The 69,162-nt window shown below is 41.7% G+C and overlaps 2 protein-coding genes and 4 long non-coding RNA genes across 9 annotated transcripts; 2 read left to right on the forward strand and 4 right to left on the reverse strand.

Moving 5' to 3' along the window:
• Positions 1-8,131: 8,131 nt before the first annotated feature.
• Positions 8,132-8,756, reverse strand: LOC120718830. Its single transcript, XR_005692568.1, has 2 exons — positions 8,376-8,756; positions 8,132-8,343 (listed from the first exon to the last, which is right to left on the reverse strand). It is a non-coding gene; the product is annotated as an uncharacterized LOC120718830 (long non-coding RNA).
• A 2,004-nt stretch (positions 8,757-10,760) lies between these two features.
• On the reverse strand, positions 10,761-24,581 carry LOC120718831. 3 transcript variants are annotated; one of them, XM_040007551.1, is made up of 4 exons: positions 23,925-24,581; positions 23,653-23,771; positions 16,437-16,484; positions 10,761-13,488 (listed from the first exon to the last, which is right to left on the reverse strand). In XM_040007551.1, exons 3-4 carry the CDS (start codon positions 16,442-16,444, stop codon positions 11,865-11,867), a joined length of 1,632 nt encoding a protein of 543 aa, XP_039863485.1. In that variant the 5' UTR covers positions 16,445-16,484; positions 23,653-23,771; positions 23,925-24,581; the 3' UTR covers positions 10,761-11,864. The 3 variants fall into 3 exon arrangements, with proteins under 3 accessions (XP_039863485.1, XP_039863486.1, XP_039863484.1); XM_040007552.1 differs by lacking the exon at positions 23,653-23,771; XM_040007550.1 differs by having other exon boundaries at positions 23,653-24,581.
• A 13,607-nt stretch (positions 24,582-38,188) lies between these two features.
• On the reverse strand, positions 38,189-41,489 carry LOC120718825. The gene is made up of 2 exons (XR_005692565.1): positions 41,301-41,489; positions 38,189-38,717 (listed from the first exon to the last, which is right to left on the reverse strand). It is a non-coding gene; the product is annotated as an uncharacterized LOC120718825 (long non-coding RNA).
• LOC120718826 lies at positions 40,215-43,431 on the forward strand. The gene is made up of 3 exons (XR_005692566.1): positions 40,215-40,480; positions 42,231-42,550; positions 42,791-43,431. It is a non-coding gene; the product is annotated as an uncharacterized LOC120718826 (long non-coding RNA).
• Positions 43,432-45,394: 1,963 nt separating this feature from the next.
• Positions 45,395-48,613, reverse strand: LOC120718823. The gene is made up of 2 exons (XR_005692564.1): positions 48,484-48,613; positions 45,395-45,923 (listed from the first exon to the last, which is right to left on the reverse strand). It is a non-coding gene; the product is annotated as an uncharacterized LOC120718823 (long non-coding RNA).
• A 44-nt stretch (positions 48,614-48,657) lies between these two features.
• Positions 48,658-55,019, forward strand: LOC120718822. Of its 2 annotated transcripts, none has more exons than XM_040007537.1 (9): positions 48,658-50,357; positions 50,657-50,803; positions 51,036-51,217; positions 51,461-51,597; positions 51,719-51,812; positions 52,077-52,409; positions 52,598-52,772; positions 52,862-52,986; positions 53,185-55,019. In XM_040007537.1, exons 1-9 carry the CDS (start codon positions 50,273-50,275, stop codon positions 53,509-53,511), a joined length of 1,605 nt encoding a protein of 534 aa, XP_039863471.1. In that variant the 5' UTR covers positions 48,658-50,272; the 3' UTR covers positions 53,512-55,019. The 2 variants fall into 2 exon arrangements, with proteins under 2 accessions (XP_039863471.1, XP_039863472.1); XM_040007538.1 differs by having other exon boundaries at positions 51,722-51,812.
• The last annotated feature ends 14,143 nt before the right edge of the window (positions 55,020-69,162 follow it).

The following is a 69,162-nucleotide window of genomic DNA, read 5'->3' on the forward strand; positions in this document are numbered from 1 at the left end:
ATTCTTATCTGGTGTGAGGTTAATACAGCCACGGAGTGATGTTGGGGTCGCGGTGGAGCTGTCCGTCCACGTACAGCCGGTCCACAGCGATGACAGCGCGGGAGCCCTTCTGGATGAAGCCGCGTCGGATTGGGAAGAGGACCCTGCGTCGTTCCAAGATCTCTTTGGGGAACTGGTCGTTCACGCTGAAGTCCGTTCCTTTTAATTCCCTGCCGCGGCTTTTCACATGTTGCTTTTGTTTGAAGTGGCCGAATTTGGCCACGATAGGACGTGGTCTCCCGGCTGTAGCCCGAATGGTGCCGAGGCGATGTACCCGATCGAAGACGATGTTCTTCACAGTGTCCTCCGGCAGCTTCAGGTGGGTTTTGATGAAGCTTTTTACCGTGGTCTCCGCGTCCTCTCCAGCGGCTTCTGGAATACCAGAAAATACCAGATTATCACGCATGCTACGAGCTTGTAGATCGATAACTGTTTCTTTTATTTTTTTATTTTCTCTATTGAGCTGGGTAACATTATCTGTGAGACATTTCACCGACTCCCTTAGCGTGGCATTTTCAGCAGCAAGCGTTTCCACCTGCTTCTGGCTGTACTCCAGGGATTCTCGCAAGCATTTAAATTCTCGGTGAAGAATCTCCACCAAGGACAGCCTTGCGTCGAAACTGGACAATCGCTTGTCGATTGACTCCAATATGTCGGCAATATCTTTGCCGGCTGGCGATGTTGAGCCGGGGGAATCTGCCGGGCGTTGTCTTTTCGACGACGGCGTCTCAGCTTTGGCCGGGGAAGCTGCACACGGGCCCTTCTTCATCACGAGATCCTGAAAGCACTGATCAATATAATCTTGGAGAGTCTCTAAACTCTCCTCGTTGTTCTCCAGGGTGTTGGAGATTATTTAGACAAATAGTGTTAGTTATAAGACAATTGATAAGTGTATTTGGTAATGCTGAAGCTTAAATGAATTTGTTCAAATCTAAACTACCATTTGCTTTAATTTTCCGCCAAAATCTCCGGCGTCTGACGTCAGTTACAACATGAGTCGCTTACCTTGTCCGTCACTTCCCAATAAAAGGTGAATCAAATGGACCATTACGGCAAGGCTGGGATGGTCAGTTTGGTAAAGTAAATCCGTTGGGCATCTTTCTTTGCCTTTAGACAACAATTCTGATGGCAAAAGAGCCAAACGGGACAGGCCAAAAAAGAAAAAAAAAAAAAGATAAATATGCTTAAAGAGCAGAATAAATGTTAGAAATCCATAAACAAATGTCTGTCCTGTTTATAGGTACAGCTCATAGTGTTTATTACTGACCTCCAGAGTCAACTTTATAACTTGTTCACTTTTTCTGTGTAGCTCAGTTGTTGCAACTGTCAAGATACCTGAGTCTGTTGACCCAGTGTTTTGAGTTTTAGATTATTTTAGTGTTTTTGGTTCATTTTTAAGTTTCCCTCACCCTTTAGGCATTTCATATTTGCGTGCCTTATGTTATCAAGTTCATGTTGTCATATCTGCAGCCAATCCTGTTTTATTGTCAAAGTCCCTGTCCTGTGTGCAGTGTGTCTAGTTTTGCTTCCCCTTGTCTCGCCAGGTCTGATTTGTGTTCCCACCTGTTCCCCATCCTCCCATTATCTTGCTGTGTACTTATGTCCTCTGTCTTTCTTTGTTCAGTGTCAGGTTGTCTGTTGTTCCTCGGCATGTTTCCGTGCCTATGTGTTGCCAGGATTTTCCATGTTCAGGTTTTTTATCACGTTCAGGGTTTTGTTCTTTCTGTTTTGGGTCTCCCAGTTTAGTTCTAGTTAGTTTCTTTCCATTCTGCATTTGCCTTTTGTTTTTGTACCTTTTTCATCAGCCTTATTAAACAGTTAACCTTTTGTTAATATCAAGTTTTGTTCCGAGTCCCTTTGTGTTCGCATTTTGGGTCCACTCTTCCCAAATTCATACAGTCTGCTTCAGCACACTGCAACGGCAACTTTATAACTTGTGCACTTTTTTCTGTGTATTTAACAGAGTAAAACCTGCAGCAAAGCTTAATCCATCTGAGTAATGAACAATGAGTTATATGTCATTAACATGTTTTTATGGATTAAAATAGAAGAATAAATGTTGGAAACTTTCCAATTGACCAACAGTTGCTGCAGGCTGTGGGTGGCATCGGTGAGCCACTGTCAATATGTGACATATTGAAATCGCGTTTGAATTTGCGCTTGTTTTTTTGCTTTCACTTTGCAATCGTGCGAACTGTGTATAGAGAGCGACAGCACTGATCTGTGAGTGATGATAATTTGTGCACCAATTCCTCTGACATCGTCTTATTAATCGTTAGCTTACTACGCAAACATGACAAGTAAAATCTCCCGCAGCAAGCTTAAACATGTGAGAGGTTGATCGCACAGAGAATCGCTGAGCTTATGTGAGTGCGTGTGTAAAAGCAGCAGGATATATATTTCAGTTCTGCTGAGCCAAATAAGACAGGTCAGGGTGAAGAAGTGACAGCCAAAGAAAAGCTTACCACAAAACGGAGAAGTTATGACAAATCAGACTATAAGGCAAAAAGAAAGTGCAGCTTTATGGTTTCATGGACAAAATAATTTCTGTGGCTGCCATATGATGAGCTATATAACCAGGGCTGCACATAAGTGGTCCGCAGGTGCGCATTCGCTGTCAAAATAAAAAACACGCACAAGGGTTAGGGTTAAATTTAAAAACTGTACTTTTGAGTTAAAATATATATTTATAATTTTAATAAATGACAAATTAAAAAGGCATGAACATTTTTTTTGTATCGAAAAAATATCGAACCGTGACACCAAAGTATCGAACCAAACCGAACCGTGAATTTTGTGTATCGTTGCACCCCTAGTATTTTCGTTGTTTTTTTTCCTATCAGCCTACCTTTCTGACATGTCTCCCCAATGTGATGTTTGTGTAAAGTTGGTCAGAAGGTTCCTTTGTAAGTGTGCATGCGCCATTAGCGTGCTGCCTGCTGTAACCCTAATTTCCTTCGGGATTAATAAAGTATTCTGATTCTGATCAAACAAAACTTTCAGTGCACTGTGAAAGTATCAAAATAAAAAGGCCTTGTTAAGTCATGACACAAGCTCCTCATCTCAGGAGGGTAAATCATACCAAACCTAATTGGTAGGCACAACTTTGCAACAAAAGAAAAAACATCAGCTAGATTAATTCGAAACCAACCATCAGCTGCACAACACACAACATAAGCCTAATGTCTTATTAGCTATGAGTTTAATCCCCAGGTCTGTGCTCTTCACTCATTTAGGCCACACACACCCATTTTATTCAGTTTTCCTTTTTCCCGTCATCATAAAACATGTGACATGTTGTCATGCACTTCACAAAAGAAGTTTGTTCTGATGTATTCAGAGTTGTGTATCTGGGTGCAGGATTCACTCGCACATCAGACCAAGAAACTCAGTGTTTTAGAGTCTCCACTCAACACACAACAAACTCTAACAAACTCCAACACATCCCATTCACTTGTGCTAAAATTCAGTCACCTTTCATTAATCTAAGAACGATCAACTAATTTGCATATCAGCTATTAACCCACCAAGTTGACAGGACAAAAAAAATGCATGTTCAAAATATTATCACAAATATAGAATTTCCCTCATACAGTAAATTACTTGTGCTGCATCAATGAAGCAGGAAGCATCTCCCAATTTACTATATCAACAACTAAATTTATTGTCCGATCACTGGTTGGTCAAACCAGAATCTTTTTTCCCACAAAAATTAAACTGTTGTCCTGCAACCTAGAGAGTCAATTGTCAGCATTGGATAAATTCAGTATTTGATAACAAGTATCTGCTAAACTTACACTATTTTAACACTGATGAGAGATAAAAAGCTGATCTTCATTGCATGTGTGTTTGTGTTTAATCAATGTCTGTGGAGCTGCATCTCCAGCAGAGCATGTTCTTAAAGCTGCCTTTCCTACACACTTCTCTGCTATTATTTGATCATTTCTTAAGTAATGTGCTATGAGTCCACTGGTCTTTGCATCACTTCTCATCACACTAAGTGACTTGGACAAGATGATAAAAAGACTCACATACTAAAGATGTTGTCTAATCTTCATGAGCTCTCTTGTGTTTGTGTTAGTAGGGTTTGTTGTGATATTTTGATACCATGGTAGCATTTGCTGAGTATTGTTTTTGATGATATTATACAAAGGAAACTGTTTCTGCAATGCCCTTTGTTTGAACCTCCTCTCCTCTTGCTGTGTCAACTGAAGATTTTATGGTGTGAAAGTAGATACTAAGTAGAGCTGGGCGATAGAACGATAACGATATGTATCGCGATATAACTTTTACTCGATAGAGAAATTAAACTATCGCGATAGACCTCGCCGCTCTTGTCCTCTTAAAAAAAAAAAAAAAAAAAAAAGGTCAGCTAATCCAAATTAAGTAGCGCAGAGCCGAACCAATCACAGCCGCAGCGTCACGTCGCGTGACTTGTTACGTACAGCACAAGTGCCAAGCCGCACATGTGTATTTGTTTGGGAAGCAGACAGCCACCGTACCGCCCGGGTAATGGAGGAAATGAGTGTGCCGACTAGAAAAATCAACCGAGCGTGACCGAAGGTTACCGAAGAGAAAACAGATGATGGTTCCAATGCCGGAGAGATTGTCGAACGGAAGAGCCATAGAAGTTCCGTAGTGTGAAGGTATTTCGGCTATTTCAAGTCTGACAAAAAACAGAGTAGCGTGCACTGTAAATTGTGCCGAAAGCAAGTCTGGAAATACAATAAACTGGTGCATGCGTCACACTGTGCGCCACGTTATTGTTTCGGTGAAATGAATTTCTACAATACTGTTACTGTTAATTCTACTCTCTGCAGTGTTTAAATGCTTACATATACACACAGTTACTGTCTGTCCACACATACGACTCGGTTCTGCTTCTATGCCCCAGCTTTGTTTACTTTTTCCCACCGAGGCTTCTAGACTTCTGATTAGCCAACATTTCTGCACGGTTAGGAATCTAGCGCCACCTGCTGCTTTGGCATGTTCATAGCAGCGTTTTCCTTCATTTCTGCCTTTATGTGTGGACGGGATTATTTTTTAAAACGAAAACGGAAAATCTCCGTTTTCAAAAATACCCGTGTACGTGTGGACGTAGCCTCAGTCTCTGACTGGAAGCGCTAATTCGTCATTCGGCTTTTGTCAGACTAAAGTAACTGTTAAAACTGTTTGAAAAGCTCAGCTATACAACAAGGAGAGATTGAGAATTTCCTTTTAGTTCTCAGTTTATTTGATATTGACAAAAGTTAGTCAATTTTGTCTGTTCTTCTGTAAAACAAACTAAGATTTATTTTTAGAATTAATATTTTGTTTCTAAGTGGAATTGACAGTTTAGTCTGTTTCGTTTGTTCTATTTTGAAACTTAAACGCTTTAGCGGCTGCCTTTTGTGTAGTTTGCAATATTTGCCTTTATTTATCTGAAAAAGTCTCATGTTCCTTAAGTACATCTACCCTGTTGAACTTCATCCATCCATTCACGTCCGCTTAATGGATGAACTTATTATGGGAAATAAATATTTAAATAAAAACAAGATGCTGATTATTTCACATTTTACTTGTGAGCAACGGCACATTTAAATCTTACAAATATAGTTATTTGGCTTATATCGTGATAGATATCGTTATCGCCTGAAATGAAAAAAAGATATCGTGATATGAAAAAATCTTATATCGCCCAGCTCTAATACTAAGGTTGGAGGGAAAACACCAACAAATCACTCTTTTACTTATCACTCCCTTGCAGAAGATGTTTATGTGAAGACCATCTGGGTGGTGTCAGAACTCACGGATGTAGGAGACTTCTGTATAAGATTTATAGGCCTTGTGAGTGCATCTTTATTGCCCTTGCTGAACAAAGGATTCCAACTGTCGAAGGACACAACCCCACCCAGTGGGCAGGGTCTGAACTGAAACTTGTTGTCTGCCTATAAAAACTGCTGCACAAAGAATAAACTTTGAGTTAGTTTGGGATGACAATCTAGAACAGTCTCCGCGTCTTTTTGTTCTTCCGAACTGCTCCCGGTACTCTGGCCGGTGCCGTAATTAACCGTTGATCATACTTGAGAATATTTTAATTGTTATAGGTTAAAGGATGAACTCTGATGATGAAAGCCCACGCCTCAGAGAAACCCGGAATGGAGTTTCTTACAATTTGGTGTCAGAAGTGGGATACGCTGACGAAAGTAAATACGTGTCTTTTTTATTTTATAAGACTGTATTATACCTTTCTCAGTGACCCACGTAGAAACGGGATATGCTGACAAAGCTTTCCTCAGTGGCCCAGATAAATGGGATACACTGACGAATCTTCCTTAGTCCCCAAATAAAGTAAATTAAAAGCAGAGAGAAACGGGATATGCTGACGAGCTTTCCTTAGTGGCCCAAATTATAAATGGGATACACTGACGAATCTTCCTTAGTCCCCGTATAAAGCCTGTTATTTTGTAAATTAAAATAAAAAGACACAGGAAGTTGCCTGTTGTTCTGAAAACGCATGCTAAGAAAGCGAGAAGTTGCTCGTTAAGTGAGAAGTTGCTCACCAAAAAGACACAGGAAGTTGCCTGTTGTTTTGAAACGCATGCTAAAAAAAGTGAGAAGTTGCTCACTCAGAGAGCTAGCAAATAATTAAATTAACCTCAGATGTGCCATCCTTCAAGTGTGTAAACTCTATGTAGATGAAAAAGTGAGTGTGAATGTGTCTGATGTGCGAGAGCGGTGATTCTGCAGGTCACCAGCTATTTAAAAACAAAACAAAAAAAAACAAAACAAAGGGTTGTGTGTTGGTTAAACAGTGATGATAATAATGAAAATGTCTTAGTTTGTCACTTTCAGGTGAAAAGCAGACCTGAATCAATTTTCCACATGCAGCGGTCGGACGGAAGAAATTTATAGTTAAACATCATTGGAAACGTTCAAGCCAAGTTTCTGGCTGACTTATTTACAGCACGATCTGTCTCAAAACTCTCACTCTTACCTGAAAAAAAAAAACCCCTTATCAGCAGCGGCAGTATCGAAGCAGAGGCTGCAGAAGCAATCTAACAAAGCACCAGAGAAGAAGAAAAGCAAACCCATCTTCCTATCTGATTGGATGAATTCCACGGAGGGACGAGCAAGATGGCGGCGTGAAGAGGAGTTTTTGTTCGAGCGCTTAGAACGAGACATTTATTTGATGTCTTTCTGGCTTTCGGGACTTTTTTTGGAGATCAGCGCGCTAAGCCTGCTGGATCTGAGGCCAGGTTCGGCGGCGGCAGCATGTCGAAATGCTCAGAAAGGACTGAGTGACTCGGGCAAGCCACATGCGGCTAGCATGCTGGCTAGCGACATGAAAGAAATGGACCCTTCATGATGCGCTCAACGTGCCGGTGTTCCAGATCTACTGGCGTTTAGATCAACTGACGTTGGTCGAACAGATGTGTGGCAGACTTGCGTTTCAGGAGCTGCTACCTTCAAACCAGCAAAAAAAAACGCCAAATGTGTCACCTGTGACACTTGTGAGGTTATCTCAAACACACTCTGTCAGTCTTGATGCTGTTGAACAACAAAATGTTTAAAAATGTGGCGAGTTTACCTGGTGATATCCTCATGCGCGACGCAACGCGATCGCGAAAACAGCAAACAATTAACACCACGCCGATGTTGTTCGCGGGACAGCAAGAGTAAACGGAAACGCTTGTCGTCGTTATCGTTCCCCTCGCACGTTTTATTTCTCCGGTTTCAGCGTTTTTGCTCCACAACTACAGCGAGCAGTTTACTTTGTGTGCACTAACATGGACTCGAGTCAACCAGCGCCACCTCTGGCCAAGTGCCCCAGCCTACAGCCAGATCAACTTGTGACACACATCTGCAGCACGTTTGAATTCGTGTCATGCACAACACATTTGTACCTTTATTGCCTGTTGTATGATACCATGTATACGCTCTCAGAATTTTTGATATTAAGCTTGCTTGGAGGACAAGTTACATTTTTGATTTTCCTTTAGATTATGTTATTACATTCTGTCTTTATACTATGTTATCATTTTATGATAAAAGGAGAGGACTGTTGTGATATTTTGATACCATGGTAGCATTTGCTGAGTATTGTTTTTGATGATATTATACAAAGGACCCTGTTTCTGCAATGCCCTTTGTTTGAACCTCATCTCCTCTTGCTGTGTCAACTGAAGATTTTATGGTGTGAAAGTAGATACTAAGGTTGGAGGGAAAACACCAACAAATCACTCTTTTACTTATCACTCCCTTGCAGAAGATGTTTATGTGAAGACCATCTGGGTGGTGTCAGAACTCACGGATGTAGGAGACCTCTTGTACTAAATACAATTTCCTCTTGACACCTCTGTATAAGATTTATAGGCCTTGTGAGTGCATCTTTATTGCCCTTGCTGAACAAAGGATTCCAACTGTCGAAGGACACCACCCCACCCAGTGGGCAGGGTCTGAACTGAAACTTGTTGTCTGCCTATAAAAACTGCTGCACAAAAGAATAAACTTTGAGTTAGTTTGGGATGACAATCTAGAACAGTCTCCGCGTCTTTTTGTTCTTCCAAACTGCTCCCGGTACTCCGGCCGGTGCCGTAATTAACCGTTGATCATACTTGAGAATATTTTAATTGTTATAGGTTAAAGGATGAACTCTGATGATGAAAGCCCACGCCTCAGAGAAGCCCGGAATGGAGTTTCTTACAGGGTTAATGCATGTTCTGCTTGTGTGTGTGATTTTGTATGTTTCTTTTTGCAGTGTGTCAGACTCCTTCACAATTTTCCCACTTAAGCAGTCAGTTTTCTTTTCCCCAAGTTTGCTAACTCAAATTTTGATTTCCCACATTAAACTACAGCATTCCTCTGTGTTCTCCTTACTCTCACTCTGTTGTCCTCTCCCACTTCAACAGTACAATAGCAGGCAGTTCTCTTTCAGCTTTGTCCTGTATTCTTCACAGTCTCTTTTTTGCCATTTTTCTCCAAAAGTGGCAAATGTCAAACTCCAACAGTCTCCTCAAAAGTCCTCTTCACAGGCACATTGAAGTTACAGCTTGTTGAAAGCGCAGTGCCATTCATCCAATCAGTCAGGTTGATCGGTTTTCTCTTCTTCTCTGATGCTGTTTGTCCACACTGCTGCTGCTTGCTGGGACTCTTTGCTTAGGATTTTGCTGCTGTCTCTTTATCTGCCATGTTATTGCTCTTTGGAGCTGCATTCCTTGTCTTCAGAGTGGAGTGAGAGTTCATTTGTGAGGTTGAGAGACACATGGCGCTGTAAACAATTCAGCCAGAAACTTGGCCTGAACGTTTCCAATGATGTTAACCTATAACTTTCTTCTGACTGCTGCATGTGGAAAATTGATTCAGGTCTGCTTTTCATCTGAAAGTGACAAAACTAAGACATTTTCATTATTATCATCACTGCTTAACCAACACATCTCTCTCTCTCTCTCTCTCTCTCTCTCTCTCTCTCTGTTTTTTGAACTCTCCTTTCTTAAGACATAAATCTATGTTTGGTGTGTTGACTCATGGGACTGTCCATGCGTCAAGAGGAGGGGTCCAGAATTAACATGAAACAATGTTTCCTATAACATGAAACAATGTTTTCATGTTGACATATGCTGAGTATAAAAATGTTTGCATTGACACTGTCAGACATGAGGTGATCATAACTGGGAACTTTTCTAGCATAAATATCAAAAGGGCATTGTTTTAGATGTTTTTACCTTACAAGTTTATAAGCATTCTCCCTTTCCAGTTCACAGTCAAGTCTACCCCAAGATCAAAAATATATATGAGAAATTTGACCTAATATATCTGTGAAGGTTCTGACCTAATATAATATTATTTATAAACATTCCTGTCCAGTGGTTGAAGTGGAGTCAGGAACTCACAACAGAAGCATACTCTATAGTGTGTCGTACATTCATTTATGTATATGATATGTGTTTTCTGTTTATTGTGTTTCCCAACACCAAGAAGTCCCAAGCAAAGAAAGAGATCACCATGGCACATGTTTAAAAAGGAAAGTTGATTGATCAAATGTATTTATTAAACAAAGAGACATAATGGTTTTACCCCCTAAAAAATACATGTTCAAATTGTGAACTCCACTCTGTAGAGTGGGCAGTCATAATGAAGCACTCATTTTTTTAGTCAAGCTGCTGTTCATATTTTTGGCCAGCAGATGTCACCAGAGAGGACTGTGTTGAAAAGCTTTGAGTGATTAACTGTTTTTTTTAAGACAAACTTCAATGTTTCAAAAAGCTTCGTTTGGCCGTCACTACTTTTGCGCAAGAAGTATTTTCATCTAGATGGATAAAGAAAGATTCACTCTTACCTTTCCAAGATGACTGTGAAGCAAACCACATGTGTGCTTTTCTGTGGTTTAAAAACTCATGTGATCTTGTGATATCGCAAGTCTTTAAGACAACTAACCACTCTTGTTAGAGTGCATCAAGTCATATCAACAAGAATAAATTTAAGAAGTGCTAAGCTGGTGAATTTCATGCAGATTGTGTATTTCATTACATTCACCTTAGAAACATAAATTTATTTTGGTTCAAATTACATGTTAGAGTCTTGCAAACACAGTAACCAACCAGTTTATCCTAAAAGTCCCATCACTAAACAGTTTTTATTAGACCATTTCTCTCTTTTCAAAGTTATTTTTGAATCCCAACAATGATTCTCATGCTTGTTGATGAAAATTTATGATGTGAGTCAGAAACCAGGAAACCAGATGAATGTGTATGTGGAATCTTTTTATTGATAAAACCACCACATGCTTTACAGTTCATCATATAGAAAGGTAGAAAACCATTAGACAAAAGGCTCCACTACCTGTGGTGCCAGGCTTGCTGTGTGAATGTCCCCATTTCCTTACCAGACCCCCACCATCTGTCTAACTGCTTAAATAGGGTATGAGGCAGACATGCTAAAACAATGACTTAAAATTACTAATATACAATGTGATCAACACATAGATGAAAGAAATTCTAAAACATGTTACATGCTAAAACAGAAATAGAGAAAAGAAAATAGAAGCCCCTTTAAAAACAAGCAAATATAGTTTACATAGATTTAGTTTTTTGTTTTGTTTTGTTTTGTTTATTTCTTTGATTTTGTAAATGCTAGACAGCTTCAGAAGATTACACAGGTTCTAATTTACAGAAATGTTGTTTAAAATAGTGATAAACTGTATCAGTCTGAGACTTGTATAAAAAACACTTGTTTGGTTTTCTATTCTAATTTCAGAGTCATTTTAAAGCTAAATCAAAAGTATTTCATTTTATTTTCTTGTTTATTATACAAGAAAAAAATATTTTAGCGATACCTAGTCTACATAATCCACTTTAAATGCTCTACTCTACAACCTTAACTTAACATTGAAACAAAAACCTAAGCCTGGCGTAACTCCCTTTCCAAACGTCAGTGCTACACATCGCCAACAGCTCCACGTTTTCTTCCTCTGTACCTGGACAGTGCAGCACCTAAGGACTGCACACTAGCATCACCTGTTGTATTGTTGATCCAAGTCTTTGGATAATGCTGATGTAAATACCTATCATTGATTTTAAATGAATAATATATGCATTTGAAGAAGCATGGAATTTGTGCTACCTAGATATTTGTTAGATAGATATATATTATTTGTTAGATATTTCTACCTAGATTTGATTTAGTACAGTAGATATCTCCAGATATAATTTTATTGCAGATTTAATGTTTTTTTTTTCATTTCTGATACAGTGTTAGTGTTATGTGCCCCATGTTAATTCAGACAGATATAACACAATACACATCTAAATTATATCTGTACATCACAAACATATTTATTTTAAAGCCTAGACATTAGTGTAAACTTTGTTGTCATTGTTTTTTGAGAAGATTTTACATAGACCTGCATAAGCATACTTTACTCCACTTCGAACTATTTCGTTGACCAGATTTGCCTGCCTCTTCAGCGTCCGCAACTTTTCTGTGTCGCCTTTCTCCTTCATCTTCTCAATCAGGAAGTCCAAGTGGACATAAGTGGACACTGAATCTACTTTCAAGGCAATTTCATTCAGTCTGTCAACATGCTGGCAGGCCATATCAATCCACTTTTCTTTATCTGCTTCAAGGTTTTCTATTTCTTTTTGGAGATCATCCAAAAGGCTTGATGCATCCACAGATGCTGCTTTGCTCTTTTCGTACTTTTCCTTCACATCTGTTAGAGTTTTCTGAACTTTCTTTGTCTTTGTAACATAGATGTATTTTTCTTTAATGTGAGCGGATGCAAGACACTTCCTGGTACAAGCAGTGCAGCGCCCATCTTTTATGACCTCACAGTGTTCAGGTTTCCAGGCCATTGTGCAGCCAGGGTAGTGACAGTTCTCCTCACAGAATGTGCAGCAGACGGCTCCTTCAAAAAAAAACAGCCCCCACATTCCACCATTAATACGCTCTTTGTCTTTGTATGGCTCATTGACTTCTACTTCAAACTCTTTATTCATCTTCATCTCTTGTTCATATTGCTTCAGAGCTTGCTGAGTCTGTTTGAGTTCTGCCTGTTTTAGTGCAATTAACATGAGGCGGTCTTGCAGATTTTGGATGCAGGCTGTTAGTCTGATGTGTTCCTTCATAACTTCCACAGTTGTCTCCAGTTTTTGAGGTGTGATATTTTCTAGAAAGTCTGTAAACTGTCTCATTTCTTGTGCTGAAATTTCATGAGCATGCTGCAAGTTCCCTCTTTGCTTAGTTCGATCTTGATGCTGGCAGTTATCAAACAGAAAGTGAAGAGGTACATTTTTTTCATTTCTGGCACATTTAATATTTGCAGCTTCAAGAGCTTGAAGGACATTCACAGGTGTGACTCCATTTGAATATGTAATGAGGGTAACAATGTTTTTCTCCAAGTCTTTTCCAAACAGAGACATCACTGAATTCAAGATGTACACAAAGCGGTCATTAAGTCTACATTCACTTGCCTTCACCACCAGACCCACCACATCAATTTCATGAAATCCTTCCTGAGAGCGAAATAAGTCAAACAATCGTTGAGTGACGATGACGTCATGTTCGATCCCTTGGGTGTTTCCATATCCAGGAGTATCAATAATGGTCAGAGAGTAAGGCAGAGTTTTATTTTCAAAATCAAAGACCTCATACAGAATCACATCTGATGTCTGACTCTGAAAAGTACTTTGATTCTTGTCAACTACGATCTGAAACCAGACTTCATCCTCCCACTTCACTCCCATGGTGTAGTTTACCAGAGCGTTGATCAGACTAGATTTTCCTGCTCCTGTTTCTCCCACAAGTAAGATGGTTTTATTTGGCTTGCTTGGATTTTTTTTGCCAAAGGTAACTCTTCTTAAAGTGCCAACTATGTCAGTCGTTGTTGTCAGCTTGTAACAACTAGGAGATCCTTTTTTGATCAAATCACATTTTGAGATGATGCTCTTTAGTTTTGATGACTGCATATCCCTGCCATAAAACAAATACAGTAGACTTTAAGAGTGATTACATTTAATGTGTATTTCTTATTAGCAAATTGCTAAACTTCATTTTAAAACAAATGTGTATTGAACAGAGCTTTTAATCCATCCATCCATTTTCTGGCACTTATCAAGGTTTGGGTCATAGGGACAGTAGTCTAAGTAGAGAGGCCAAAGTCAGCTAAAAGATATAATCTCTCAAGTTGGATTTGGCCTGGGGTGGGTCCTCTTAGAAGGACATTCCTGAAACACCTCAAAACACCAGGTACCTAAGACTCTAAAACCAGACTAACCAACCTGTGCACTGCCTGGATTGACTACAAGAAGGCCTATGACTCAATGCCCCACACATGGATCATGGAATGTCTACAGCTGTAGAAGATCAACATGATCTTAAAAGCCTTCATTAGTAACTCAGTGGATGTGGCAAACAACACTGGAAGCCAACTGCAAGTCAATAGCATAACTTACCATAAGTCACTACTAAGGATCTATCCCCACCACTATTCTGCATAGGCCTGAACCCCTTCAGTAAGACGATCATCTCTCTATTTTAGTAAGTCGTCAGAGCTGGTAGGATGCGCAGTGCACTACTGAGCTCTGAGTAGAAGATCCATAGAAGCTTGTGTCTAGCACACCAGGCAAGACCCAAGGTGCAGGCTGTGTAAAGGTGCCCCTGACTGAGATACTCCAGCACATAAAAGCAGGATGCAAGATGCTAGCAGGCAGGGCATACATGGAACACCATAATCAAGTGTCCAATATACAGGAACATCTGTGCCGAGTATGGCCTCAAAGTCCCAAGATCAAAAGTCTATTTTGATCCCAAAATCTTATTTTGACCTTGGGAAAACAAGATTAAACTTCCTTATTTGATAAATCATACAGTTAGGGCTGGATCCAGTGACAGTGAATCTTCACTTCATTATCCTGCAATAGGTCTAAGCTGCTGGGGAATCCCTACAATGCACCTTTTTTTCCCTCTCATAATGTTTTTATGCATGACTTTGTAATTAATAATTAGTTAATGATTCTTCCCCTCACCCCAAATGAATTGCGGAGGATAGTGTCCCTCCATGAGACTGGTTCTGCTGCAGTTTTGTTTGTGTTAAAAGGGGGTTTTTCCTTCCCACTGTTGTCAAAGAGCTTGCTCATAGTTCATTCATTCATACACATGCAGACTGGAGGAGCCAGGGCTCGATCTACCAACCTTCCAATCAGTAGGAGACCAGGGGCCTGTTCTTCGTACCGCGCTAAGTGAGTTAGCTGGATGAGATTGTTGACGATTTCGCGTGATCCTGGATCGTTCGGTTCCCCGAAGCTCATCCGGGACTTGCTGCCATAGCAACAGAGCCGTAAGCGTAAACCTGCTCGGGAGCAGGTTTACTTTATGTAAACAGGATTAGATCGCGACCACGCAGGTATGTCCGCTTCATGTATACGAAAGCAGCAGCGATATTTTACCACTGTTTTACCATAAATAAATAACATCAATGTAACTAAAGATAATGCAGCACTTGATCCTTTTATTGATGTCACACAGATACATACAGGTCATTTCCTAAAAAAGGGAAATGTACTGTTAATATTCTATTACATGTATGTGATTATTACAGATGTAATTCATATTTCAGAGTAGCAATTGCAAATTACTTTGTGTAATCAAGATGGGAGACCACGGCTATAAAAGCGAAGGTGGATTTGGGAAGCCTGTCGCAGCCATGTCCTGTCCGTATACGCGAGCCACCCATTGCGGAAGGTGCAAGATTGATAAGGAGAGTCCTCAGAATTCAGCGTATATTGCGGGATAGACAGGATCCTTTAGCTCAGCGCGACAGTGTGCTCATAGAGAGATATCAATTTTCCCGTGAGCGTATTATTTACTTAACCAACTTGTTGACGAGGGGGTGCAGGACCACCACCTGTCTTTTTTTTTGCTCTGCCCTTTTCTTGGTTGCTGTTATAAACAAACAGATTATTTCAGGGTCTCTTTCCAAGAGACGAAAAGCAATATAAGTGATAAATATTACCATTCTGTAGAATATTCTTATATTTCACTTTTACTTGTTCCCATGTTCTAGTGGGTCCTGTTGTGGCTCTGATGTGAAAGTGGATATAATATAATATAATATAATATAATATAATATAATATAATATAATATAATATAATAAATTTACCCTACCACCTTCTGGTGTTGGCCAGAGGGGCCGATGGCGCGATATGGCAGCCTGGCTTCTGTCAGTCTGCCCCAGGGCAGCTGTGGCTACAACCGTAGCTGCCTCCACCAGTGTGTGAATGTGAGAGTGACTGAATAGTGGCATTGTAAAGCGCTTTGGGTGCCTTGAAAGCGCTATATTAATCCACTCCATTATTATTATTATTATTAAATTACTTACGAGTTTAATTTGTCAGCAACTTTCTGCCAGCCCTCTCTCCTTGCTTTTGCAGCCTTTGCAGTGTTCCCTTGCGTTCTGAATAAACTCTGAAACTCCTGAAATCCTTCACTCAAGAGTTCTTGCTCTGCTGCCGAAAAATGCCGAGCGCGCTCCTTCGACATTTTCGCCGACCAATCAAAGGGTTGCCGATCAATGTTTCTACTATCGATGCGTAGCCCCTGTTAAGCCACCCAGTGATCTCACATTACTTCATCCAGCTGTACTAATCGTCAACAGCAGGTGTGTTCGGAGAACCGGATTAGCGAGCTAATTGGATGTGTCATTTGATCTTGGATGTAGTAAGCGAGGTACGAAGAACGGGCCCCAGCTCTACCTCCTGAGCTACAACCATCAACATGAGTGATAAACATGAGTAAACTCTCACCAGGTTTTGGATAAAGTGTACACTCACAGACAAGTGGTAGAAATTGAATAGATTGATGAACATATAACAATGAATTTTATTATGGATCAGTGGTTAATTATTCTAATATGACTTACTTTGCCATGATAAAAACTTGAGAGCAAGCTTTAAACTGTGACGAAGGCCTGTAGAGAAAAGAGAAAAAAGTTTAGTAAACTGGTGGTTTCCTTGACTGTAGCAAAGTCAGCCTATTAGTTTGTGTGATAGAGTATAATTTACAATATTGGAATATTATTCTTCATAACAGTTGGAATCATGGTATTTGATTAATCTGAATTTTACTGCAGTGCGACATCTATCAATATGTGTTGCAATGTCACACAGTGAAAAAAAGAAAACATGTTTGTTTTGCAGAAAAATTTAAGTGAGTAAAGTTTTGGTGCTGCCACAGTAATGTTTTATTTTAAAAATGAGCATCCACATAAAATGGAGACATTTACTAATGTAATGCAGTGGAACCCCGGCTTACAAATACCCGATTTTCTGTCTTCTGTCTTGATTTCTCAGAAATTGTAACTGATTTAGTTCTCAGCTCAGATAAAAGAATTATTGTGGGTGATTTTAACATCCATGTAGATGCTAAAAATGACAGCCTCAACATGGCATTTAATCTGTTATTAGACTCAATTGGCTTCTCTCAAAATGTAAAAGAACCCACCCACCACTTTAATCACACTCTAGATCTTGTTTTAACATATGGCATAGAAACTGAACATTTAACAGTGTTTCCTGAAAACCCTCTCCTGTCTGATCATTTCCTGATAACATTTACATTTACAATAATTTATTACACAGCAGTGGGAGCTAGACATCATTACAGTAGATGTGGTTCTGAAAGTGCTGTAACTATCACCCACCCACTTTTATCATCCTCAATGCCCAAATCAGAAGTACCTGACTCCGTGGTATAATTCTAAAACACGTACCCTAAAGCAGATGACTCGTAAGCTGGAGAGGAAATGGCGTGTCACAAATTTAGAGGATCATCATTTAGCCTGGAAAAATAGTTTGCTGCTTTGTAAGAAAGCCCTCTGTAAATCCAGAACATTTGTATTGTATTGTATCTACCCAGATTCTTACTCTGGATGGCATTACCTTGGCCTCCAGTAACGTGGTGAGGAACCTTGTAGTCATTTTTGACCAAGACATGTCCTTCAATACACGTATTAAACAAATATATAAGACTGCTTTCTTCCATTTGCTGAATAACTTTAAAATTAAAATATCTTGTCTCAGATTGACACTGAAAAACTAGTTCATGCATTTATTACTTCAACACAGGACCCCTGTAATTCATTATTATCAGGATGCCCTAAAAACATCCCAAAAGGCCTTCAGTTAATCCAAAATGCTGCAGCAAGAGTAACAACAGGGACTAGAAAGAAAGAACATATTTCTCTGGCTTCCCTTCACTGGCTTCCTGTTAAATCCAGAGCAGAATTCAAAATCCAGCTCCTCACATACAAGGTCTTAAATAATCATTCCCCATCTTATCTTAATGACATTATCTCACCATCTCACTCATTTAGGAGACACCAAATCCCTTGGCCCTGGCCTCTTCATTTTTTGTCCTTTGTCTTTGGCCAACAGTAGCACTGTTTCCTCTAGCACCCTGTTGGTCAACAGTGCTAGCAACAGTTGCAGTTAACTGATCTGATATAAAAGTCTAATTCTGATGATGATCCACATGTTTGATTTGTCAAAGATTTCACATCAAATATCCTTGACTCAACCCTCTCCATTTATCTGGGCATGGACCCATCGCTAGAAATACACTGGTTTGACTTCCACCATCGGTTTGTTCATAAAATTAATTAAAATTGCCTGATGAAAAAGTATGCATACCCCCTGCAAATAATTTTGATGCCAAGGGTTCCTTTGCGAGCTTTGATTTGTGATAACTTGGAAGCAACAGACTGTTTCTGTAACCCATTGTGTCATGTAGCAGAGAAAAAGACAACTTGATGTCTGAATAACAGTATTTTATGCTCCAGGAATGAAAACAGACAGGTGTGTTATAGAATGCAGGAAGCTAAAAGTCCAAAAGCTACATAGTACAAACCACAGCTTAACTTTAAACATCTCTTGATTTATAAAATTAATAAAATTTATTTTTGGGTACTACCAGCATCATTTAAATTTTTAAAGCAATAGACAGAAACTTAGAATTAACAGATGCAAAATTTGCTATCATGGAATTTTGTGTGTATGCAGTACAATATTACATGTTCTTTAAAACAGCAGTTATATGTATGCTATTAATGTGCAAATATAACTTTATATGTAACACAGGAAGACCTTCACTGGGCAAATATTTTATTATTCCATTATTATGTTTCAGAAACGTTAATGATGGAAATTGTTTCTTATCCAAAAACTTTTTTTTTCACCACAAGTGTCATGAACTACAGAATTACATTGTATCATTTTTGATAGCACATCACTAGTCACTTACACTGCCTTATCTGTTCATTTTGAATCTACTGATTACACTGCTTTTGGTAAATTGATAGTCAATGGAATTACCTGACAGTGCCCACATTTATAAAACAGAGTAGTTTTAGAACTTTCTACTCCCTGCAATTGTCTGATTGATTTCTTTAGGTAAACCTGTGAAGATACTGTCACAGTAATCAAGGCGCCTAGAGATAAATGCATAGATGAGTTTTTCTCAGTCTCCTTGTGTCATCAGTCCTTTAATCCTAGAAATGTTCCTCAGGTGTGCATCGTTCAACCGTTCGGCGCACTTTACACAAGGAGATGCTGTATGTGAGAGTGATGCAGAGTGAAGCCTTTTCTCCGCCCACAGCACAAACAGAGCCATTTGAGGTTTGCTAAAGCACATTTGGACAAGCCAGCTTCATTCTGGAATAAGGTGCTGTGGACTGATCAAACTAAAATTGAGTTATTTGGGCATAACAAGGGGCGTTATGCATGGAGGAAACAGAACACAGCATTCCAAGAAAAACACCTGCTACCTACAGTAAAATATGGTGGTGGATCCATCATACTGTGGGGCTGTGTGGCCAGTGCAGGGACTGAGAATCTTGTCAAAGTTCAGGGACACATGGCTTCCGAGCATGGACAGCTCTCTTTAACTCACACCACAGATTTTCAATAATATTCAGGTCTGGGGACTGAGATGGCCTTTCCACAACGTTTTACTTGTTCCTCTGCATGACTGCCTTAGTGGATTTTCAGCAGTGTTTTGGGTCGTTGTCTTGTTGAAAGATCCAGCCCTGGCGCAGCTTCAGCTTTGTCACTGATTCCTGGACATTGGTCTCCAGAATCTGATGATACTGAGTGGAATCCATCAAATCTGAATGAACTAGAGACGTTTTGTAAAGAGGAATTGTCCAAAATACCTTCAACCACAATCCAGACTCTGATTGGAACCTACAGGAAGCATTTAGAGGCTGTAATTTCTGCAAAAGGCGGATCTACTAAATATTGATTTCATTTTTTTTTTGTGAAGCCCAAATTTATGCACCTGTCTGATTTTGTTTAAACAATTATTGACTATTAACATGACTATTAACAAGGTTGCCCAAACTTTTGCATCCCACTGTATATCATGTGTAATGATGTAATCATTGATGAGACTTTCCTGATAGAGATCTAATATTTAGTGCAGCTGCTTTAATATTTCTTTCAGTGATTGAGAAATTCTTTTTGCACAGTATTATATTCAGATTCTGTACTGTTTGATAATAAGTACTTTTAGTGTGTAAGGATCTATTGCTTATAATAACTGGTATTTTACTTCGTTGGTTTCATAATACAACCATAATATTAACCTGTCATACACCGATCACAAGAAACCAGCTGAACTGTAAGTCGGGTTTTATAAACACACTCGATGTTTTGTTTTTTTTTAATCGATGTAATGCATTATTAACATAGGACGATGATGATCAGCAGTGAATTGGATCCTGGTTTGTATTATGTCTCATGACAATGACGTACGAGCGTGCGACGTAGATAAACAATTGATAATGTAGTATGACCATGCAGCGGTTAAAGCTTGGAAGTAAACTTTGAAGTTTGATTCCGTAAAAAGTGACAAAAACGTTGGCGCATAAAGTGATGACACTCTGCGTGAGAAGAAAACTTCTCTTTATGGTAAAAAAACCCAAAAAACTTCAAATTGGAGCAAGCCTCTATAGCACGCTGCCACGGGAATATGAAATTCACAGAGAAACACCCAGATCCACCCATTGACATGAGCACTGTGGCACACCTGCACCAGGGCAAACCTCCCCTCCCCGCCCAACTCCTACTAAACTACTCCTGCTAAACATTTGGAAATAGATTTAAGAGCGTCAGGACTCCGTGCTGCTGATTGCATTCATTTTATGCTGTGTTTTAATTGAATTATTTGAAAGAGTTAGTGTAAACACACACACGTTTATTTTAGATGCTGGAATATGCAGACAATAGGTTTAAATGTTAAACTTGACGCAGTGTGCATAATGTTAAGAGGCTAAAACTAATAAAACAAGTTTTAAAAAGAGACTTTTTCATTTGATAATATTTTATATGATGGATTATGTAGACAACGTAGGATTGGGCTGAAAGGTCTACAACTGCTTTATTACCTATTCAGGTTGTGTATCATGTTTTAAAAAGTAACTAATTCCATTTAAAATAACTAGGTAAAGTAAAATGATTGACATTTTTGGAGAAGTAATCAGTAATTAGTAATTAATTAGTATTTTCAAGTAACTTGACCAACACTGCTAATAACACAGCACAATACTTGTTTTAAAACACATCCATGGATCAAGCCTGGTGGACCACATTCACTGCCTCCCTCTTAAGTCGGGAAAAGTGTGGCTGTTCTCATTCTTTAACTTGGGAATCTGATTTGAGAAGGGAACATTCCAGATTCAAATTCCATCTGGGAACTTGGAAATATAGATTTAATCTCAAACACAGTGAGCACATAAAGCAAGAGCTGAGATAGGATCATTGGTGAATTTTATTTCTTTTTCATAGCTTTCAGATTATGCTTATTTTACGTTGCTGCTGTCCAGCCTACTCTATGTTTTTTTATAACACTCTGCACACCACCAGGTTTTCCACTGATTAAGTGAATCAGCTTGTTGGTGCAAAAATGTTATGTGTCAAACTGAGTTATCTTTGGTAGTTTGGATTGGGCTGCTTCTCCTGATTCATCCCAGGCAAATATTGAAATACAGTAAATACATGATTAGCCCTTTACTGTATCTCCCTAGAAACTCTTGTGTGTTGTTTCATGATTTAAAAATAGTTTGTTTTTTTGTTTAGTTTGTTTGGGGTTTCTTATGTTTCTGTTGTGTTTTGTGTGGTTTTTCAGCATCTCTTATATTTGTTGGTGTTTTCCTTAGTTGCAGTGGCCTCTCAGGGCCACAGTACAAATATTCCAGTGCATTGTAGTTTATTCACATGTTGTTAGATTTTTATCATTTATATGTCAGTTGTATCACGTGATTTTAAGCTATATGTCAGCACATGTTGTTTTCCTTCGATGTGCTCAAAACGTTGTCTCTTTGCTTTTGCAGCTGTCTGTTCGAGTCTTTTATGGAAAGAGAGAGACTGTTGCTCTGCCAGCCCATCATGACCCTCAACATCATCATGGTATTGGAGCTTAGATCAATGTTTCTTCGTTGACTTACAGTTTTTTTTTTTTTTTTTTTAAATTTTAAACATTTTCCTTTTCATTCTTCACTTGCTTAGTGTTTATATTTGCTTCTCCTTGTATTTCCTTATTGCTTCATTCCCAAAGTGTGGGCCAACGACACCTGGTGGACTGTGAAGCTACTGCAGGTGAGCCACAGTAGTAACAAAATTCAGTTTTACTCACCTGTATAAATGGATTTATTGAATTATAATTGGTAATAGGAGGTGGTTAGTGTGTAATATTACTCATTACCCTGAACCAGATTTACTGCCCTTATATTGAAATTTGTGTCCCAGCAGCAGGTTGGTCACACATCAGCATTAACACTTTGCATATGACTGGGCAGCAGTTTAGAGCCAGCAGCCTGTGTTGTTGATGATTTTTTTTTTAAATACAGTTTTAATTTCAATGTCATTTTCTTTTGTATTTTGATTGAAGTGAGGAATACAATCATTTTCTTTATGTGGGCCGCAGCACTCTTGACTTTATGAATGGCTGCCTTACTGTATTTAGCCTCGAGTTGTTAGTTCCTGGTTGCATTAGTTGTTGCCTGTGTTTGTTTCTCTTGTTATTTGTTGACATTTAAGTTCATTCCTGTTTCTATGTTTCCCCGTTCAGTTATTGTTTCTCACTTTCTGTATATTTATTTTGATGTCTTCTTATCTCCTTTACATTGATTTTATCTGGTTTGTGTTTAGTCTCACATTCCCTCCTGTCACGCAGTCTTTGTTTGCTTCATTTTCCACAGCCAAATAAATTACCTATTTTTAAACTACTGCCTGTATTTCTTGTCTGCATTTTGGTTCCTCAAAATCACCCCACCCAGGCTGCATGTATCTGGGTATACAAACAGTACAGTGTGTATGAATGATCTGAAACCTTGGCCCATTGTCCCAGTGGAGATTTATAACTTGATTTCTACAGAACCTTCATTACTGCAGCTTTATTAGGAAGTTAGTGTATAGGACTGGACTTTAATATGTGTTTTTAGAAAAATAATTCTCGTTCCAAGCCTATATGTGTTTTTTCCCCCTGTTTTTGTATATGTGTACAAGTGGAATGAGTTTCATTGAACACAGTTAAGAATACGTGTGTAAATGAGATGGAGGCAGGTTAACAGTGAGGGTTGTTTTCCTCTTCTACAGTTTAGTTATTAAATCTGGTTCCTACAGCTTCCACAGAGCAACAACACGTGCTGATAATAAGTGAACATAATGTGTGAGAGAAAGCAGCCTCTCATTATAAGACACTGTGAGTTTCTGCATGCTGCCTTTATGGAGCTACAGCTGTTTGTATACACTGAACAAAAAGCTTTGTAGCTGTATACTGACTCCTGAAACTACAACACATCACACCGACACACACATTACACTTCTTTGTTTGGATTACTCTGAAATGTTAGATCCTTGTGTGGCCGTCACAGACAGAACTACTGACTCAATATGAAAATGATTCTCAGGGAGATCACATTGTTATGTGTAAACCAGCCTGGAACTCCTCAGCTCTGACCATGATTTTTTCTCATAAGGAAGTGATGTCAAAATAAATGTTGACTCTACTAAAAAGTAGTAGAGGCAGCATTTAGCTGTAGCCTTCATAAAACCACAGCTGTTCTGGAGAACTTTGTCCACCTTTATTGTCTTTAAGTTGTGTTGGAGCCACAGAGAGCAAATCTTTGTTCTTCATGGAGAACCAGTGAGGCTGTTTGGACTTTCCTATGAAACATCAGTGCAGGAGTCTCTCAGTACATCTGTTTACAAAGAAGCAGCAGAAACACACACAGAGAAAACATGGAAAAGATGAGCAGCAGCAAATAGTCTGCAGGAAGTTTGTGTGTGTGCCGTAACACTTCCTGTACAGTGATAGTTTGTTGAGCTAAAAACTGAAAGGTGTCAACGCTTACTGTTACTGTTGTTCTGAAGAGATTGCCAAAATCCTCAAAGAGTCGTCCGACCATCATGACAAAAAATCAAAAACAAAAACAAAAAATCCACTAAAATCTGGAAAGTGTAGCTTTGGTATACCCGATTGCTTTCCTGTAAATCAAAGGTTACTGGAGGAGGTTCGATGAAAAACAAGTAAAAAGTTTCAAAAATAAGGAGAAAAATAAAAAGTAAAATCTGTGTGTAAAGTGACGTCTGTACCGCACAGCCACAAACCAAACTAACCTGTATTTCCGTGTCATCCTGTTTTCTACAGCTCACACCCTGCACCTGTGTGACAGCAGTGTCCATAGCAACACCTCCTTAGCAACCACATTCCTTTCTTATCTGCTCATTCCGTAGGTGGGATTATGAGACATAAAACAAAGTGACAAAAGTGTGACAGTTTCTGTATGACATGTCTGTCCATAAATGAAGATAAAGTCTGTGAAATAAATAAATGTACAAGGTCACAATTCCAGAGTACAGTGAACACATTTAATAAACACGGTCAGCAGTTAAAAGTACTTTCTGTTTCAGTCTTGACTCTGATCAACACAACACCGACAAAGTTCAAGTTTCAGGTTTATCTAATCATTCACAATGTCAACTCATGCACTGAACAACATGCCAGAACATTTTCAAATCTACTGCTTTTCTTCCTTATTATTTAACAGGAGAATAGAATTGTATTTATTCATTTTGAAGAGATTAAAATATCAAAGTCAACAATAAAACGCTGACACATACAAACACTTGAATAGTGATGTGGCGTTCCTTACAGCTGGGTGTGTATTAGATTAAACATTGATAAATCCTCTTATCATGACGTGGTTGTTTTTAGTCTAAGCAGTGCTGGATTACAGCAGCTTCTTAATATCTGTACTGAATATGGTGTGCAATATGATATAAAGTAAAATGCTGTTGAAAGTTCTGTGGGCAAGAGACGAAAACAGGGCGTTGTTGGAATGCTACTACGCAAGTAACCCCGGTGGAAGGGGCTACATGAATAGGATGAGGGACCTATGAATTCTTCGATACCCAACATCCACAATGACGGCGAAACAACTAGTAGCTCAGTGTTCCAACATTCGAAAGAAGGGACTGCTCTCACAGCTAGAGATTGACGAGGTACAACACAAATGCTACGGCAAGGAGGAGTCAGGACGCCAGGTCAGGGGGGAGATATCATCACCCCCACCCGAGATTGGGTACACAGCCCCAAGTGCGATAGGAGAAGGATCGTTGAGTGCGAAAGGAACTGACCTGAAAAATAGGATCATGGCCAAGCTTGAAACCTGCATCCCCCGTAGCCGGTTACCAAGATTACGTGAAGTACCCTCAGAAGGTCTGCTAGATGATGTTAATGCAGCACTACGGGCAATACCTACAACCACGATTACCGACACTAACAAGCTACAATACTGATCTACAATACGGCAGCAGTGATCAGTGAGATGCTTGGCTACAAGCAGTACCCCCCATGGAGAAGGAGGCTAGAGGGCAAGATCAAAGTAGCACGGAGGGAGGTTAGCCAACTAACGGAGTTGCAGAAAGGTGCAACAAATAAGGTGCCTAAGAAATACAGCAAGCTGTCCATACCTGAGGCCTTGGAAACTGCCAAGCAAAGACTCACAGCCTTGGCCAGCCGCTTGAGGAGGTACACCAGAGAGATAGAAGGCAGGAGAATAAACCAGCTGTTCTCCACAGAACCAGCAAAGGTGTACTCTCAGTGGCAAGGGAACAATAAGAGAACAGCACCACCAAGGCTGGAGACGGAGCAATACTGGAAGAGCATATGGGAGAAGGACGCAACCCATAACGGCAATGCTCAGTGGCTAGTGGATCCGAGGGCAGACCACAGCGACCTCCCTGAACAGGGTCCAGTAACCATCACAGTGGCAGATATCCAAGAAAGGGTCTCCAGTATGAAGAGTTGGACAGCACCAGGGCCCGACATGGTTCACGCCTACTGGCTGAAGAAGCTGACTGCACTCCACGAGCGTCTGGCAGCACAAATGAACCAGCTGCTAGTTAACGAGAGACACCCGGAATGGCTAACCGAAGGCCGGACGGTCCTGATCCCCAAGGACCCCAAGAAGGGACCGGTCCCCTCCAACTACCGACCAATAACCTGCCTCAGTACTACATGGAAGCTCCTGTCAGGCATCATATCGGCTAAGATGAACAGGCACATGGGTCAATACATGAGCGGGACACAGAAAGGAATTGGCAAGAATACCAGAGGCGCAAAACACCAGCTACTGGTAGACAGAACAATCAGCCGAGACTGCAAGACCAGACTGACCAACCTGTGCACTGCCTGGATTGATTACAAGAAGGCCTATGACTCAATGCCCCACAGCTGGATACTGGAATGCCTAGAATTGTACAAGATCAATGGGACCCTAAGAGCCTTCATCAGGAACTCAATGGGGATGTGGCATACAACACTAGAGGCCAACTCCAAGCCCATAGCACAAGTCACCATCAAGTGTGGGATCTACCAAGGAGATGCTCTGTCCCCACTGCTGTTCTGCATAGGCCTGAACCCCGTCAGTGAGATCATTAACAAGACTGGCTACGGATACCGACTACGGAACGGAGCAGTTGTCAGCCACCTCCTGTACATGGATGACATCAAGCTGTATGCCAAGAGTGAACGAGACATCGATTCACTGATCCACACTACCAGGCTATACAGCAATGACATTGGAATGTCGTTCGGACTGGAGAAGTGTAGTCGGATGGTAACAAAGAGAGGGAAGGTAGTCAGAACTGAGGGGATTGAACTACCAGAAGGCAACATTGCAGACATAGAGGACAGTTACAAGTACCTGGGGATCCCGCAGGCAAATGGGAACCATGAAGAGGCCGCTAGAAAAGCTGCAACCACCAAGTACCTGCAGAGGGTCAGGCAAGTCCTGAGGAGTCAGCTGAATGGTAAGAACAAGATCCGGGCCATCAACACGTACGCCCTGCCCGTGATCAGGCACCCTGCTGGGGTAATAGGCTGGCCAAACGAGGAGATAGAAGCCACTGACATAAAGACAAGAAAGCTCCTTACCATGCATGGAGGGTTTCACCCCAAGTCCAGCACCCTGAGGCTGTACGCTAAGCGGAAGGAAGGGGGCCGGGGACTGGTGAGTGTCAGCACCACAGTCCAGGATGAGACAACGAACATCCAAGAATACATTGGGAAGATGGCCCCAACTGACCGAGTGCTCAGTGAATACCTCAGGCAGCAGAAACCCAAGAAAGAGGAGGGAGACGAGGAACCATCATGGAAGGACAGGCCCCTGCACGGTATGTACCACCGGCAGATAGAGGAGGTGGCTGATATCCAGAAATCCTACCAGTGGCTGGACAAAGCTGGACTGAAAGACAGCACAGAGGCACTAATCATGGCAGCACAAGAACAAGCTCTGAGCACAAGATCCATAGAAGCTGGGGTCTATCACACCAGGCAAGACCCCAGGTGCAGGCTGTGTAAAGATGCCCCAGAGACAATCCAGCACATAACAGCAGGGTGCAAGATGCTAGCAGGCAAGGCATACATGGAACGCCATAACCAAGTTGCCGGCATAGTGTACAGGAACATCTGTGCCGAGTATAACCTGGAAGTCCCGAGGTCAAAATGGGAGATGCCCCCAAGGGTGGTGGAGAATGACCGAGCTAAGATCCTGTGGGACTTCCAGATACAGACAGACAAAATGGTGGTGGCTAACCAACCGGACATAGTGGTGGTAGACAAACAGAAGAAGACGGCCGTAGTGATTGATGTAGCGGTTCCGAATGACAGCAATATCAGGAAGAAGGAACACAAGAAGCTGGAGAAATACCAAGGGATCAGAGAAGAGCTCGAGAGGATGTGGAGGGTGAAGGTAACGGTGGTCCCCGTGGTAAACGGAGCACTAGGTGCGGTGACTCCCAAGCTAGGCGAGTGGCTCCAGCAGATCCCGGGAACAACATCGGAGATCTCTGTCCAGAAGAGCGCAGTCCTGGGAACAGCTAAGATACTGCGCAGGACCCTCAAGCTCCCAGGCCTCTGGTAGAGGACCCGAGCTTGAAGGATAAACCGCCCGCAGAGGCGTGCTGGGTGTTTTATATATATATATATATATATATATATATATATATATATATATATATATATATATATATATATCCTTCAAGCTCTCTCTCCCCAGGACACAGCTGCTGCTCATTGGACTCACTTACCACCTGGGCCCAGTCAGCAATCACCTCTCTGAGGTCATATAAGCTGGGGATGAGCTGTGAGCAGTGTGGGGTGTCTCTGCGTTGTGTGTGGTTAGCCTGCTCGAAGTGTGGAGTTGTGCAAACAGCATAGCTGCTTTACGTGAGTAGTGTGGGCTTGTGGGCCTTGGCAGCAGTAAAGCCAGCTGCTGTTAGTGATAGGGTGAGCTTGTGGGCCCCTGGAAGTCCCTCCTCGTGGTGTGGAGTTTTTGTTTGGTTGTTGTGTTCTTTGTTGTTGCAACCTTTTTTCTCTTTTTCCGAGTGTTATTGGTAAAACGGTGTTGTCGGCTCTTTAGAGCACACAAAGTTGTTATGAAGTCTGTCACATTCCCCCTTTTTTTTCTTTTTTTCTCCTTTATTTATTTATCCTTCTTATTTCATTGTACTGTATATTGTTACTCTTATTTGCCTTGTATGTCTACTGTACAAACTGAACTGGAATGACTGACTGTTCGCTTTATCCGGTTGTTCAGTGATGACGCGACGAATCCTACTTCCGGGTCTAAAGTAGTCTGCGTTTAATATGGCTTTTGTGTTGTTAACATGTTTAATGTTATGTATTTTCTTCTATTTGATCTCAAAAAGCTCCTAAAACAGTCAGTGATCCCTGTTGACCTCCCTCGGCTTTTATTACCACTAATCACTAATCATTTATTTAAGCTCAGTTTTTAAAACCTTAGGATGTAACTACAGCCCAGCCCATGCAGCAGTATATGAATGACTAACCTCGCATTGTGGATGGATTATCTCAGTTGTTCTCCTGGCTGAAGTTTGGTCCTTTTACAGCATCCTGCCATGCGATTACATTTGTTTCTGACCACCGAGAACACTCACGTTAACTTTTATCGAGTGGAAAAAAAGTTAGCTTGTTTATATTATGCTAACATAGCTGTGTCGCTAGCGGTCACGTAGCACATCATTATATACCAGCTAGCCAAACTTCAGTTACCCTACAAACGTCACTGCTGTTTAGTTTTCTGTCTTCATTTATGCTGGAAGTGATAGCACAGCTGTACGTTTTAATTTGTTTCCAAAACCCCGCAGTCAGGACATGCTATATTGTATTTAGATAGAAGCTAGCGAGCTAACTCCCTGCTAACTTCTAACTCCGTTAAATGTCATAAATTCCGTTTTCATGGATGCCTGGATGTTAAACTCAATTGTTACACCTGGTAGAGCAGAACGCTGATCATTTTATTAAAGATGAAAGACTTTAGACAGTTTTTCAACTCTCAGTAATGCCACAGTGATCGTTTGATATATGGACCTGCAGCAGAGTTTAGACCCAGACACGGCTAGTGACGTCAGACTGAACAACCGGATAAGTTCAATAAAGTTTGGAAAAAAAAAACTCTTCAGCCACTCCCTTCTGCCGTATTTTGCAGCAAAATTATCCACACCCACCGCCGCGCTATGAATTGTGGGATATATGGGACCACGAAGCGTGCACCGGACCACGCTTGATATTTGGGGAAATCGACGGCGCATTTGGAGTATGCATTTGAAGCACACTTCGAATTGGGACAGCCGTCGTCGCGTGGCTGTGACGTAACCGCACTTAAAATGCGTACTTCAAGCGTGCAGACCCTGAATTGGGACACAGCCAATGAGAATCCTTCATAGAAAACTTAGAGGAGGTAGTGCCAGTCAGATGTTTGTAGCTGTGGGTGTTTGGACTTTTAAAGTACTTTTAAGAAATTTAATATTCACATTTATGGCTCTAACAGTATAATTTTAGCACCTACAGAGACAGTGAGTGGTTCCTGTTACTTATCCAATCTGAGGAAGCACTGGTTGAGGTGTTTGTGTATTTATTGTTTTCTTTTAAGTAATTGTGTATTTTATGTATATAATGGTTTTATATCATTACAAATATTTTATGTTTTCTTGTTGTTGTTTTTAGACTGTGGACATAAAGTCTGCTAATAAAGATTGATTGATTCATTGATTGAATGACTGAGTAATGTAGGCTAAAACATAATTGCAGGTCACTGTGTTCATTCTGTTCATATGAACAAAATAATTCACTGCATCTACATCGTAATCTGCAGATAATTGGAAAGAAAAATACATTTCTTTCAAATTGACCGCTTACTGTAAGCAGATTTCAGTCCTGTAAACATAACTATACAAAAGCTAAGAAAAAAAGTGACATCAAATTATTATTTTTGATCTGTTATGAATTCTGAGTTTTCGTGTCTCCTGGATTTGGGTGTAGAAGTATACCACAACAAAAACAAGTGTTATTATGAATATCTTCCGCTGGGAAACAACGTGGTTCATCTGTCCCTGACCGGATCTTCTCCAGCACTTCATCCACGTCTGACCTTGTCTTGCATCTGCTCCTTTTCCTGGAAAAAGACAGAAAAGAAAAGCACCTCGCTCCCTAACCTTTCTGCATTTATATTAGCTAGCAATTCTCAGCCTGCTTTTTTATTATCTAAGTCTGGGACACACTGCTCAGACCCCCCTGGCCCAGAGAAATATCACCCTGACTTTAGGTAGTTATGATGTGTAAGCAGGTTTGTAAATTAGTGATGGTAAATTTAATTCTTTTTACTGAATTGAGTTTTAATGAGTCACTCACCAAAGTGAATTGGGTTTTTTGTGTCATTTGATTCACTGAGTGTGCATAATTATTAGGCAACATCCTTTCCTTTGGCAAAAAGGGTCAAAAGAAGGACTTGACAGGCTAAGAAAAGTCAAAAATAGTGAGATATCTTGCAGAGGGATGCAGCAGTCTCAAAATTGCAAAGCTTCTGAAGCGTGATCATCGAACAATCGAGCATTTCATTCAAAATAGTCAACAGGGTCGCAAGAAGCGTGTGGAAAAACCAAGGCGCAAAATAACTGCCCATGAACTGAGGAAAGTCAAGCGTGCAGCTGCCAAGATGCCACTTGCCACCAGTTTGGCCATATTTCAGAGCTGCAACATCACTGGAGTGCCCAAAAGCACAAGGTGTGCAATACTCAGAGACATGGCCAAGGTAAGAAAGGCTGAAAGACGACCACCACTGAACAAGACACACAAGCTGAAACGTCAAGACTGGGCGAATAAATATCTCAAGACTGGTTTTTCTAAGGTTTTATGGACTGATGAAATGAGAGTGAGTCTTGATGGGCCAGATGGATGGGCCCGTGGCTGGATTGGTAAAGGGCAGAGAGCTCCAGTCCGACTCAGACGCCAGCAAGGTGGAGGTGGAGTACTGGTTTGGGCTGGTATCATCAAAGATGAGCTTGTGGGGCCTTTTCGGGTTGAGGATGGAGTCAAGCTCAACTCCCAGTCCTACTGCCAGTTTCTGGAAGACACCTTCTTCAAGTGGTGGTACAGGAAGAAGTCTGCATCCTTCAAGAAAAACATGATTTTCATGCAGGACAATGCTCCATCACACGCGTCCAAGTACTCCACAGCGTGGCTGGCAAGAAAGGGTATAAAAGAAGAAAAACTAATGACATGGCCTCCTTGTTCACCTGATCTGAACCCCATTGAGAACCTGTGGTCCATCATCAAATGTGAGATTTACAAGGAGGGAAAACAGTACACCTCTCTGAACAGTGTCTGGGAGGCTGTGGTTGCTGCTGCACGCAATGTTGATGGTGAACAGATCAAAACACTGACAGAATCCATGGATGACAGGCTTTTGAGTGTCCTTGCAAAGAAAGGTGGCTATATTGGTCGCTGATTAGTTTTTGTTTTGTTTTTGAATGTCAGAAATGTATATTTGTGAATGTGGAGATGTTATATTGGTTTCACTGGTAAAAATAAATAATTGGAATGGGTATATATTTGTTTTTTGTTGAGTTGCCTAATAATTATGCACAGTAATAGTCACCTGCACCCACAGATATCCCCCTAAAATAGCTAAAAGTAAAAACAAACTAAAAACTACTTCCAAAAACATTCAGCTTTGATATTAATGAGTTTTTTGGGTTCATTGAGAACATGGTTGTTGTTCAATAATAAAATTATTCTTCAAAAATACAACTTGCCTAATAATTCTGCACTCCCTGGATGTTGTGGCATTGTGTGTCCGTTTACCTTTGTGGTGTGGGAGTCTGTCTTGGCAGCCTGATGAAACCTGATGAAGGCCACAAGCCAAAACACGTTGGTCAATTATCAAAGTTGTTCATCTTCCCTTAAGTCTTGCATGAGCTCCTGCATTGTGTGTCCCTTTGGCTAGAAAGTGTCTAAAGTACACCCCCCCCCCCCCAAAAAAAAAAAAAAGTGACAGTAAAGATAGTCTCAGTCTGGAGAACTGGACAGGTCTTTCAGGAACTGTACTAAACTGGTTCAAAACATACTTAGAAAACAGGAAATACTTTGTATCAATAGGTAACTTCACATCTGAGCAGACAAGTATCACATGTGGAGTTCCCCAAGGTTCCATCTTGGGACCCCTTCTGTTTAATATTTACATGCTCCCACTGGCACAGATTATAAAGAACAACAAAATAAACTATCATAGCTATGCAGATGACACACAAATATATATCACAATGTCACCAGGAGACCGAGGCCCTGTACAGGCTCTTGGTAAATGCATTGAGGAAATTAATGACTGGTTGTGCCACAATTTTCTCCAGCTAAACAAAAACAAAACTGAAATAATAGTCTTTGGCGCCAAAGAAAAACGATTACAGGTCACCAGAGAACTTCAATCTATACACCTAAAAACCACAAACCAGGCGAGAAATTTGGGTGTAGTGATGGATGCAGACCTAAACTTAGAAAAACACATTAAGACAATAACAAAGTCAGCTTACTATCACCTCAAGAATATTTCAAGGATAAAAGATCTGATGTCTCAACAGGACCTGGAAAAACTAGTCCATGCATTCATCTTTAGTAGGCTTGATTACTGTAACAGCATCTTTACAGGTCTACCTAAAAAATCAGTCAGACAACTACAGCTCATTCAGAACTCTGCTGCTCGAGTCCTCACTAAGACCAAAAAAGTGGACCACATCAGTCCAGCTCTGAGGTCCTTACACTGGCTGCCTGTCCGTCAGAGGATAGACTTTAAAGTTCTGATGCTGGCCTATAAAGCTCTGAATGGTTTAGGACCAAAATACATCAGTGACCTGCATTCAGCTTTTATGCTCCTTATATCTGGAACAAACTCCCAGAAAGCCTCAGATCAGCTGAAACACTCAGTTTATTTAAATCCAGGTTGAAGCTATTCTCAGCTGCATTTGAATAAAGCACCAAATCCACACTTTTAAGCTTAAATTTCAAAACTTACATTAACTACTGATTTTATCTACTGTTCTGATTTTATCTGTTTTGATTTTATATACTGTTTTGTTTGTTTGTTTGTTTGTTTGTTTGTTTGTTAATTAGTTAGTTAGTTAGTTTGCTTGTTTTAATCAATTTTAAATCATGCTTTTTATTTGTTTTTGTTTCTAATGTCTCTGTAAAGCACTTTGAATCACCTTGTTGTTGAATTGTGCTATGCCTTGCCTTGCCTCAATCAGCAAACTACAGCACACTTCCCCACTGCATCTCCTTTACTCCATTCAAGTAGTTCGTGGTAGATAACCCTCCAGCCCAGAGCTCACCTGTGATGCAAATGTATTTAGACATTTTTAATGCTGTCAGTGTAAAATAAGATGTTTCACACACAATGCACAAGTGGTCTGTGGTTCTAAGGTTTCCTACAACACCACATTTATTACACCTTCTCAGTTCAAACTGCAAAGATTTGCAATTTTTTTATTTGTTTATTTTTTTCCGTTCATTTGTTTACAACAAAAACAATAAGACAATTAACATTTACAATATAAGCTACGAGCTCATAACAGCAGAAATAATATTTGCACAATATAATAAATGGAGACAGAAACAAGATTTACACAGATTTATTTTTATTACGTTGATTTGAAGCCTGTGTCATACCAAGCTATCTTTAACTAGAGGGCGCTCTATTCCGGTGGAATAGGAGAGTCACATCATGAATGTGCAGTCAGCAAATCTGCAGCAGCTGTGCGATCCTTTTAAAAACAGACAAAACATTCTGAGCAATGTTTCCATCACCTTGTTGGATCATTGAGATGTGGCATTAGAGTAGTTCTCAAGGAAAAAGTGGGTCAGACATGTTACTAGCACGTTGTACCTGATAAAGTGGCCAATACGTGTAAAATTTAAAATACTCATCTCTTTATATCTTTTGTCAGTCTCAGTGAGTCCAGTTTACCACCTGCTATTTTTTCCCCTAAATATTCCTCAGTAACATTAAAAGTTCAGCGGTCAAAACAAATTTTACTTTTTAAATCGTTTCAATCTTACAAACTGTGCAGAGGCTTTTTTTTAATGAGCTGCAGCTATGTTTCAGTTTGACCTCTTGGTGGCAGTGTTGTTTCAACACCATGTTCACACTTAGAGGACTGGTTGGAGTCTTACAATAAATCTCCTGAATCCTGAAACTGTTCTTTTTAAAAAAAAAAAAAAAAAAAAACCATTAACTTCACTGTTCATAACAAAGTGTGTTTGTGTTTCACAAGTTCCTAAAAAAGATTTTGAAGCAGTTAAAGTGTAGGACCTGCACGTGTGGAGGACTAGAAAAGTTAAGAGATATAAAAAATGAAAGTTGTATTTAAGTTGGTGACTGTAAGAAAACTATGTTTTAGTCAATAGCTATCTGGACAGACTGAAGCTTCCTCCTCGTTTCCTGAGGAAGATCCTTTCAAAGGCTCTTGACAAGTTTTGGTTTTAGTTAAATTCAGCTTCGGTAGACCTGATTCACAGCCAGCCTGATCATTTATGGTGCACAGAGTCAGTGCACTCTCTAATTTTTAATGTGTCTGAGCGACCACACAAACTCCCTGAACGATCCCCAACAGCAGACGTGTGCACTGTGGTCACGCCAGCATCTAATCCATCCAAGTTACATGGTTTATTAAAATAATCAAATTACAGCATTTACATTTATGTTAGACTACGTTTAATTAACTGCTAGCCCACTTACAATGAAAACGTAAAAAAAATCTAGTCCAGTGTAGTATTTTAACACTATTGGAAGTAAAAAATAACTTGAACTCCAATTTTGAAAACACAATATAGTTACTTCTTCAAAAAAGTAACTCAGTTTGGCAAACAACAAAGTTTTTTGCAGTTATTTTTTTTAAATGCAGTCAAGGCGTTTTTTAAAACAAACATTTCAAACTATTTACAGAACAATCAGCTGTTCTACATCAAATTTGATGCCACACAAATTATTAGTGCCACTCCAAAAAATCATTTCTGTCCACTATGAGATAAAGGAGAAGAACAGCCTGATACCTGCAGGCCTGACAACAGGAGATGTATCACTGCTGTAACACCTGTAACATTCAGCAGTCGCCTCATTGTTCTGACACACACAACAAAACTATTGACTACACTACACACTAAGTACACAAGATTTGCACTAAACGTCTCAAATCTCTCACCTCTCAAAGCACCGCCGTCACTCCTAAAACTTCCCCCCGTTTCTTAACAACTAGATGCCACGTTGCCATATTATTTTTTGATTGGTCGACATGGTACATTTTTCGACCAATAGGAAAGGGAGGGGGTTTTTGTTTTTGTTTTTGCTCACAGGCTTTCCTTATAAAACACATTTTTTACCGTTTCTTCCTGCTGTAAATATAAACAACAACAGTATTCAGCAAGGAAACCAAACATTGCACATATTTTTATCATAACTCTGGTTTTACGTGGCCTATCAATCTTTTCCTGGCTTCTGTTATTAGACACAATATATTTCAGTATATTTGACATTAAGATGTAGCTGCAGGTGAAAATACGCTGAAATCACTTTAACATCAGATCATACATTTGTGTCACAGTAAATTAAAAATCTTGTGTTGAATCAAAAATCTGTGAACGGAATGCGTTGGATGTAAATGGATGTCTCTGTGTCCTCTGTAGACTTTGTGAATTTTGGGGTTAGAATTTTAAGAGAAGCTTCACGTCACTCAGTTTCTAGTTTCAAGTTTTACTGTGATGTGTGTGTGTGTGTTCAAAAGCCCGATGGCTTGTGGGTAAAAACTGTCTCTGTGTCTGGTCTGAATGCTCCTGAACTGCCTGCTGGACGGTAGGAGTGTGAAAAGTTGGTGGCTGGGATCAGAGAGGATCCGCTGTGTCTTCACAGCCAGCCTGATTATTCATGGTGCCATGACTGTACCAGCTGTCTGTGAAAACTGACTTCAATCAGCTTTCAGTGATCCAGTCACAGTTCAGGACACAGGATATGTGACATTTATATTTCAAAGGGTCTCCTAAGTTTTCATTCCATCCTCTTCCACTTATCCTGGTCATGGACATGGGGGGCTGGAACCTATCCCAGCTACCACAGGGTGAGAGGTGGGTACACCCTGAACAGGTCTCCACTCTATCACAGGGCTAACACATAGAGACAGACAACCACATTCACATTTAAATATATCATATCAAGAAGTGCAAGTTTTTTTTCTCTGCGCTCAAACCTGCGTTGCTCCCTGTCCAGGATGTGTACATGGGTGTCATTGAGAGGGGAAATTTCATTATATTACCAATAAAAAATTTAACAGGTAAAATATGTATAAGTGGAAGCTTGGTAAGGGCTCTCTGCCTTTTCTTTATCCACATTTTTCTGCTGTTTTGTGATCAGTCAGGGAGCTGAGGTAACTTTGTGTTACAATGGGGTTGAAACACTCAGTGTAACCCCGTGGAGACTCATATCAGATGACTTTTGGTTCTTTGAAACAAATGATGTGTGAAGGACTTCTGGCCTCCAGTCGACCACTTGAGGTTCTTCATCGCCTGGGTCACACCCCAAAAAGTCCAGGTCACGTATTTATAAGTGTAATAAAGACGTAGTAGTATTTGGATCATTTACTAAAGCAGTAGCATGAAAATACACTCAAAGAACCTGAAGTAAAAGTACTCGTTGGTTCTCAGTACACAATATCTTTCAGTATATTTGACATTAAGATGTAGCTGCAGGTGAAAATACGCTGAAATCACTTTAACATCAGATCATACATTTGTGTCACAGTAAATTAAAAATCTTGTGTTGAATCAAAATGATTTTTATGTGATCTGTGAATGGAATGCGTTGGATGTAAATAAAAAAATCAGCTGAGGGGAGTGTCTGAGATAATGATAAACAAAATCCCAAGAAAATCCACCGTCACCTTGTTAAAGAGCAAAGCACAGCAGAGCACTCTCTTTGCTTGTTTCTTAATGAAACCCCTTTTATCTCAAGATTTTATTTTTATTTTTTTTATCAGCTTCTTATTGTGAAAGAGTTAAAAACATGATAGAGGAGATCCAAGCTTGATGATTACTGAGTTCACCTTGACTCCAGATTTCTGAATAAAACAGGCTCTTCAGCTCTGAATGGTTTCGGTTCTAACATTTGTTCTGCTCTTTTGCTATTTCATAAACCCAGAGAGTTGACTTACAGGAGCAGTTGTGAGAATGACACGTGATGGAAAATTTGAAGAGACGCACACAAGCACTCGTCATCTCTGACGCACAGGCTCAGTAAAAACCTGTTTAGTGGAATGCAGTTCAACTGGGTGAGTCCGTTCCGCAGAAAGTACCAGAAGGTGCTTCAGGTGTTTCAACAAATCCCTAACCCAGACTCAGGAACAAACATGTCTGTCTTTGGACTTTGAGAGGAAACTTTGGTGCCAGAGACAGTCCACAGAGGCACAAGGAGAAAACACTGAAAGGCTCAGTATAGATTCAAAAGCTGGAAGCAGTTTGAAAACACCTTAAATTATATTCATCTTTTATTAGTGACAATATTAGAAAACAGTACAGTGATTACATCTAAATCATGGCACTTTTACAAGTGAGTGTGTGGTGTGTCAGTTTTTCATTGGCTAAAAACTTTTGCCACTAATTACCTTTCCCAGTAATTCACACCTTGTTCTCACATTACATAAAAAAGCAAAAAAACAATCATGAACCCTGTACTAAAGAAAGACAAAGAAAGAGAGGTATTGAGCAATAAAGTTGTGAATTTCACATCATTTACTTTTTATTCTTTTTCTGTGTTGAGGTTTCAAGAAAAGCAGTAATGACTCATTATTCATACATTTTAAACAAATAAGGAAAGAGTCACATTAAAAGGTCAGATTCATTATTTTATTTTCATATTGATCTTTTTAAATCGGGCTGCATTGCTGACTGTCATCTTCAGATGTAATTTGTTTGTATATTTGTAGATATTAACCTGACAGAGAGACTGCTCCATCTCTTCTATAAAACGGAACTTACCTCTTTCTTAAATTTGGAGTTTTTTTCAACAGTAATATTAATAATTACTTATTAATAAATAAGCTGTCAGTGAAATCAACACACAGAGTCCTAAAACAATAGGGAAGTAGAAAGTTAGAGCTCGAGAAACATTTGAATGATTTAGAAAACTTTACTGCTCCACCAACACATTTTGGCTTGTGGCCTTCATCAGGATCATCATCACCGTCATCTTATGCTCTTCTCCGTGGAAGGAGCTGAAGTGTTGCCAGAAATGTCTGATCTGTTTCTGCAAGACACAAAACAGAGCCAACGTGAGAGCAGAAACTTTGCTTCCACATTTCAAATTCAAAGCCAGAATTATTCAGGAGCTGAGGTGCAGGTTTCCTTCTGTCTGAATAGTTAGTGATGTAATTTATCATAATTCACTGTTTTCCAGCAGATGTTAAAGAGGATAGCTGGAATAAATTCTCACATGAGATGTCGATTGATTTGGTGTAGCTCACTGTATTACTCAAAAAAAAAAAAAAAAAAAGGAGTGCCAACTATGTGCGATCGTGGCTCAAGAGTTGGGAGTTCGCCTTGTAATTGGAAGGTTGCTGGTTCGAGCCCTGGCTTGGACAGTCTCGGTCGTTGTGTCCTTGGGCAAGACACTTCGCCCGTTACCTACTGGTGGTGGTCAGAGGGCCCGGTGGTGCCAGTGTCCGGCAGCCTTGCCTCTGTCAGTGTGCCCCAGGGTGGCTGTGGCTACAATGTAGCTTGCCATCACCAGTGTGTGAATGTGTGTGTGAATGGGTGGATGACTGAATGTGTAAAGCACTTTGGGGTCCTTAGTGACTAGTAAAGCACTATACAAATACAGGCCATTTACCATTTACTTATAAGGTATTATACAAAAGAAGTGCAAACGCCTGCTGTGTTACAGTGCTGAACTGAGACTCTCGAGCTTGACTACAGATTCCTGAATAAAACAGGCTCTTCAGCTCTGACTGATTTTGAGTCTAACATTTGTTCTGCTCTTTAGGTATTTAAATTAACCCAGAGAATTGGGCAGTTGGGTTAGGAGCAGTTGTGAGAATGACACGTGTACTAATGGAAAATTTTAATAGATACACGGAAGCATTCATCATCTCTGAGTGGGTGTCAGAGATGATGGAATGCAGTTCAACCAGGTGACTCAGGTTGTCAGAAAGTAGCCTACCAGAAGGTGCCACAGTGCTTAACAGTTCAACATATCCCAGACCCTGGACAGGTCACCAGTCTGTTACAGGGCTAACACATAGAGACAGAAAACCACATTCACATTAAAAAGACATGTGCGCACACACACACACACACACCACACACACACACACACACACACACACACACACACACACACACACACACACACACAAATAGAGATGTGTGTGTGTGTGTGGTGTGTGTGTGTGTGGGGGGGGGATTCTTAGCTCAACTGTTGGCTTACAATATCATGATGTGCAAGCTTTTCTCCCACATGAGCCCCAGACATAAAGCAAGCATGAACCTAACAGCATGCCTCCAAAAAAAACCTTAAAGGAAAATACAATGAAAACCAGTTTCAAAAGTGAAATGTTTAACAAAATACATGTAAAAATAAAATAAATGTGTTTAAGAGGCTCACAAACTATCAGGAGAAAATATGTGTAAAAAGGTGTGAAAAGAGCAGCTGAGACTGAACCAAAGGGATTCGTTCAGGTTCAGTCGTCGGTCTCTGGAAGATTCTCGAATCACCGGCGAGAGCTGAAGCCACAACAGGGCCGTCGACGACGACAGCCAGGTCCCGCAGTCGTCTGCGGCTCTGTGGGTGAATAAAGAGTATACGTCCGGAGAAAATGCTCCTCACTTTGTACAACCGGCAGGCCCCGCTCTATCTCTTGGAAACGAACAATGGGGCACCTGTGGACTCTACTCTACGTCATCGTTGGAGCCACCCAAGGTAATTATTATCATAAAGATTATTTTTGCTTGGGGGTTGGGGTTGTTTCGTAACGCCAGGCAACGTTTGCTGAACATCTACTGTCGTCTTCGGTAAGACCTTCGTGCGTGGCCTGTTTTAAGTCTAAATGTGGTCGTTTTAGACGTCTTTTCAACTTCAAAGTTAGACCAATTTCAGACATGTTTTTATAACGTGTCTGTTACTGAGCTCTCAGAGGTTTTTAAACACTATACAAGAGCAGTTTCGCAATGTTAAACCCATGAAGTGGGATGTGCTAGTAATAAAATAACTTATTAACACTTTGCTGTTTCGTAATGATTAAGTATTCACGGGATAATTGTATTTGTATTGTATTGCATCTGTTATCATCATAATTATTATTGTTGTTTTGTTAGTAGAAGTGAGTATGAGACTTAAGGTATTATACAGATGAAGTACAAACGCCTGCCGTGTCACAGTCCTGAACAGCGGAGTTCATCAATCTTTAAATACAGTTCTTTAAACAAAAATGTCCATGAAAACGACGCAGTAAATAAGTGAGGAAGGTCCGATAAAAAAACGTTTTTCTGGAAACAAAAAAGGGCAGAAATCTGTGGCCAAAAGCAGAAGAGATTAAAATGAGTGAAACGAGAACGAAATGAAATACAAAACCCTGTTGATCGTGGTGTGAGCCCGTAAACAGCCCGGTGTGTCTAAAATAATGTTGAAAATCATCCCTAAATAAAATTATAAGCAAAGAGATAGGTAAAAGAAACTAAAATGAAAATAGAAAAAATGAAATGTTAAACAAAAACATATTAAAAGGTAAAATAAGTGTGTGTAAGAGGCTCACAAAGAATGAGGAGAATATGTCTAAAAAGAGCAGCTGAGACTGAACCAAAAGGTTTCCTCCGTGGAAGAGTCTCTGCTTACCGTCACAAGCTGAGGCAAAACGTCCCCCTGTCCACACCGAAGCCGAGAAACGCCGCGGACGCCAACGACGTCCACTCAATGTTCAGAACATCGCCGCGATGAATGTCTATAGTCTGTATCGAGGGTTTAATGTCGTGGTGCGGGACCTATCCATCCCGGCGTTAACTCCCTAACTAGAGTTCGGGAGGAGTCTACGCAGCCGCGTCTCACTCCTCGCCTTTTTACTCTACGCTAAGCAACGACCTAAAGAGCTCAACAGAAGAGCCCGTTTAAACCTGATTAATGTCCCCCATGGGTCTGTGTCTCTGTGCTGGAACAGAGATAGACTTGTGGTTTGTTTTAGTAGTGATACAAAATTAGTTATTCTTGCGCTTTGTGGCTTTAGTTTTATTTCTGTTGCTTTTTTTTGTTTGTTTTTTCACGTTTCTTAGATAAAGTGGAGACAACCACAGGGATTTTATCATTATAAAATACTCTCATTTGCAAATAAATACAGATTTTGATTAACTTTTGGCACTCACCAAACTACGAACTAAACGTGACAAAAAGAAGTAAAAGTGAATAATGATGTTCAGTGAGGTGACAGGAACTGAACTTAAAGGTTTCCGTGGTTATCAGGCTCTATGTGAGGCTGTCTCACTGGAGTCTGTGAAATGCAGCATTTTTAAACAGGGAAAAGTGCACATTATGGGGTTGGAGATGTTCACACCACAGACAACAGATTGAGGTGTGAACATGTTATATTTGATTTTAGTTCAAACAAAAAAAAAGTTTGGCCTAAGATGATTTCAACAGAAGTCGAGCACAGAGCAGCTAAAAACATTATCAGGGTTATTTTAGTCAGGATTAACAAATATTATACAGTTACTGAGTGTTACTGAGCTTTGGATGCTGACTGATGACCTTTAGTCTGTGTTGTTTCTCTTTTAGACATCACAGCTACACCTGGACAGCATGTTGTTCTGATGTGTCAAGATCCAGATAACAACTTCACAGGCGTAAAGTGGACCAGAGCTGACCTGGTAGAAGAATATGTCTATTTAGAGCGGGACGGGCACTTTGAGCCCCACAACCAGCATCCATCGTTTCACAACCGGGTGGCTCTGGATGACAGAGAGAAGAAAGATGGGAATGTGTCTTTAAATCTGGAGAATCTGACAACAAACGACACCGGGCATACGAGTGTCGTGTCTTCATCAACGAATCATATAAATCCATCTGCAATGTAACACTGAGATTTGATCCTCCAGGTGAGTGAGCAGAGCAGTGTGTGTGTGTGTGATCAGAGGTGAAGCTGCTTCCTGGTTGTTGATGTTTGTTTCTAAAGATGTTGTTGATGAGACTTTGTAGAAAGCAGCTGGTCTGAGTGATGTGATCAGAGTGCAGTAGATAATGTCTGACAGCAGTTTGAAGAGGAAATGGATTCTGTTCTGTTCTTCACTCATCACCTACCTGACAGCTGACACCTCACACCTGTTTCTCACCTGCAGGTCAGACAGGAGGACACACAGAGGATGGAGGGAAGGAGGTGTTGGCGGTGGTGCCTAGATGGATTAAGTTTTTGGAGGTGTTGGTTAGAGAGCTGAAGCTGTTTAGGGAGGTGTTGTTGGTGGTGGCTAAAGGAATGAAATTTTTGGAGGTGTTGGTTAGAGAGATGGAGCTGTTTATGGAGTTGTTGGAAGTGGTGGCTAAAGGAATTAAGTTTTTGGAGGTGTTGGTTAGAGGGATGAAGTTGTTTATGGGGTTGTTGAGTTAGTATAATGGTAAAATACAAAAAAAGTTTAAAATCTATTTTTTGGGGATGTGATTGGTTTTTATTCTGAGTTAGTATAATGGTAAAATACAAAAAAAAAAAAAAGAAAATCTAATTTCTTTGTGATTGTTTTTTATTGTGAATCAGTGTCTTGGTAAAATCCCAATTTTGTTTTTAATTTGTATGTGGTTTGTTAGTGGCTCATGGGTCTGTGTTTAAAATAAATCGGTAAATTATTACTACTTGTCTCTGTGTCCTCTGTAGACTTTGTGAATTTGGGGGTTAGAATTTTAAGAGAAGCTTCACGTCACTCAGTTTCTAGTTTCAAGTTTTACTGTGATGTGTGTGTGTGTGTTCAAAAGCCCGATGGCTTGTGGGTAAAAACTGTCTCTGTGTCTGGTCTGAATGCTCCTGAACTGCCTGCCGGATGGTAGGAGTGTGAAAAGTTGGTGGCTGGGATCAGAGAGGATCCGCTGTGTCTTCACAGCCAGCCTGATTATTCATGGTGCCATGACTATACCAGCTGTCTGTGAAAACTGACTTCAATCAGCTTTCAGTGATCCAGTCACAGTTCAGGACACGGGATATGTGATATGTATATTTCAGTGGGTCTCCTAAGTATTCATTCCATCCTCTTCCACTTATCCTGGTCATGGACATGGGGGGCTGGAACCTATCCCAGCTACCACAGGGTGAGAGGTGGGTACACCCTGAACAGGTCTCCACTCTATCACAGGGCTAACACATAGAGACAGACAACCACATTCACATTTAAATATATCATATCAAGAAGTGCAAGTTTTTTTTCTCTGCGCTCAAACCTGCGTTGCTCCCTGTCCAGGATGTGTACATGGGTGTCATTGAGAGGGGAAATTTCATTATATTACCAATAAAAAATTAAACAGGTAAAATATGTATAAGTGGAAGCTTGGTAAGGGCTCTCTGCCTTTTCTTTATCCACATTTTTCTGCTGTTTTGTGATCAGTCAGGGAGCTGAGGTAACTTTGTGTTACAATGGGGTTGAAACACTCAGTGTAACCCCGTGGAGACTCATATCAGATGACTTTTGGTTCTTTGAAACAAATGATGTGTGAAGGACTTCTGGCCTCCAGTCGACCACTTGAGGTTCTTCATCGCCTGGGTCACACCCCAAAAAGTCCAGGTCACGTATTTATAAGTGTAATAAAGACGTAGTAGTATTTGGATCATTTACTAAAGCAGTAGCATGAAAATACACTCAAAGAACCTGAAGTAAAAGTACTCGTTGGTTCTCAGTACACAATATCTTTCAGTATATTTGACATTAAGATGTAGCTGCAGGTGAAAATACGCTGAAATCACTTTAACATCAGATCATACATTTGTGTCACAGTAAATTAAAAATCTTGTGTTGAATCAAAATGATTTTTATGTGATCTGTGAATGGAATGCGTTGGATGTAAATAAAAAAATCAGCTGAGGGGAGTGTCTGAGATAATGATAAACAAAATCCCAAGAAAATCCACCGTCACCTTGTTAAAGAGCAAAGCACAGCAGAGCACTCTCTTTGCTTGTTTCTTAATGAAACCCCTTTTATCTCAAGATTTTATTTTTATTTTTTTTATCAGCTTCTTATTGTGAAAGAGTTAAAAACATGATAGAGGAGATCCAAGCTTGATGATTACTGAGTTCACCTTGACTCCAGATTTCTGAATAAAACAGGCTCTTCAGCTCTGAATGGTTTCGGTCTAACATTTGTTCTGCTCTTTTGCTATTTCATAAACCCAGAGAGTTGACTTACAGGAGCAGTTGTGAGAATGACACGTGATGGAAAATTTGAAGAGACGCACACAAGCACTCGTCATCTCTGACGCACAGGCTCAGTAAAAACCTGTTTAGTGGAATGCAGTTCAACTGGGTGAGTCCGTTCCGCAGAAAGTACCAGAAGGTGCTTCAGGTGTTTCAACAAATCCCTAACCCAGACTCAGGAACAAACATGTCTGTCTTTGGACTTTGAGAGGAAACTTTGGTGCCAGAGACAGTCCACAGAGGCACAAGGAGAAAACACTGAAAGGCTCAGTATAGATTCAAAAGCTGGAAGCAGTTTGAAAACACCTTAAATTATATTCATCTTTATTAGTGACAATATTAGAAAACAGTACAGTGATTACATCTAAATCATGGCACTTTTACAAGTGAGTGTGTGGTGTGTCAGTTTTTCATTGGCTAAAAACTTTTGCCACTAATTACCTTTCCCAGTAATTCACACCTTGTTCTCACATTACATAAAAAAGCAAAAAAACAATCATGAACCCTGTACTAAAGAAAGACAAAGAAAGAGAGGTATTGAGCAATAAAGTTGTGAATTTCACATCATTTACTTTTTATTCTTTTTCTGTGTTGAGGTTTCAAGAAAAGCAGTAATGACTCATTATTCATACATTTTAAACAAATAAGGAAAGAGTCACATTAAAAGGTCAGATTCATTATTTTATTTTCATATTGATCTTTTTAAATCGGGCTGCATTGCTGACTGTCATCTTCAGATGTAATTTGTTTGTATATTTGTAGATATTAACCTGACAGAGAGACTGCTCCATCTCTTCTATAAAACGGAACTTACCTCTTTCTTAAATTTGGAGTTTTTTTCAACAGTAATATTAATAATTACTTATTAATAAATAAGCTGTCAGTGAAATCAACACACAGAGTCCTAAAACAATAGGGAAGTAGAAAGTTAGAGCTCGAGAAACATTTGAATGATTTAGAAAACTTTACTGCTCCACCAACACATTTTGGCTTGTGGCCTTCATCAGGATCATCATCACCGTCATCTTATGCTCTTCTCCGTGGAAGGAGCTGAAGTGTTGCCAGAAATGTCTGATCTGTTTCTGCAAGACACAAAACAGAGCCAACGTGAGAGCAGAAACTTTGCTTCCACATTTCAAATTCAAAGCCAGAATTATTCAGGAGCTGAGGTGCAGGTTTCCTTCTGTCTGAATAGTTAGTGATGTAATTTATCATAATTCACTGTTTTCCAGCAGATGTTAAAGAGGATAGCTGGAATAAATTCTCACATGAGATGTCGATTGATTTGGTGTAGCTCACTGTATTACTCAAAAAAAAAAAAAAAAAAAGGAGTGCCAACTATGTGCGATCGTGGCTCAAGAGTTGGGAGTTCGCCTTGTAATTGGAAGGTTGCTGGTTCGAGCCCTGGCTTGGACAGTCTCGGTCGTTGTGTCCTTGGGCAAGACACTTCGCCCGTTACCTACTGGTGGTGGTCAGAGGGCCCGGTGGTGCCAGTGTCCGGCAGCCTTGCCTCTGTCAGTGTGCCCCAGGGTGGCTGTGGCTACAATGTAGCTTGCCATCACCAGTGTGTGAATGTGTGTGTGAATGGGTGGATGACTGAATGTGTAAAGCACTTTGGGGTCCTTAGTGACTAGTAAAGCACTATACAAATACAGGCCATTTACCATTTACTTATAAGGTATTATACAAAAGAAGTGCAAACGCCTGCTGTGTTACAGTGCTGAACTGAGACTCTCGAGCTTGACTACAGATTCCTGAATAAAACAGGCTCTTCAGCTCTGACTGATTTTGAGTCTAACATTTGTTCTGCTCTTTAGGTATTTAAATTAACCCAGAGAATTGGGCAGTTGGGTTAGGAGCAGTTGTGAGAATGACACGTGTACTAATGGAAAATTTTAATAGATACACGGAAGCATTCATCATCTCTGAGTGGGTGTCAGAGATGATGGAATGCAGTTCAACCAGGTGACTCAGGTTGTCAGAAAGTAGCCTACCAGAAGGTGCCACAGTGCTTAACAGTTCAACATATCCCAGACCCTGGACAGGTCACCAGTCTGTTACAGGGCTAACACATAGAGACAGAAAACCACATTCACATTAAAAAGACATGTGCGCACACACACACACACACACACCACACACACACACACACACACACACACACACACAAATAGAGATGTGTGTGTGTGTGTGGTGTGTGTGTGTGGGGGGGGGGGGATTCTTAGCTCAACTGTTGGCTTACAATATCATGATGTGCAAGCTTTTCTCCCACATGAGCCCCAGACATAAAGCAAGCATGAACCTAACAGCATGCCTCCAAAAAAAACCTTAAAGGAAAATACAATGAAAACCAGTTTCAAAAGTGAAATGTTTAACAAAATACATGTAAAAATAAAATAAATGTGTTTAAGAGGCTCACAAACTATCAGGAGAAAATATGTGTAAAAAGGTGTGAAAAGAGCAGCTGAGACTGAACCAAAGGGATTCGTTCAGGTTCAGTCGTCGGTCTCTGGAAGATTCTCGAATCACCGGCGAGAGCTGAAGCCACAACAGGGCCGTCGACGACGACAGCCAGGTCCCGCAGTCGTCTGCGGCTCTGTGGGTGAATAAAGAGTATACGTCCGGAGAAAATGCTCCTCACTTTGTACAACCGGCAGGCCCCGCTCTATCTCTTGGAAACGAACAATGGGGCACCTGTGGACTCTACTCTACGTCATCGTTGGAGCTACCCAAGGTAATTATTATCATAAAGATTATTTTTGCTTGGGGGTTGGGGTTGTTTCGTAACGCCAGGCAACGTTTGCTGAACATCTACTGTCGTCTTCGGTAAGACCTTCGTGCGTGGCCTGTTTTAAGTCTAAATGTGGTCGTTTTAGACGTCTTTTCAACTTCAAAGTTAGACTAATTTCAGACATGTTTTTATAACGTGTCTGTTACTGAGCTCTCAGAGGTTTTTAAACACTATACAAGAGCAGTTTCGCAATGTTAAACCCATGAAGTGGGATGTGCTAGTAATAAAATAACTTATTAACACTTTGATGTTTCGTAATTATTAAGCATTCACGGGATAATTGTATTTATATTGTATTGCATCTGTTATCATAATTATTATTGTTGTTTTGTTAGTAGAAGTGAGTATGAGACTTAAGGTATTATACAGATGAAGTACAAACGCCTGCCGTGTCACAGTCCTGAACAGCGGAGTTCATCAATCTTTAAATACAGTTCTTTAAGCAAAAATGTCCATGAAAACGACGCAGTAAATAAGTGAGGAAGGTCCGATAAAAAACGTTTTTCTGGAAACAAAAAAGGGCAGAAATCTGTGGCCAAAAGCAGAAGAGAGTAAAATGAGTGAAAGGAGAACGAAATAAAATACAAAACCCTGTTGATCGTGGTGTGAGCCCGTAAACAGCCCGGTGTGTCTAAAATAATGTTGAAAATCATCCCTAAATAAAATTATAAGCAAAGAGATAGGTAAAAGAAACTAAAATGAAAATAGAAAAAATGAAATGTTAAACAAAAACATATTAAAAGGTAAAATAAGTGTGTGTAAGAGGCTCACAAAGAATGAGGAGAATATGTCTAAAAAGAGCAGCTGAGACTGAACCAAAAGGTTTCCTCCGTGGAAGAGTCTCTGCTTACCGTCACAAGCTGAGGCAAAACGTCCCCCTGTCCACACCGAAGCCGAGAAACGCCGCGGACGCCAACGACGTCCACTCAATGTTCAGAACATCGCCGCGATGAATGTCTATAGTCTGTATCGAGGGTTTAATGTCGTGGTGCGGGACCTATCCATCCCGGCGTTAACTCCCTAACTAGAGTTCGGGAGGAGTCTACACAGCAAAATCCGAAGTGTTGATGTGAGTTAAAATTACTGGTGTTAAAAATTTCGAGTTGAAAAGTGTTGGTTTGAGAGTTACAGTAACACTAACGGTGCTGAAAAAGCTCTGTAGCCGGAGTTATTTCAAAGAGTCAATACTATAACACTCATTTGGAGTTGATTTCCACATCCGGGTTTTTCGCGCTCATGGGCATGAGGAGTCCGCCAGAAGTTTGCTGTCAAGATCGAGGAGGTTGTTCAGGTAAGAACTATACAACAAGACCTATGTTATTTTATCATTATTAAATATTGTAACTAACTAGCCTATAACATTATTTATCAGAAGCATGCAATATTTTCCTAATGTGGAGTGTATTCATCTGCGGTAAGAGATGGGATTCGTTAGCTTAGGTAGCTAAACTATCCTCTATAACAAGTTAATATTGCAGCGAAAATAAATGCGTGCTCAATATAATTCTCAATTCTAGTTAGTTCTAATGTCATAAGAGAAATGCTTTCCAGTGTTCAATGCTTATTAAATGAAACGAGGGAGGAGTTAGCTATCCTCTGGATATGTTAAATGTAATGTTAAAATTTGAATTTGTGGTAGCCTAGCTGGCAGCTAAGACAAATGCGTTTAGCCCACTGCTTTTAAGGGAAGCGAACATTCGCCTCAGAAATATCCTATTTAAAAGTGAACTAAACAATCACATGGAGACGTTCAAGTCAAGTTTTGGAAAGCGTCAAGATAGGCTAATTACACGTGCTACCAGCGAGTTTAGCAGTAGCCTAGCCTACAAATCTTTGAAGTGGCAGGGGGTTATGGAATTCTGTTAGATGTTAGTGACCAAGCAAGGCGCGCTGCGTTTGTGCATGGATTGCTTGCTAACGGTTAGGATATATCATACATGTTGTAGTAGGCCTAATCTAAGGGAACATTTTCCCCTTTTCTACAGTTTTAGTGAAATAGGCTACCATCCAGTGTTTAAGACAAAGCGGTATAACGACTGAGGGTCGTTGACGTCGCCTCCACTGATAATCCTAGCATGTCGTGTCACAAAACAACCACCACAAAGTAGCAACTAGCCAGACGGCTGTGCATGTGTCAGAAACTCCCGATATAAATGTAAGACTTGCACTCATTAATTTACAGTATAAGGGATATTTGTTGTCATAAGTGAAAGCGTGATGAAGGCAGGTGTGCGTTCAACAGGAAATTTTATGTGGATTATCATCCTGACATGGTTTAAACAGAGATGCTTTTCCCCAAGTAGGCTACAGCGATTTACTCGCAACATAGCAGAACTAAGTATCTAGCCTGCGTGCAGACGAGAAGATCGCCGTTGTCGTCTTATAAACATGTGGATGGGTGGATAATTCATTGGATGCTATTTCTGTGTACCCAAGTTCAGCTATTTTAGTGTGCAGGGGGAAGCCAAATTATGTTCCTGAGGTTGAAGTGGTCTGTCACCCCTTCACAGATCATCACACAATGTATAGCCTAATATTTTCTTAAAGTTGTCCGGATTTGTTGCCACTTAAGCTATGGTTTAAATATATGGTAAAAAATATTCTGTGCCCCCTTCTCTCCACCAGGTGCTGTTGTAAGACATGTTGCTGACAGTGAAATACCTCAATGTAAAGAAGTACATTAAATTGCACGCAGGATTCACTTATCTAGAATTCATCAGTGAAGGTAAGATAACCTGGCAGAACAAAATTTGTTGCACATGTATCAGTTCATCATGTTTGCATCTCATCTATTTAAAAAACGAATTAAATGTTAACACATTTTATTTTAATGTGTGACATTAAAAACAGTACAGAGCAGTAGGCCTAGGCCTATATTGTTGCTGCAGACTTGTCTAATTTAACCATTTTAAAGACAGGTAAAACAGCTGTTAATAAATATTAGCTAAATAAAAAAGTCAAAATTCGTTTTTAAAAAAGTTTTTCAGGCGTTTTAGGTGACATTATGCTTATCTTTTTGTAAAGCCAAAACCAAGTTTGGACTTCCGGATGCTGCTGACCTTGATATTTTCGATGAAACTGACACAGCTGTCGAAGAAGACATTTTTCTGGAGTTACTGGAGGCCCAACCAGACCTATGCCTGACAATACGTGAAAAGATTTCAGATGAAGGTAAATGTTATCATAACTTAAATTTTCATAGTATAGCCCACTCAATGTAGAGCCGAGTTCTTTTGCTCTTGATGCAGATGACATTGACCTGTCTTCATGCAATATACATGACAGTGGACAGGGCTGGGTCATATTTGTATAGAATGTTGTCTGAACATGAACATTGAAATTGTGTTATTAATGGCATTGTGGAGTAGCCTAAAGAAAGTTAACCAAATCATCTCTCCCAAAGATTTTTGTCCTTTAGCTCATTCCACACCATCCTCCTCGGATACATTATCTTCCCTCACGGACACTATATCACTTTCATCAAGTGACAGTGACCTCAGGGAAAAGGGCATTCCTGCAGGCCGCAGTAGATCCAGCAAAGACAGTTCTGCACCAAATGTTTCTGTGTCAGAGGCTGCAAAAGAGGTAATTGAGAACAGAAAATGTCTTTTGTATTTTTGAGTTGACACCATTTATACTGTAGATTGTTATACAAATTGAAATTCAAAACATGGTGGTTCCCAACTTGCCCTGTATGAAAAAATGTTAGTAGAAGTTAGTGCTTCTTGCTAGATATGTCTTTCACAGGTTTGTTGACATTCCTCTAAACTTTCACCTTTACTGACAAACAAGTTTTTATTGTTATTATTTTCCCTTTTATATGAGCAGATGGTTAAAAATGCCTTGACTAGGAAACCTGGTGGAGAGGAAATTCTTGAAGAATACAATGCCGAAAATTCACTGAGCCACCGCACCCGGCGGCAGCTTGTTAACATATTGGCAAGTGATATGACTGAGAGACATGGGTAAGAGTAATAGTACCTAATAAAAAAGTAAAGATGGGCCATATGGAATATTCTTGTAATGTATACTGCAGTAAAGACACATACTTCTGATTTAACATTGTCAATTGTATTTCCTCTATAGCAGAATTCCCTCCCGTAAGCAAAAGGAGAAATATGCCCTTGGAATAATTACACTCTTTCCCTCATTGAAGGATCCATTTTCTCCAAACGGCTATGTAAGTCATGCAGTGATTGTAAAACAGCACATTATTTAGTTTTCATCATGGAATAATTACATCAGCTAAATGATTTAAAAGAAAAATCTTAATTCCTCTTTCGTAATAACTATTGTCATAAAACTGTATTGAAATTGAGGATGTTGTTTAACATGTATTGCACCTGTTACATGATAATAGTCCTTGGGTTTCTTTTTGCTGAATCTGCAAAGTCTGTAAGATCGCATTTGATGTTTATTTTTCATCTATGTTTAAATGTGACAGGAGCATTTCTACGACGGAGTGAAAGGCACTGGATATGTAGCGTGGCGCCTCAAAACCATGTCCAGGTCTACAACCAAACGGCCAGTGAAGGAAGTCCCAGTGCATCAAGAACAAGGGCCTAAGCGCAGAAGATTAGCAACCACATTGCCTCAGCAACTTGATGGAGATGCCTGCAAGGAGGCCATCTCATTTCTTGTTCACTCTCCTGATGAAGCAAGTGTATTTCAGAAGATGAAAATGACGTTCCAACATCGCCAGGATCTGGTGCATGATCCACAAAGAACTGCAGATGTCTTCAAAACATTTCCACGCTTTTTGGATGTCAAAGGACTAGTAAGTCAAATCACTTGATATTTTCAACTGTTAATCCTTTTTTTTTTGTTTTGCTGATGTGGATGGCAACAGTAAAAGATGTGATCATTGGTCATCCCAGTCAGGCTATATCCCATATTGGTCAAAATCACATTGCAATGTAAACAATGTTGAGCACTGTCTTTATGTCCTGTGTGTATGATGAACAGGTCAATCAAGACTTCCTGCTGCTGTTTGGTGCTGAAACAGCCACCAAGTTGCTTGAGAAGTGGGACACGTCATTCAAGCCAAAGGTTATTAAAGAAGCCAAACAGCTGACTCAGTCAACTGACCTGTGTCGTTTGATAAAAGCTGCTGAGAAACCAACAGAGAGTGATGCAAATGGTAGGCGTCGCACCATGCTTGTTTGATTTTAATAATATTTATTTTTACCTGTCATTTTGAAATTGTTTTATAAATTCAACCATACACAGACTGGGACAGTGACATGGCCTCTCTGCTGCTACTCCTTCAACTTTTGCCACCCACAGCTGGACGAAAGAGGAGAACCAAAATAAGTCCAACTGATGCAGCACACAAAATGGTGCACTTTCACAAGGTAAATATGTTGTCTCACTTTTTAAAATCCTACAAAACACTTTTTCAGTTTTTGCACTTTTTAGTTTTCCTCTCCATGAAGTATGTGTCTTAGTATTTTGTAATAAGTTAGCAAGGCACATAATGTCAAACTGAATGAATGGTTCATACTCAGCAAGTATAAGCTAGGCCTATATGTCAATATCTCATTTGTTTTTAGTCATGCTGCAGCATTGATGAACACTTGCAAGCAAGAGATGGTAAACAACCATACATCCTCGCTGTTGGTCGAACCCAGAACAGCATTGACACCTTCTACATCGCAGTGGACAAACAGCTCATCCCCTGCCAAGCCACCAGCTCACTCAGTGCTTTTGATGAACTTTTCAAATCCCACTATGTGTTCAACTTATCTTACGACGAGTCACTGGTTCATCTCTACAGTTTTGTGCAGACCACCATATTCAACATTGATGCCACCTCAACAGATGAGTCACCACGTGTTCGTGAGTTGCGTGCCAAAATGTTGAATGAGAACCATGTTTAAATGTTTTATCTGTCAAACTCTGCATAGCACCAGTCAGGCTTTGATAAGTCATTTGCGACTAGGTCACAGTTTTTATCCAAGCACCAAATTTAAGTTGGCTTGTTCACAAGATGGTTGCAGCCGTCAGTTCACTACATATTCTGGTTTAAAAAAACATTTAAATAGTGTTCATGATGAAGATTGTTGTCAAAGTGGTGATGCAGAACCCTCAGAGTCATTTCAAGCTGATTTTGACAGATTACAAGATACAGACATAGCAGTTGCAGGAACAAGTGTTACTCAGAGCCTAGAGGTTGGGTGTTCTGAAAACAATGGGTCAGGTCAAAGAATTAAAAAAAATTCTGAAGCAATTTGCACTAAAATTATTGGTAAACTCAATGGTAGTGGTTTGGCAAATAGTTTTGTGTCATCACTTGTTTGTGATTTGGAAGATTTTGCTGATGGACTGCACTGTGAGTTTAAACATAAAGTACTGAACGTTGTGCCAACAGAAAATCCTGTTAGATCTCCAGTGGAAAAATGTCTTGAGACTTTTGACAATCCAGTTGAGAAGTTCGACACTGAAGCTAAAAGAAAGTCATATTTCCGTGAAAAATGGGGAATTGTGGATCCAGTGGAAAAGACTTTAGGAATACGCTATGATACAAGGTTAAATAAAAAATCAGGCACTTATGACCAGGTACCAGTAAAAGACACTTTTGTGTACATTCCAATTTTGGAAACAATCAAATTTATATGTCGCAATTCTTATATTTGCGAGCTGCTTGCTAAACTATGTGTATCAAAAGAAGACAGATATGAAGACTTTTGTGATGGGAGTTACTATAAGTCTCATCCATTGTTTTCAAAACCACAGACTTCTTTGCAAATTCAGCTTTATTATGATGACTTTGAGACTGCTAATCCACTTGGTTCCAAACGTGGTGTTCACAAAGTTGGTGCAATCTATTTTGTCCTCAGAAATCTGCCTCCAAAGTTAAATTCTGCATTGATGAACATTCATTTGGTTGCATTGTTTCATGCAGAAGATGTGAAAAAAATACGGCTTTGATCCTATTTTACAGCCTCTGATTGATGACATAAAGTTTTTGGAGAGCCATAGCATTGATTTACCCTTCTCATCTGAAAAGGTCCATGGCACTATATGTCAGATAACTGGGGACAACTTGGGGATGCACTCAATTTTGGGTTTGTTGAGTCTTTCAGTGGACGTTACTTTTGTCGTTTGTGTTTAATTGCAAAACAGGATGCACAGAGTGTGTATACTGAGGATGATCCAAAGATCATCTTACGAGGGAAAGAACTTTTTGAAATGCACTGCAGTGAGTTGCAATCTGATCCTCAAAAGCTACATGTGTTTGGCTTAAGAAAGAATTCTACACTGAACACTCTTCAATTCTTTCATGTTTGCCAGAACTTTTCCTTGGACATTATGCATGATATTCTCGAAGGGGTAGCACAATATGAGATAAAGTTACTGTTGGAATATCTGTCAGACAATTTTCTGCCGAAACCTGCTCTTTTGTCACGGATCTATGCTTTTGACTATGGCTACTTGGAGAGCAAAAATCGTCCAACAAGGGTGAACTTAGACAGTAGTGGTAATAGTATAGGTCTTAACTCCATTCAGACTCTTTGTCTGATAAGAAACATTCCTTTAATTTTGGTGATATTGTGCCAGAAGGAAATCAGAACTGGACTATGCTATTGCTATTGTTGCAAATAATTAACATCATATTCTCTCCATCTGTTACACATGGCATGACTGTGCTTCTAAAACATTTAACAATGGAACATCATGACTTGTTCAAATTGTTGTATCCAGGTAGGAACATGATTCCCAAACACCACTTTATGTTGCACTACCCAACTTGCATCAGAAAAATTGGGCCATTATTGCATGTATGGAGCATGAGAGGTGAGGCTAAACATAGGGTGTTCAAAGACACCCTTAAGAACTTTAAGAACATCACAGTGTCACTTGCCAAAAAACATCAAACATCCATAGCATACAAGTGGGAGACATGTCCTTTAAGCCATGTTGAGTATGGGCCCTTGAAATCATTTGATGTTGATAGTGAGGAAAATAGTGAAATGATCTCCCTAGGCTTGCCTGCTGTTGCAGAAGAGGCTTTCTCTGCTAATTGGGTTAACATTAATGGGACTGAGTACAGAACAGGATTGGTCATTTGTTGTGGTTCTGAACATGAGATGCCGGTGTTTTGCAGAATAAAAACAATAGTTTTGGTCAATAGTCACACCTACTTCATAGTTCAGAAGCTTGTGGTTGAAAATTTCAGTGAACATTGCCATGCTTATAAAGTGTTTGAAACGGATGAAAAGATGTTGTTAAAGCAGACTGTATTGAAATATACAAGCCCTTTGATTTGCAAAGTGCTTATGGTGATGATGATGGTCTGTACATTGTGCCATTATTTTTGTTGTGAACGTATGCTGTATGGTGCTTGGAATTTAATATTTATTAAAATGCTTATGTGACCAATTTATGTTTTCTCCTTTTATCCTGTAAAGGGACTTAACAAGGATTTTCACTGAATGTAACACAGTAGTCATACAGTAATTGCACTTTAATGCATTTTTGTATTCAGACAATTAATACAGACTAGTATTTAAAAGCTCATATATGTCACTTTAAAGTGCCAAAATAACACTGTTAAAAGTTACAGAATAACACTCTAAGTGAAAACAGTCAACACAATCCAGTGTGAAAATAAACACTTAAAAGTGTCATAAATAACACCATAGTTGTTGTGTAGTAACACCCTCAGTGAAAAGAGTTAACCCAAGCCAGTGTAAAAGTGAACACTTATCAGTGTCCTAAAACAACACTATAAATGTTAGGTAGTTACACTCTGAGTGAAGACACTTCACACCATACAGAGTGAAATTCTAACACTATGGGTGTTATATTTTTAACACTACAATGGAGTTAAAATAATAACACTTTGCAAGTGTTACTTTAACTCTAAACCAGTGAGAATTATATAAACACTGGAAAAGTGTTAACTTTAACACTATAGGAGTTGAATTAACACTGGAGATTTTGCTGTGTAGGCTCAAAAGGCCCTGATAGTAAAAAAAAACACTACATTTCCGCAAAATGACATCACTTCCGGTTTCGGCCAGGACATGGCGGACATGCTATAGGTCGCACTGATGGACGTAGGTGTTACAAACGGCTGATCGGATCGGCAAAGCGTGTTTCTGGAATATTATGTTTTTGTTGCTGCAAGTGCTTTTTATGCAGTTTTTGCAAAGCTTTATGTGGAAGGAAACTGTGACTTAGGACAAGCTGATGGCATAAGATGTAAGTACAACTCCTCCGGTTTCATATGCAAAAAAATTTATTGCGCTAGCTTATGTGGTTGCAGTGCTCCCGGGATTTAAAAATAGTTATGCAAAACGGAGCGTGCCCGCTCCGACCGGCTTTAAAGGGTTAAACATCCCGATTGCGCGTCACTGGAAGTGGATGACATATACGGCTGCCCAATGGTTGACATGTGGGCTGGAATAGAGCAGGGAGTGATATTGGAGTTCACTGAGAATTGGAAAACCACAAAAAAACTTCAAAGATGAAAAAATAAAGGATAAAAAAGAACAGATAGTTGTTGCAGTGACATTTTTAATTGTTTTAAAGTTCAGTTTCTCTTCAGCTCTTTGTATGTCAGAACTTCACTCTCCTTTGTGGGATGAGCAAGTGTGACCCATAGACTGGTAGTGACATTTTGTACACAGACAAGCATGCCCTGGAGCGGCAACGGAAACGCTCTCTCTGCTTCACCATAAATTCCGCTTACTTGTGGTTCCTAGGATATTTAAAAGTAGAATGGGAAGCTGAGCCTTCCCTTTCAGGGCCCTTTTATGTGGGACCAGCTCCCAGTTTGGATTCAGGAAACAGACACCCATACTTTATGATTAGGCTTAAACTTTCCTTAAACCCTCACTTAGTTTCACTGCAATAGGTTTAGGCTGCTAGAGGCTTCCCATGGTGCTTCCCACTGTTGCAAAGTGCTTGCTCTTAGGGGTTGTATAAATATTAAATATAACACAAAAAGTGCTTAAGGGGACACGGTGACATGGTGGTTAGCACTGTTGCCGCACAGCAAGACCACCATCAGGCTGCGGTCTTTCAGTGTGGAGTTTGCATGTTCTCCCCGTGTTTGCGTGGGTTCTCCCTGGTTACTCCGGCTTCCTCCCACAGTCCAAACACATGCAGTTAGTGGGGATAGGTTAATTGATCAATACAAATTGCCCATAGGTGAATGCGGGAGTGAATGTGAGTGTGAATGGATGTCTGTCTCTGTGTGTTAGCCCTGCGACAGACTGGCGACCTGTCCAGGGTGTACCCCGCCTCTCGCCCTATGACAGCTGGGATAGGCTCCAGCACCCCCTGCGACCCTGAAAAGCGGAAGCGAATGGAAGGAAGTGCTTAAGTAACTGTTGTGTTATTTGGCAGTATAAAAAGTAAACTGAAACGAACGTGTTGGCATGAGCTTTCCATTAGTACAGATAGTACAGATCAAACACACAGGCGCAAATACAGCAAATTATGTCAAAATAATGTCCAAAAGCATCAGTATGATGGGCAGTAGTGTAAAGCTTTCCATTTATCGGCACAGAATATTCAGCACAATATAAAATAATAGCTTGACTGACTAAGGGTTATTAAAGAGCAGTTTTTCTGCAAATTCAATCATTATGTGCCACATGTCCTGGTGGCTAGAGAAGTAGGGGGCCGACTATATCTTGCTATGCCCCCTGTGGCAGGGTGTGGCTTGGGCGTGGCTGCAGGGGAGGCTGACACACACTGGAGCTCCATCAGTTCATCACGCCTCCCCCTGTATAAAATATGCCGGGACCTGAGGTTGTTGTTGTTGTTGTTGTTATTTGTGTGACTGTTGGCTAAAAAGCTGCGGCCGAATGTGTTGGAGTATACAGCAACTGAGTAAGATAAGATAAGATAAAATAAGATAGGCCTTTATTAGTCCCACATGTGGGAAACTGAAGTGGGTCCAGTGATGAGCTCACCAGGTGCTGAAACTGAGCCAGGACCAGCTGCTCCAGGGTCTTCATCAGGTGGGATGTCAGAGTCACCGGCCTATAGCTGTTGAGGTCCTTTGGACGAGGAGTCTTTGGCACTGGTACAACACAGGAGGTTTTCCAGAGCTGTGGGACTCTCCCCAGCCTCAGGCTCATGTTGAAGAGGTGCTCCATCACCCCACACAGTTGATCTGCGCGGGACCTGACGACCCTTGAGCTGATGCCATCTGGACCCGCTGCCTTCTTGGCTTTAATCCTCCTCAGTTCCCTCCTGACCTGGGTGGTTGAGAGAGACAGGCTGGAGCCTTGTGTTGAGTGTGTGTTGGATGCTGTTGTTGGGGGTGGGGGAGTGGTTAGCAGGTGAGTAGAGGAGGTGTGAAATGGCTTAGGTGTCAGAGGTGGAGGTGCAGCAGCAGTGCGGGTGGGTTAGTCTGCAGCCGATGTTGAAGACTGCCTCATGGATGAATCAAATGTGTTAAAGAAATGATTCAGTTCATTCGCCATGGAACATGGAACAGAGCAAAACAAGAGCCCCCAAGAGTCCAAAACATTGTTCAGAGGACTGGCCTGGGGCTGATAGCACAAAAGTTCACATAGTTCAGGTGGGCCGGCCCGGAGGTTGCTAACACAGGAGCCCAGAGTAAAACGGTTCAGGGGGTCGGCCACGCAGAAGGCAGTGGTGACGTGGAAACTGTTCTGGAGGTCGACCCGGAGGTCGCCAGTTCACTAATCTATCATAAAGCCCTCTCGGAGGTTGGCTGCATGGAAGACGGTGGCGACATGGGCAGAACAAATGAGGGTGAGAATGAGGGAGGATGAGGCTGGACCAGGCGAGGCTGAGGATGAGGCTGGACCCAGACGAGGCTGAGGATGAGGCTGGACCAGACGAGGCTGAGGCTGCTGCAGACGAGGAGGATGCTGCTGCAGATGAGGAGGAGGATGCTGCAGACGAGGAGGAATGCTGCAGACGAGGATGATGCTGCAGACAAGGATGTGGAAACCATAGGTGATGGCGCGAGTGGCTCCTCGAACCCTCCAGCGAAGGCTGAAAGCTGAAGTGGCTCTTCTGTTATGAAACGGCTGTGTGCAGGCAGGAAAAGGACCCAAGGTGCAGACTCCAGAGACAAACGTAAACTCAAAAAACAGCTTTAATGCTGAACTCAAAGTAACAAACTTCCAAAGTACAAACATTAATGCAGGCAGGCAAATAAAACACACAGCCGTTCATACAGAAGGTCGCGACCAGAGTATGGACCCAGCAGACTCCATGTGGTATCGGCGACCCACAGTATCGGCCTTCCTCAAGGAGAGGGTGATGCAGGAGGCTAAGCATGCCCGGGAGCTCGAGTCACCCTTCTATGGGTCACGTTTGGCTTGGGGAGGGCCCCCCAGCCTCCAGACTGGCATGGCTTATGGCCGAGCCGGCGCCTATGCCTCGGGCGATCAGATTGAGCACGTGCACATTCTCTCCGGACACTACACCTCCACCTCCACCCCTGGATTACCAGTCCGACAAGAGGCTGGAGCAGCGGAGGAAGAAGGATTATGCAACGGCAGACATTGGACTTACTCCGCTACAGTCTTTTGCTCTCTTTATGGGACTGCAGCGTTCTGAGCTTCACAAACTCCTCTGCTTCCTCATCGCAGCCCGGTCCGTTCGAGGATTTACAGCCCAGTTTGCCACCTCCCACTTCCCGGAGAAGGTGGCGCTCACGGCATCACCACTCTGTCTCTGCGGAGCAACTCCCAGTGGTGAGTTATAATGACTGCTTTCGTTCTGCTCCCTCTGAGCTGGGGAAAAGACAATCATATGAACACTGCTAAAACCAAGACTGAAAAGACGGTTAAACATGGTGGGGAAAGGGTCGACACCTATTTTAGATGAGCTGGTTTTCATTGAGCCTGCTCCTTTGTCTCCCTGTGCTCCTGCTCCCAGGGTAGCTGCGGTCCAGCCATCCCCTGCACCTGTATCAGTTCCTCGGGTGAGGGGGGCTAGGGCCCAGTTTGATCCCTGCTCCAGTTTCCAGGCCAGCTGAGGCTCGGCTAGTCCCTGCACCCGTACCTGTTCCTCGGGTGGGGACAGCAGCTGCGAGCCGTTGCCTGTGCCTGTTCCGGTTCCCAGGGTGAGGCTAGCCAGGACAAAGCCACCTCTGCACCCGTACCCTACTCCTCGGGTGGAAGAGGCTAGTACCCAGCAGGCTCGTGCACCCATTTCTGACCTTGCTGGAGGCTCTGGTAAGCCCGTCCAGCCGTTTTTCGCATGTTCTGGAGGCTCAGGAGAATTAGCTCAACTACCTGCTAATCTACCACCTAACCCACCATTACTACCATCTTTACAACATGCAACACATCTGAAACTTCTGTCCATAGCTCACACATTAGCCTCACTTATCAGTTCAGCCACCTGTTTCCTGCTGGAGGGTCCAAGGGGCCCGTCCGGGCCTTCGTCTGTTGTTCCCGCTGGGAGTTCTGGAGAAACCGCACCAGCCTTTGTTTGTCCTCTGCTGGAGGGACCCAGGGGCCTGTCCAACCGTCTGTTCCTGCTGGGGTTCTGGAGAACCGCTCCAGCCATCTTCTGCCTCCGCTGGAGGGTCCGAGGTGCCCGTCCAGTCTTCGTCGCCTGCATTGCCACCATCTGCGGCTCCCACACAGTCGCCTGCAGCGCCACTTTCCTGCAGTTCCACACTGTTGCCTGCAGTGCCACCACCTGTTCCGTTGCCTGCAGTTGCCATGCTGCCATCTGGTCCTGCTTCGTCTCTGCCTGAGGCCTTCGCATGGGCTGGTTGCGCTTTGTCTACGCCAGAGGTCTCCGCACCGTCTTGCCCTGCCCTCACCTCGTTCCCTGTCCGGCCTGCTCGTCCTCGTCCTGTCCGGCCACTTTCCAGGCCGATGGCTGGACGTTATCGCCATCGTGGACGCCATCGTGAACGCCATCGTGGACGCCATCTGTTTGTTTCCCATTCCCTGATTGCCCCTCTGTGTATTTAAGGCCCTGTGTTTCTCTCTGTTCGTGTCACGATCTACCCTTATCTACCCTCATCTTGCTGTGTGTTCTGTCTGCGTAAGGCTTATTTTGTATTCTCAGTTTGTTACCCTTTTGAGTTCAGCATTAAAGCTGTTTAAGTTTCACGTTTTGTCTCCAGAGTCTGCACTTTGGGTCCTTTTTCCTGCCTGCACACGCCGTTTCATAACATCTTCGACCCTCCAGCGAGAACAATCACAGAACCAGCAGGCATGTGGGCCTCTGGCACATGAAGCAAACTTGCAGCTGCACAGAGCACGTGTCTGGACTTCTGTACGAAGTCCAGATGCATTTCTTTACAAGCTCCTTAGACTCCCCAGTCCCATGCATACATTCCAACTCTCCCGACTTACCGGGAGAATCCCAAATCTCAGTGCCCCTCCGGAAATCTCCCGCAGCCACCATTCTCCCGAATTTCTCCTGATTTTCCACCCGGACAACAAAAAATGAGAAACCATATCCCAGAATTCATAGCACAGCCCAGCCAATTCCAGTTTCCAACAATGGCGGCAGCTACTTATTTTTAATTTTACTCTTATTACTCTTTTGAGTCGCAAAATAAACTTTTAGCATATTTTCAGGGCGAGAATGTAACTAAATAAACGTCAAACAGAAAACTGATTAACAGAAGTGTGAGATGGTCGAGAATCTACGCCAGCTTCCGGTTATATTTAGATATCAAGGAGTAGACGGCAGAGTTTCACTCCACCGAGAGAGCTTGAGATGTAATTCTGAGGCTAGACCCAGCCCACTTAGACCACGAAGGCCGGGTCCTGAGGTGGATTGCAGCCTCTGAATTTGGACAGCCCCGGTTGGGGGACAGTAATAACGGTGACATTTAACTTACTTTAAATAAATAATTTTAAATAAATAAACACTGTAAAATTCAAGTTTTTTGTATATGTATATGTATACCTACCTGAGGTTACCTATTCTGAGGTCTCAAGGTTGGCAAGTATGGTCCCATGTCTTTGTTTCCCCTAGTCAAGTCCGCGTCTGTCATGTTTCCTGTTTTACCTCTGAAAGTCTGTGTCCTAGGTTAGTCTAATCAAACAATCCTAGTTTGAGTTTTTTTTTGTATTGCTAAGTTTGTCTTGCCAGCAAATGAAACTGCCGTCTTAAGTTAATGTTTTGTCTTGGAGTCCTGCACTTGGGTCCAGCCAACTGTCAGCCGCACAGCTCATCGTGACAGAAGGACGCAACCACAATATGGACCCACCGGACTCAGCTCACCTCGAGAGAGAGGTGGACCTTGCTCGCATCCTCGGACTGATGAGTCGCATTAGCCATGCCTCGGATTTGCAGACATTTTCAGTCGGACTGAGTGCAATAGAAGCAATGTTTAAAAGAAAGCCTCACCTTCACAAGCTCTCCATGTCTTCGGAATTTCAGAGCCGTTCGCTGATCCAGGCTAAAAGGAGGCAGTCCAAGCCTGGGAGCTAAGCCCAATTCATCTTCACCTCCTCATCCACACGCCTCAGTCACAGTAAGCAAGCCCTCTCACGCCCCACTTGCAGGCAGCAGCAGTCGCAGCATCGTACTCCTTCCTCCCTTACGCTTGTTCCGACCACCCTCAACTGCCTCATGCCTGCATGAATGTGGGTCGGAGGATGATTGGCCAGTCACTGTTGCTCTGACACCCTCTGTTTCCTCTGCCGCTCCCGTTCCTCCAGGAGAAACTGGCGTTATCATCATCGCCCTAACTCCTCGGGGTGAGGGCAACTGACGGTTTCAAACGACGGTTCAAAGATGGACGCCGAGTATGGCAGCCTCGTCGCGAGCTCCCCCAAGCAACAGGGCTTTCTTCTGTGTTTTAATTTTACTTTTCCTTTATTTTTTCAACGAGCAGCACTTGTCTCCTTGTGTACGACCGACAAACCTTACTGGACATAAAAGACGGTCTTTCTTATAACTTTCCGGAGTTCAAGTTTTGCAACACGGACACTCCGTTTGCAGACCCCCCATTCATCTCACCTGAGACGCCTTTGTTTCTCTGGCCCTGGAAGGCCGCAAACGCCGACGCAGAGGGAGAAGATCTGGGCGTTCTGGTTCGACTGAGACGGCGCACTTACAGACCACCGTTACCCCCAGTTTTATTACTGGCTAATATGCAGTCTCTGGAGAAACAAGCTTGTGCGAGCTTCGGGCACGGATCGCATTCCAGCGAGAGATGCGGGACTGCTTGCGTGATCTGCCTCACAGAAACCTGGCTATCGGACAAAGTACCCCGGACTCCGCAATACAACTGCCGGGGTTCTCTGTGCACCGCGCGGGACAGGGTCACAGGGATCTTACTGGGAAAAAGCAGAGGCGGTGGTGTGTGTTTTCATGATCAACAACAGCTGGTGTGATTATGCGACACGTGGCACCCGGTCAAATCCTTCTGCTGTCACCGTTATTAATGTCCCCCAACCGGGGCTGTCCAATTCAGAGGCTGCATCCACCTCAGGTGCCGGCCATTCTGGCTACCGAGGGAATTTACAGCAGTGATTATTACAGCTGTTTACATTCCCCCCACAAGCCGACACTGACCGAGCACTCAGGGAACTGTACAGCGCATCAGCAGCGAGGAAAATCGCACACCCAGAGGCAGCGTTTATCACGGACCGGGGACTTTAATAAAAGAAACCTGAAGAAAGTCTCACCAAAACTCCATCAACACATCCTTTTCAACACACGTGGAAACCGGCTACTCGACCACTGTTACACCTCTTTCCGGGATGCGTACAAAGCCCTCCCCCGCGCCCCATTCGGGACCAATCAGATCACCGCTCATCCTGCTCCTGCCCGCCTACAGGCAGAAGCTGAAACAGGAAGCTCCAACCCGGAGGGGCGGTGCACTGTTGGACGGACCAATCGGAGTCTGCGCTGCGGGACTGTTTTTGATCACGCGGACTGGGAAATGTTTCACGTGGCCGCCAGAGACATTGATGAATACACAGACTCAGTCTGCGGATTTATCAGGAAATGCGTGGAAAATGTCGTCCCATCCAGAACAGTCAAATCCTTCCCAAATCAAAAACCCTGGAATTAACGGAGATGTTCGCGCGGACACTGGCGGCACGGAACACCGCCTTTGCCTCCGCGAACACATCGGACTACAAAACACGCACATTACCACTCCGGAAGACGATCAAGCAGCCAAACGTGAGTACAGGGACAGGGTGGAGCAACAGTTTGACAACCCTCGGAGTATGTGGCAGGGACTAAACACGATCACAGACTTTAGAGGGAAAACCAGCACACCGCAGACCACGGCCTCTCTGTGTGAGGATCTAAACGTATTCTACGCTAGATTCGACGCAGCGAACACCATGAGACCGGACAGTGTGCGCACCGCGGATGACGTCAGTGCGCACACTGTGTCTGAGGAGGATGTGCGGAGGTGCTTCAGGAAGGTGAACGCACGCAAAAGCTACTGGTCCGGACGGGATTCCCGGCCGCGTCCTCAAGTCATGCGCGGCTCAGCTGGCTGGAGTGGTTCACGCACATCTTCAACCTTTCCCTCTCTCTGTCTGTAGTCCCAGCCTGCTTCAAATGGCCACCATCGTCCCTGTACACCAAATCCTCCACCATCTCCTCATTGAACGACTGGCGACCTGTAGCCCTGACCCCCATCGTAAGCAAATGCTTCGAGAAGCTGGTCAGGGACTTCATCTGCTCTGCACTACCCGACTCACTGGACCTCTACAGTTCGCATTACCGCCACAACAGGTCCCTGATGATGCCATAGCCCTGACACTACACACTGCCCTGTCACACCGGAGAAGAGAGACACGTATGTGAGGATGCTTGTTTGTATATTAACAGCTCAGCATTCAATACCATCTTCCCTCGAAAGCTGGACAGGAAACTGCAGGATCTAGGACTGAGCAGCTCCCTCTGCAGCTGGATCCTTAGCTTCCTGTCTGACAGACGCCAGTTGGTCAGACTGGGCAGCATCACCTCATCCCCCATCACACTGACACTGGTGCTCCACAGGGGTGTGTACTGAGACCTCTCCTGTACTCACTCTACACATACGACTGCACAGCCACTACAACTCCAACATCATTGTGAAGTTTGCGGACGACACTACATTGGTGGGTCTTATCACCAACGGTGGATGAGACGGCTTACAGGGAGGAGGTCAGCGCCCTGACCCACTGGTGTCAAGACAACCATCCTCTACCCTCAACGTCGCAAAGACAAAGGAGTTTGATAGTGGACTTCCGGAAGTTGCAGAGAAGTAACAACCCCACATCAACCATCAACGGCGCTGCGGTGGAGAGAGTGAGCAGCTTCCGGTTCCTTGGTGTACCATCTGGCTGAGGATCTTACGTGGTCAGTACAACACAAACAAAACAGTGAAGAAGGCGCAGCAAGCCGCTATCTTCTTTCTCAGGAGACTGAAAAGATTCGGCATGAGCCCCCGCATCCTCAGGACCTTCTATCACTGTGCCATTGAGAGCATCCTCACTGGATGCATCACCACCTGGTATGGCAACAGAACAGCACCGCCTACAACTGCAAAGCTCTCCAGAGAGTAGTGCGGTGCTCTGAACGGATAATTGGAGGTGAGCTTCCCTCCCTCCAAGACATCTACAGGAAGCGCTGCCTGAGGAAAGCGGGGAGGATGATCAAGGACTCCAGTCACCCCAGCCATAAACTGTTCAGACTGCTTCCATCAGGAAGGAGGTTCTGCAGCATCCGGTCCCGTACCAGCAGACTGAGAGACAGCTTTTTCCATCAGGCCATCAGACTGCTGAACACTTCATAGACACCTCAGCTTCACTACTGGAACTTCAACATTATGCACTCCACACTGTATATAAATGCCACTTCTTTTGCACATATTCAACTCTGTATTTTTATATATTTTATATTATTATTATTATTATTATTATTATTATTATTTTTTTTTTTTTTTTTACTATTTAATTTGTAAAAATGTGTACACACACACACACACACACACACACACGTAGGAAAATATTAGTATACACATCCAGAAATGCATATACTATTATATATTGTACATATATTTATTAGTTTCAGGTCGGCCATTCTTGTATTTTGCTCGTTTGTGTTGTTGTGTTTGCACATCTCTGTTGCTTGTGGGGCTCGCACACAAGAATTTCACTCGCATGTGCTGTGCCAGTGTGCCTGCACATGTGATGTGACAATAAAAGTGATTTGATTTGATTTGATTTGATTTGAACTGAGACCCTGCCGACTCCAGCACCCGTTTCAGTTCCTCGGGGGGAAAGAAGAGCTAGCTACTGCACCTACACCGGCTCCCAGAGTAAAGGCAGCCCGAATCTAGCTCGTCCCTGCACCCGTATCTGTTCCTTGGGTGGGGATAGCTGGTGCTCAGCTAGGCCCAGTACCCGTTCTTGTTCCTGTTCCCTGGAGGAGAGCTGCTGAGAGTTGGTTACGAGCTCAGTCACGAGTTCAACAACCACCACTACCACCAGCACAACCATCATCACGACCACCATTACAACTTCTGTTTCAGTCATGTGCCCAGCCGGTAGCTCAGCTATTAGTTCAACCATCAATTCAGCTTCCTGTGGATGGATGGCATAATTATTCATGTCAAATTTACACTATTTTTAGGTAATAGTGTTGTATAGCAAATGCAGAAATAAATGTTTTAAGAAGAGCAAATATAAGTTGGTGTTCTAAAGAATATGATTGGTTCCTTGCAGGACACCAGGAAAGATGAGCCCTCCGTAACAGATGGTGTGGTCACCTGCAGGTTCAAAGCTATTGCATCTCCAACCCACATCCACTTATACTGCACTTAAGGGAAGTTGGGACAGTGTTAAAACTCTTCTACACTTGACAGTCATTCAGGCAGTAATGCAACAACATACTTCTGTGTTTGAATGCAAAACAAATGTGTTTGTCAGGTTTGTGAAAGCAGGACCCATATTTGCAGGACTTCCTGTGTAGAGTACAGTGCATTTATTTACAGTGAATAAAATGACAAGTGCAACAATCCTTAGTATTTACATGGATGTTAAAATCCCCCACAATAAATTAATTAAATTATAATTTTATCTGAGCAGAGCACTAAATCAAAAAAAGTAAGGCCAAGGTTGATAGATAACAAGAAATAAAATTGGTTTTTGAGCTTTTGTAGCTAGGGTGGACAAGTCTAAGCATCAAGCTTTAAAATGAATAAAAACTCTGTCTGGGTCTTTGGTTGGTTAATAAGTTGGAGTAGAATAATAATAATAATGGATTGGATTTATATAGCGCTTTTCAAGGCACCCAAAGCGCTTTACAATGCCACTATTCATTCACTCTCACATTCACACACTGGTGGAGGCAGCTACGGTTGTAGCCACAGCTGCCCTGGGGCAGACTGACAGAAGCGAGGCTGCCATATCGCGCCATCGGCCCCTCTGGCCATCACCAGTAGGCGGTAGGGTAAAGTGTCTTGCCCAAGGACACAACGACCAGGACAGAGAGCCCGGGGATCAAACCGGCGACCTTCCGGTTACAGAAAGTAGAATATTGCTGCCACACCCCCCCCTGGCCTGTGCTTCCAGGATTCTGACAGTTATTATAAGTCAGTTGTTTGGATTCATTTAAACTAACATAACATCCTCTACAAGGCAGACTAAACCAACTGATCATCAATTATTAATTCATAATGTACTGGCAGGGACTAACAAGGAAAAAGACCTAATGCTTAATAATCCACATTTCACTGTTTTACTCCTTGGTGCAATTGTGGATACTAATTGTTCTTTCTCTGGGATTTAAAAGGTTTGAATCGTTGTTTTTGCTGATTTTTGGTTTGGTTCTTGTTGGTTTGGGAGCAGACACTGTCTCTAAGGGTTTTGAGGGTAGAACAGAAGGAGAGAAGCTACAGAGAGGCATGTAGGACTGCAGCTTACTTTGTCACCTTTGATGAAAAGCACCGAGTTGGACTAACAATCAGGTGGAGTTGTTGCTGCGAGTAACACAAAAGTACAAAGTTGCAAAAGCGAGTGAGAATTAAAGAATTTGAAGAAAAGCTCTCTGAAACATGTACACTGATATTACTCTTTAATAGGGCTGTCAAAATTGAGCGCAAACAAAACAAACATTGTATAATGCCCTCCGCTATCTTAGTTTAATCTCCAAGATGGCGCCGCGTATGGATGCCCTGGTGCTTCAGTGCGTTTACTTTTGTTTTGCTTTTGTGCATTTCTTCTGTGTTTGGGCACTCCTCTGGATACTCTTACACCAGAGAAGAGCTCCTTAACTACAGGACTACAACGCCTGTGGATTTATTTCCAATATTTGTCGCATCTGTGGCAGATTTACTGCTGACTCTGACCCAGGAAAGCGAGACGCCGAAAGAGAGGGAAGCGAGCCGGCGCACTCGTGCGTTTGAGGAGACGCGGACTGCGTACTGCTCTTCCTGGGATCTTCCGTTTCTAAGTACGCTCACTCAGGAATACGATGGACGAGCTGGCCCTGATGAGAAGCATGAACAGAGACTTTGCCTCCTCCTGTGTCTTATGTTTTACGGAGTCGTGGCTCAGTGAGAACATCCCAGACTGCGCGCTCAAGCTGGAGGGCTTTCATCT

Source organism: Simochromis diagramma, unplaced genomic scaffold, assembly GCF_900408965.1.
Source record: "Simochromis diagramma unplaced genomic scaffold, fSimDia1.1 OVJJ01000664.1, whole genome shotgun sequence".
Taxonomy (NCBI): Eukaryota; Metazoa; Chordata; class Actinopteri; order Cichliformes; family Cichlidae; genus Simochromis; species Simochromis diagramma.

What these genes read in the sequence shown, in the direction of transcription:
- LOC120718822 (XM_040007537.1), top strand. Translation starts at nt 50,273, where the DNA reads ATGTTGCTGACAGTGAAATACCTCAATGTAAAGAAGTACATTAAATTG. An exon ending in CATTTTCTCCAAACGGCTAT is followed by an intron (nt 51,813 to 52,076) that starts GTAAGTCATGCA and finishes TAAATGTGACAG; the next exon opens with GAGCATTTCTACGACGGAGT. An exon ending in AAATGGTGCACTTTCACAAG is followed by an intron (nt 52,987 to 53,184) that starts GTAAATATGTTG and finishes ATTTGTTTTTAG; the next exon opens with TCATGCTGCAGCATTGATGA.